General features: G+C 40.8%; 3 protein-coding genes and 1 pseudogene across 4 annotated transcripts; 1 reads left to right on the top strand and 3 right to left on the bottom strand.

The window, feature by feature from the left end:
- Positions 1-19,592: 19,592 nt before the first annotated feature.
- LOC127780522 (F-box/FBD/LRR-repeat protein At1g13570-like) lies at positions 19,593-23,077 on the bottom strand (annotated as a pseudogene).
- A 1,754-nt stretch (positions 23,078-24,831) lies between these two features.
- Positions 24,832-28,728, bottom strand: LOC127780106 (ultraviolet-B receptor UVR8). The gene is made up of 6 exons (XM_052307057.1): positions 27,907-28,728; positions 26,795-27,004; positions 26,600-26,710; positions 25,904-26,272; positions 25,709-25,816; positions 24,832-25,426 (listed from the first exon to the last, which is right to left on the bottom strand). The coding sequence occupies exons 1-6, from the start codon at positions 28,219-28,221 to the stop codon at positions 25,085-25,087; spliced, it is 1,455 nt and encodes a 484-aa protein (XP_052163017.1). The 5' UTR covers positions 28,222-28,728; the 3' UTR covers positions 24,832-25,084.
- A 7,941-nt stretch (positions 28,729-36,669) lies between these two features.
- On the top strand, positions 36,670-46,313 carry LOC127779826 (uncharacterized). The gene is made up of 13 exons (XM_052306736.1): positions 36,670-36,942; positions 38,236-38,479; positions 38,706-38,747; positions 39,121-39,192; positions 39,732-39,867; positions 39,996-40,153; positions 40,605-40,683; positions 40,917-41,086; positions 41,438-41,599; positions 42,948-43,097; positions 43,358-43,618; positions 45,140-45,415; positions 45,953-46,313. Exons 1-13 carry the CDS (start codon positions 36,764-36,766, stop codon positions 46,187-46,189), a joined length of 2,166 nt encoding a protein of 721 aa, XP_052162696.1. The 5' UTR covers positions 36,670-36,763; the 3' UTR covers positions 46,190-46,313.
- Positions 46,314-54,798: 8,485 nt separating this feature from the next.
- On the bottom strand, positions 54,799-60,760 carry LOC127780905 (uncharacterized). Of its 2 annotated transcripts, none has more exons than XM_052307895.1 (9): positions 60,653-60,741; positions 60,303-60,474; positions 60,112-60,185; positions 59,309-59,389; positions 58,996-59,088; positions 58,012-58,131; positions 57,297-57,368; positions 57,009-57,086; positions 54,799-56,247 (listed from the first exon to the last, which is right to left on the bottom strand). In XM_052307895.1, the coding sequence occupies exons 2-9, from the start codon at positions 60,430-60,432 to the stop codon at positions 56,056-56,058; spliced, it is 840 nt and encodes a 279-aa protein (XP_052163855.1). In that variant the 5' UTR covers positions 60,433-60,474; positions 60,653-60,741; the 3' UTR covers positions 54,799-56,055. The 2 variants fall into 2 exon arrangements, with proteins under 2 accessions (XP_052163855.1, XP_052163854.1); XM_052307894.1 differs by having other exon boundaries at positions 54,801-56,247; positions 60,303-60,548; positions 60,653-60,760.
- Positions 60,761-64,668: the final 3,908 nt, after the last annotated feature.

Genomic DNA, 64,668 nt, shown 5'->3' with positions numbered 1-64,668 from the left:
CTTTCTTCACTTTGTTGCCTTCCTTTCTGACAGCCATTGACTGTTTTACCCAGTGAAAGTGTGATGCACTGCTTGTGGCACAAGGCACACTTGTACAATAGATATTTTGGTCATAAATTTTGGAACAAATCATTGCCTAGTTTATGTGCTAGAATTTATGTGTCAATTTGTTGACGAAAAAATCGAACACACCGGCCTAGGAGATCTGCTTAGCTCCTGTGCAGGTCCAAATATAATGAGATGCGGGCGTGCCAGTCAGTTTGATCCTGCAACTGACAAGATATGCAAATAGTAGATCAAAACAGCCGATTGGCTGACAAGCCGATGGAGTAGTTCCAGCCGATAGCCGATAATAGCCAATGCCGACGCCAGCCAATAGCGATAGGGTTTAAGCAATCGGCTATATGTCCAATGTGGATGATGATATAAAGGCAATCAGCTGTTGATAATGTAATAAAATAACAATATAACCGAGTAGAAACCAATCGGCTAGAGACAATATATAATAAGCACTTATCCAAAGGTCAAAGCATACATCGGCTAGAGGTCCGATGTCATTAAATCCATAGGATTAGATAAACAGTAAAATCTATGTTGCGATCGGTTAATTCCAATATGTATACAATCCTTGTAAGCCGATGCAACGTCTAGATAACTCATCGGCTGAAACCCCGATGAAACTCTTATTGGCAGTCAAAAGCAGGCTAGAGATTATGGTTCTAAGCACGACTTAGTAGATCAAACTTAACTGATGCAGCACTAAGTATGAAAAGAAACATAATATCTAGACAATCAAGCCGTTGACTGATTTTTCAGGGTGGTAGATGTCCAAGCTAATCTAATCTAGCAATGCGATTTAGCTGATACCGGCAGAAACCCTAAAACGAGAAGCAGCCGATAGAGCTAAATTGATATGCTAGGACTAGATTAACAGAAACATATGATAAATAGGTAGGCAAATATATCATCTAAACCAGAGCAATCCAAGACGTCGAATGTACTGATGCAGCCTTGAACGACGCCGACGTAGACAATACAATTGCCTGGACCGGCGGAACATTGGACTTATCCCTTCGCCGGAGATCGAAGACGATGCAGCCCCACGTCGGGTGCCAAGTCCCGCCGGATGATAAAATAAAGTAGAAAAAGTAAAAGGTGGCGATGCGCCGAATTGTATTGATCGTAGCGATAGATTACATAGACCCCAGGTGTACATATTTATACCCATGGGTTGATACAAGTCCTTGTCGGACAAGAAAGAAACTAACCTAAAGATAAAAGGAAAATATAAAGTCCTTATCGGACACTAAACACACTTTTCTAAAGATAAAAGAAAACTAACAAACTATTCCTAATTAATAGATAAACTGCTATGTCGCATCCTCTTTAAACTCGGTCACTTAGGGATAAGATTCCTTTAGTAGATTGATTTCCTTAGCCGAATATAGCAGGAATCCGACTATTGGCGACTTGATAACTCCCATCGGCTGATTCCGAGATGCTGCAGCCGATAATGATTCTAAGCCGATGACATCTTTGTTGATTACCAAATTTCACTGTCAACACAATTAAATAAAAACAGAGAGTACCGCTGAGTTCTAAACTACTTCTTAGATTTGTTTCTCCCTCATTTTTGTGAGCATGTTTCCCTAATTGTTAAACTATGTGTTAAGAAATTCAAACAATATTATTTTTTGATTCGTATTACTTAATTAATTAAGTGGTAATGGCTTATCTCGTTTTACATGCCACTCAAAATCTAAGGTAAGAAGCCTTTTCAAACGAAGCCTAAGTTACAAGGGCTATAACATATGAACTGAGGCCTCCAAAGGTGCCGTTGACTTGGGAAGCAAATCCTCTAACTTATATCCCTATAACTTTGAGTCTCTGATATACCAGCCCACTTGGTGGAGGGTTCACATGTCAATGACTGACATCAGAGGGAAATAAGTTATAGGATCTCAATTCAGTTGACTTGTATTAGTTGTCCCACATGTGATTTTCTATTACTATTATTAATTGCTAATGAAAAATAATCTACCTTAATCTGATGTATAATGTCTTGACTCTGGTGATCACTAAGGACTATTAAGAAACGACCTTCCTTGGGGATGGGTTAAGGAAACTGTAGCACTTCAGAAATGAGCATGCGTATGCTGAGTTTGCACTACAATAATAGAACTTAATACATCAGACTATCGATGAACTTATGAGAAATGTACTTTTGATCTCAGCAATAACTGGTATTGCGCGTCAACTTCGACTCTTTGAGAATTTTTGGTGTAGAAATCATCCTCTAGAGTGCTCTGGTGGTTCTACCAGCCTTGTCAGCTTGTCTCTTGTTTTGTATGGCTTCTATCGCAGCAAAACACCAGTCCACTGTATGAACAGATCAATTCCCAAAACAATGAAACAACGTAGGAGTTCACTTCCATACCTAATTAAAGGTTATCGATCTGACTGGTTTTTATAAGGGTATTTGGGCTACAATAGTTTGGAGGATATGAAGTTGCGAGAAATCATGTGTGTGTTGTTACTACAAAATTGTAAACTATTGGCAGCTTAGCTAATATAATGCTTTCAAATCTAGGTGGCTTGCTTCATGATACAAGGAAATTCTCCAATATGAACTGATATTTTAGACGAACAATTGCACGAGCATGAATATCTTCTGTAATGTTAACCGAAGTCTTTGGGGCCATCCACATATCATGCTATCAGCCATTATATACTACAGTTGATATGTTCACTTGGTGAGTTGGATATGTTAAGTCGTTAAGGATTCTATAGTTCAGAAACAAGCACATGCAATGATTTTGCAGATTACAGAGTAAATTAATGGATCGATTAGATTACTAACAAACTATTAGGCAAATGGATCAATTTGACTATTGACGAACTATTAGAGAAGGTTAAAGCAACAAGTATTTCAGCTCAAATCCGGCAGTGCTCCTACAAGCCAGGAGATCATCTACTACAAATTCATCATCAATATTGTTAGATCTGGTTACTATGTTGGCTTTGTTGTACTGTTGCAGCTGGTTTTGCACTCGATCTCGGTGCCAGAGACTGAGCAAGAAGTGCAGTAATCATGAATAGAACTAAGCAAATGCTGAACCATTGTAGTAGTTCACTTCACCAAGCCTCTCAAACCTAGAGGGGTTCATAAATTAATGGTTTGTTTTCAGTTGGATACATATTGGTTTTTTTGGAGCATAGGAACCCACAAGAGGCATGAACCAGTGGAGCATATTTATGGTGGGATTTGCTAGTATTTGTTGTTACTGAAGATTTATTTATTGTCTACAGCAATATAATGCCGAAGCTAACACAGAGATGGGCGTACATCAAATTCCAGACCAAAACCCTAATTATGAGTTTTTTTTACTGTCCTGCAGGTCCGGTACCAAATCGTGACCGTTTAGGGTGCATAATCCGATGATCCAGAAAAGCTGGTACTTGGTGGTACCGCTGCTCCGTCCATTAGGTACCAGGCATCCGAGTCCGAGTACCCTAAAAAGGGCATAATGGTCTTATCGCGTCAAAAAGCTTAACGCGTGAGCAGGTCTTGCACCGACCTCTTCAGCCTTTCTTCTTCCTTCCCAGTGCGGCCGCACTCACTAGAAGAGCTGTCGCCGACAGCAAGGACAATTGGACAAGGTAAAGCAATGTGGGAGCAAGAAGACCAGATCTACTCCCCTCAAAACTAGAGGCACTAGATCAGGTCGCTCCAACCTCGGGGGGACCAGCTTTGCCCCCCAGTGATGGAAGGAGCTCGACCTGCCAATGAAATCCTTGCCGACCACTGCCTTCCCTGCACTAGGCCAAGCTCTTTCTTCTCATCGTGGTTGTATGGTCACCGCATCACCAAGCCACTCTTCCTATGGCCAGAGGCTGGTGGTGTTGCTCGTCTAGAGACTTGAGTTTGAGGGCCTTGGCCTCTTCTACCCTGACGGCGATAGCCTCAGCCTCAGCCACAGCGAGTAACGAGCATAGCTAGAGGGGCGGTCCAGCAATGGCAAATCCCCTTCTTCACCGGTGACAAGAAGACCCTCGGCGGCTGTGCATATCCATGGCTTCACCAGCAGCAGCTCCAAAGTCCAGCGTTGTCCCTGTCCTCAAGATCAGAGGTCACTAAACTTCTTGCAAAGTTCTCCAGTTTATAAAACTTCACTGAATTTCTATGCATATGCAGTTATCTTGTTTATGTTTAGCGAAGTTTAGAGAATTTAATGGCATCTCTTATGCAAAAGTCAGAGAGCTTTCACAAAATTTGAATCTTATATGTGTTTTGATACCCCACATAGTGTTCCTTGTTTCCCTCACCCTCACCACATCACAAGGAATCCTCTCTTCCATGGCAACCGGTGATGGACATTCTCGTACACGAAGCGAGTCAGTGCAGCTAGAGGATTCGCTAGGAAATCAGGGTTTCCGCTCTAGGTGGCGGCGGTTTCTGAACAAGCAGAAGGATGAATGTGGCAGCACCGAGGAACGATATTGGGGCGTGTGCGACCAATTTAGTATTGGACTCAATTTTTTACTCATTCCCAATCCTACCCCCAAAACATATGGTACCAACTGCTGGACGGTAAAAAAATCTTCCTAATTATACCTTTATGATTACAGTTCAGATGGTGATAAGCCATGAGGTTTTTACTTCTGAAATCTGCATCTTTCTTAAGGCTGTGTGAACTGTGTAAATCCTTGGACTTTTTAAACACACATAAAAAAACTCTTTGCTGTAGATTTAGCCCAGTGTTAACTTGCATGGTGATTTGATTTCTGTTCTCTGGAATTGTATCAGCTGAGTGTAGTCTCCCACTTGTGATTTTCCTATATTCATTAACTGCTAATAAAAAGATAACCTACCTTCTGCTAGCCATTACACACCAGCGATCACTTGCGACAACCATTAAGAAATGACCCTACTTGCACTACAGCATTTCAGAAAATGAGTATCACTAGTACAGATCCTCTCATCTGTGACGGCCCCTCACATGCCTGGGCAACGTGGGCTGTCAGAACAAAGTCATCCCAATCGGGCCTAAATTAACACCGTTGTAGATGTACTCGTCCAGACATAATCGAGGTGCAACCTATAGCCCGTCACCGATGATTCACCGATGGCACTCATCGGTGATGGGCTCACAGTTAGGCCCGATTGAGATTACACCTATATCTCAATCGGGCCCAACTACTAGGCATGTCAGCGATGAGTGTCATCAGTGACGGGCAGCAATAAAGGCCGATTGAGATAAGTTGAATGCCCGTCACAGACATCGGTGACGGTCTTTTATTTATGCCCGTTAGAGATGAATGTGCGCTTGTTAGAGATCTCGTTTATTTGGCCCGATTGAGATATATTTTGCACACTATAAATACTCCACCAGTTTGTTGTCTGTAGTTATCCCACTATTCAATATTCACTATTTTGGTGGGAGGTTGAAGGGGGCGAATTTTTGCCATTTTTTTCAAGAAGAACATGAAAATCATAAAAGTAAGTAAAATGGTACTGATCATTTCTTATTAATTTAGTAGTACTTATCTTATAAGATGTTAACTAATATTTTGTGTATTTTTCAACGATGGATCGAATTTGGATGTATAGGACTTCTTTGAAGCGTCAGTATAAGGAGTATAGAGATGGCGTATTAAGTTTTATGAATAACGCGGAGGAGGATAGGAGAAGAAAAAACAACAAGTTTTATATATGCTGATCTTGGGTTTTTGGTTGGGTACATTGAGGTTTTTCTTTTCTGATAGACCATAAAGAAATGTCATTATGAACTGCAGCATTTCCGAAAATGAGCACGTCGATCTTGCCACTACAGCACTAGAACCTAATCAGGAACAGATCAAATTTAAGCTGATGTAGATGTCTAAATTTGCATTGGGAGAGGTATACATATGTTGAAAATAAACGAACTACAGCTAAAAAATATTTTTGATCGGGTTCCTAGCACCCCTCTCAACAAGTAGATCCGCCCTTGAACCTAATATATAAAAGACTACTGATAAACATGTTGGATGAGGTAAAAGCTAGAAATGTTCTTTGATCCCATCAACAACTGGTATTGCACCTGAACTTCCACCTGCCTCGCCATGCATGATTGCAAAAAGACCATTGCCAAATTGTGGCGGAACAAGTCCCCAAAAAGTATAAGAATGTAGCGGTTCACCTCTCCGAGCCTCCCAGGGCTAAAATTCCTCTGGATCATTTTGTTTTGGTGTACTACATATGGCCATTGGGGTACAATGGCTTTGAGGATATAAAGTTGCAAGGGTCAGGAAAGAGACAAAGACATATATTTATAGTGGAATTTACTAGACCTGCTGTTACTACAAATTTATTTATAGGGGAGTGTATATAGCGAAAGCTAGTGTCGCAAAAGAAAACGGAGGAAAAGACTTGCAGAAAGGACCATTCCAATGAAAAATATATTATTTTAGCAAGTTTGAGAAGTGTGCTCAATAAAACCAAGGGAGTATCTCTAGGACAGCAGCAGTAATGAATGCTGCCTGTCCTCCTAAGGCCTTCCTTCAAGTTGCAGTTGGTTTCTTATGTGATTTTTATATTATTATGGCATTCATCTATTACAACTTTACATCAAAAGTAGCCGACAGACTGTGAACGGTGATGGTAGATCGTAGAGTTTAAGGGAAAGACAATAGTATATTATGGATATCGACAAAGTCAGTGGCATATTGTTGAACTGTGATGAACTTAGTGGTACTAATTAGATTTTCTGAGTGGTCTTTCGTTGTTATTCCGTAGGGTTATTTTTGTTAAAAAGAAAAAGAAAGTAGTTCATGTAGATAGAAATTTTTTTTACCATCGTCGGGTTTGTATGAATGTGTTAACCTAACTAGCAAGATTCAAAATGTGTAAGGCCTTCCACGCACATCTGCTATGGTACAACTTAGATTATTTTGACCAGTAATTGATCACTTGTAACCAAAGTATGCAGATTTTTAATGATGATTAGAATTGACCGGGAATCGTGCCACCATGATGCGTGTCATCGTCTCTCATCTAGGCACAAACAACATCCAGCAGTGGCACCAACACCAGCACGCATGAACGAGTCCCAATTAGACCGGATTAACTCACCCACAAAATATTAGGAAGCCCTTTCCAGTTTTTTTATAAAAATCCACAAACTTTAACTTTAAGTATCATATAGAAAACTTTAACCTTAGGCTGTGTCCTTTGGACAACTTTCCCAACTTCACTCCCTCATTTTCCGGGCGCACGCTTTTCAAACTATTAAACGGTGTGTTTTTTGTAAAAAAAAAAAGTTTCTATAGAAAAGTTGTTGTAAAAAATCATATTAATTTATTTTTTTAAGTTTTTTAAGCTAATACTTAACTAATCATACACTAATAAGGTATCTAGTTTTCCGTGTGGAGGAAATTAGTTCCCAACACAAGCAAACAAACACATCCAAGACTTGGCCCTGTTTGGTTTCATGGGCTAATTATTAGTCTCCACCTTTTAGCTCTGAATTAGCCCCAAGGATCTAAACAGGTGGGCTAATTTGGGGCTAAAGTGAATTCACTACTAGAAAAACTATTTTTCATGACGTTTGGAAAATATTTTTCATGGCGGCTACAAGAAAAAACCGCCAGCGTAGAAAATCGGGGGGGGGGGGGGGGGGTGGGGGATCACGGGCCGCCAGCGAAAATTGATTTTCGCTGGCGGATACATTAAGAGGTCCACCATATAAAATACTATATTTTTCGATGTCTGCCAGCGAAAATCAGTATTTTTGCTGGCGGCTACTAAACAGATCCGCTAGCAAAATGAAAAAGATTCACCAGCGAAAAGCAAACTTCGCTAAAAAATTTTCGCAGTATTTAAAACGCGTGCTAGCCTTCACCCACCCACCCACTGCATTTATCTATCATCTTCCCCTCACCTCTCCCAGATCTAGCCGAGCCTCTCCCCTTCCCTCCCACCTCACCTCTCTCCCCTCCCCTCCCACCTCACCGCGGCGACGGCAGGCGGACCTGGCGGGCGGCGACGCTCGGGCTCGGGCGAGGAGGCGGCGCCGCCGGGCCGCAGGAGGCCGGATCCGTGGGGAAGCGCCGCCGCCGGGCCGCAGGAGGCCGGATCCGCGGGGAGGCGGCGTCGCCGGGCCGTGGGAGGCTGGATCCGCGAGGAGGCATCACCGCCGGGCCACGAGAGGCCATATCCGCGGGGAGGCGGCGCCGCCGAGCCACGACGACGACGACGACCATGGCGACCACGACGACAGGCCAGCCGCGGGCGGCGGATGTGCGGCGGCGGGAGGGGCGGAGGGCCTCCTCCTCCTCCCCTCCCCCACGGCCCCACCTCTCTCCCCTCCTCCTTCCCACGACGACGGATGTGTGGCGGCGGGAGGGACGGCGACCACGGCGACCACCACGACGACGACGACCATGGCAATTGGTGACGATGACCACGACGACCACGATAACAGGCAACCGGAGGGCCTCCTCCTCCGCCCCTCCCCTCCCTCTCCCTCTCCCAGATCTAGCCGGAGGGTGGAGGCGGCAGCGACCGCCGCGACAGCGATGGTAGGCGGGCGACGACATGTATTGCTCCATTTTGTTTGTACTGATGTTTCATATATGCATGTATTGATGTTTGTTCGTTGAGAATGAAGTGAGAAATTGATGTAGTGTTCTCTTGATGTTGGATCTGATGTGGATTTGAATTGTTATGGATTTGAGATTTGGGGATGTGGATTTGGGAATGCAGGTAGCAGCATGGAGTTTTTGCTGGCAGCTGGAGGCCAACTGCATATGGTTTTTTTTTCTCAAACCGATTATCGCTGGCGGCCGGTATAACACAGCCGCCAGCGAAAATCGATTATCGCTGGCGGCCGATAACCGCTAGCGAAGATTGATATTTTCTCTGGCCTTTGCTTTGTGGCGGCTGCAATTTCTGCCAGGAAAAACCAAAAATGGCCGTCACGAAAGATGATTTTCGTAGTAGTGATTAGCCCCCTCAAAACATTAGCCCCTCTAAGGGATGATAATGGGGCTAATTTTCTATGGGGACCATCGAAAAGCAGCCCTATCTCCCCCCATCTCTCTCTCTCTCCTCTCTCTTTACCTTTTAGCCCTCAATTAACCCATGGATCCAAACATATCATTCTAGGCTAATGTTTAGCCTACCAATTCAAGACTAAACATTAGCTCTCAAAATTAGCCCGGTGCTAATCTTCCAAACAGGGCCTTGATATCGAAGGTACCAAATTTTGGTGTCTCACAAATTATAATGTTTGGTGACTCTTAGTACATTTTGAAGAATGGTAAAAAGCTGAAAGAAAGAGAGAGAAGATTGCTAAAGTGTTATTCTAAATCTGGAAAAAAAAGTATGCTATCATTTTTAAGAGAAACACATCTAACTCTAACAACAAGTAACTCAGCCCTAATCTGGCAGCGCTCCTACAAGCCAGGATATCTGTTATTCAAGAGTTGGATGTTGTCTATGTCGGCTTTTCTATGCTAGCTGAATCTGGTTTTGCAGCATTCTTGTCGTTGACAAAAGCGATGTTAGCACTAATCCAAACTTGCATATTGTTTTTAGTCTTGCATGAGTTGCATGTAGATAGGCACGTGATATGTTTATGTTGATCCACTAGATAGATGCATATGTGTGTCATGTAAACAATGGTTAGTCCAAGCTTTGCATGTAGAGTTAGTTAGTGCTAGTGATTGGAAGATGCATGTGTTGCAGCATAACTAGCAACTGAACAAGTCTAGGGAATAAGAGGATTAGTGGCGAATTAGTTAGCTGCATCCAAGATTAGTGGAGCATGTTTGTGGCGTGGTTTAGTCAGCTCGGAGGAGCGATTCTTGCGCGTGAGACGCATAGATCGTGTGAGTGAGTGGCTCATGGTCGTGCGGGCGACCCGACCGGGCTGTTAGCTACTCCCTCCGTTTCATAATGTAAATCATTCTACCATTTCTCATATTCATATTGATATTAATGAATCTAAATATGAATGTGGGAAATTTGTGAAACGGAAGAAGTAGCTATGTGTGCATGTACGCGAGGCTACATAAGCCGTGTAATCATCAGTTTGTAAGTGAGTGAAGAAAAGAAAAGGCATTTGTTGCCAAGAAAAAACTTGTGTGTGTGCATGTGCACTTCTGTGTGTTCATCCCCAGAGAGCTATTGTGTGTGTTTGTTGCTCCGTGAGTGTGCTGCTCACGTGAATTTGATCCTTGGCCAAAGCTAAAAAGCGACACCCTATTGTGGATGAAGCAAGTCAGCCAAAAATGCACCAAACTTAGCAGCCGCTAAGCCAAAAGATGCAATACAGTAGCAGTTCAATTCCTCAAGCCTCCCAAACCTAAAGGGGTTAATGAATGATTGGTTTTTGGTTGCATACATGGAATTCTTTTAGGATAGGAACCTGCAAGAGACATGAACCAGTGGAGCGTATTTATAATGGGGTTTGCTATACCCCGCAAAAAAAAAAAAAAAAGAGGGGGGGGTAGGGGTTTGCTATAGTTTTCCTTTTGCAAAGATGTGCTAGGATTTATTTATTGCCTAGTAATATGAAACACAAGCTGACACCGAGAAGCACATTCAAATTCAAACTCCAAAACCCTACTTATACCTTTGCTATTACCCTCAAGGTCCATGCTGCAGATTCAGCCATTTGTTCACTTGCATGGTGATTTGATTTTTTTTATTATTATTTCTCTGGCATAGTGGCATTAACATCAATAAAACAACAAATCCTGCTCAAAGATTGGTTCAGCTAGCAGTAGGAGGACATATTAAGATACAGATTTTACCTAGGTTTTTGTTAGCACACTTTTCAAAGTGTTAAATGGTATATTTCGTGTGAAAACTTTCTATATAAAAGTTCCTTGAAAATATCAAATAAATTCACTTTTCATGTTTGAAATAATTAAATCTCAAATAATTTCTCGTTTTGTGTGGCATCCCTTAATCTTCATCTTCATTAGACGGGACGGGATGAACAAAACTAGCCACAACAATGTTGTCCTCGAGGTCCATTCAGAGTATATATAGCATAGGCGTGTGATCAAGCATTTTCTAATCACTCTCTTGAGTACTGACTGACGAACCATGCATGGAGTACCCAAGAACTGCACATCCACGGATGTACTGACCACAAAACTTGCATCATGGCATTAAATAATTTCACCCGAGACACGGATATGCTATAGAAATTATATTCAATTAGATTTCGGATGGTATCTTACCATAAATTTTGAAAAGTGTGTTCCCCGCAAAAAAAAAAATTTGAAAAGTGTGGTGCGTTCCCCTAGTACTGGTATAACAAAGCACCGGAAGTCACTCCCATAATGCAACTATACTTACATATGGAAATAACATATTAGTATCTACCACATAACCGAAAGGTAATTCCAGTTGTTGGTAATTCATAATTGTCGATAGCAAAAATCACTTCATGATCTGTATGTTTATATGATCCAGATTATTGATGAAATACTCGATTTCAGATTATTGACAAACTAGTTAGGCGCACGTTCAAAACTCGATCAGCAACACAGACTAGTAATTCACCTCAAATCCAGCGTTCATACAACTACAAGCCAGGAGATAGATCATCTGATATCATCTACTGCTGATTCATGATCATCTATGGCGTTCGATACGGTCACTGTAGAAGCTTTCATGTACTGCTTCTATTTTTTCCACTACTCTTGTCATTGCCGATAGTGATGCCCTATTGTGGACAAAGCGAGTGAGCAGGAATCTTCACACCAGCTGAGCAAATGATGCAGCTGAAATCTTCGCAGCAGCTGAGCAAGAAATGCAAGATAGTAGCACCTCACTTCCCCAAGCCTCCCAAACCCAAAAAGGGTTTTATGAATGGTTGCTCCGTTTTCAGTTCGATATATAGGTTTTCGAGGACAAACCCATGGATTTTAATTTACTGCAGAAATCAGCATCCCTTGCCTAAGGCTGTGAACTCTCTATAAAACCAAAGACATTTGTAACACATAAAAGATCCATGCAGATGAGCCTTGGTCGCTGGCATGGTGATTTGATCTCTGTTCTGTGGCAATGGCATCAACATCAAAAGAATGCTGCCCAAAGATTGAACATCGAACTCAACAGTACTAGTAGCCACAATTCTTGTCCTTGAGGTTCATTCAGATTAAATGTATATGTGATGAAGCATGTTTTAATCATTCTTCGGTCTTTTGACTAATTAATGATACAATGAATACCCTTGAACTGTACATTCAAATGTGCCCCAGGGAGAAGTACTGAACCACTAGACTTGTATCATATGTAGCAGTAGGACACTGACATTGTCTCTTGGAAATTTCAAGGAGATCATAACATTCAAAGATTTGGGGCTGATGGAGGTGAAGGAGCTAGTTGAGAAGGCCTCAATCATTTTGAAACAGTCACTCACGGAGGAGATTGAGGCAATTATTGAGAAGATAAAGGTAGCATTAATTTGGAAGTCATTTCTTTGCAAGTGACAATAAAGCCTCTTACCAAAGTATTTAGTATCAAATTTGGTGGTTAGTGGGCTAGAGGCTGCAACCTACCAATAAGTTCAACAATAGTGTGATTTTCTAAGAAATTATTATTATGTGATTTTGGATGTGGTATTTGCATAAATATTGTGATTACATGTAGCATTCTTGTTTTTTAGTAGATGATACCCTGCGCATTGGCGTGGGATATTTGAATCATTGTGGTAGAACAAAGGAATCACAATATAAGTTTACAGGACTGTACAATCACAACAAAAGGGCAACTTAATAAAAACGTACATATGAATCCAATTCATGTAAAGCCATTTCTTTATAAAGGAATAAAATTTAGCTTCTACAATTGATGTAAACTATAAACAATCACCATGAATCAAAAAGAAATCTTGGTTTATGTTGTTGGTGATTACTCCTTGATGAACATATTTTATATGCCAAATACATTGAAATCTCGATCGATACTCGTTATGCATTACAATCAATCACTACATAAAAGAACTCAAATCATATACTTCAAATGGAAAAAAAAACCTATACTTTGCAAGGTAGTCCAGTGAATAATTAAATTGTAGAAAGACCACCAAATTCATTAAAATAGCTACGGTGTAAAATTAAAATATCTTTTAACTTACATGGATTGTTGGATGGTGTGACGAAAAATCCGCGCTCGGCCGATGGTACCGGAACTGTGTTAGCACGAACTAAGTCGACGAACACAACGGCCTAGGAGATCTTCTTAGTTCCAATACAGGCCCAAAGGTTGATGAGATGCGGGCGTGCTAGTCAGTTTGATCCTGCAACTGACAAGATATACAAATAACAAATCAATGAGCCGATCGGCTGACAAACCGATGGAGTAATTCCAACTGATGCCGATACCAGCCAATAGCGATAAGATTTTGAGCCATCGGTTATATGTCCAATGTAGATAACGATATAAATACAATCGGCTGATGATCATGCAATACAACAATAATATAATCCAGTAGAAATCAATTGGCTAACAATATGATAGAATAAGCACTAATCCGAAGGTTAAAACATACATCAGCTGGAAGTCCGATGTCATTAAATCCAAACGATTAGATAAACAGTGAAACCTTTGTTGTGATCGGCTAAATCCAACTTGTATGTAATCCTTATAAGCCGATGCAACGTCCAGATAACTCATCGGCTGAAACCTCAATGAAACCCTTGTTGGCAATCAAAAAGCAGGCTAGCGGTTATGGTTCTAAGCACGACTAGGGGTGATGCAACGCAAAGTATAAAAAGAAACATAATATCTAGACAATCAAGCCCTTGATTGATTTTTAGGGTGGTAGATACCTTAGCTAATCTAATCTGGTAAAGCAATTCAGCCGATACCGGCAAAAACCCTAAAACGAATATTAGCCGATACAAGTAAATTGAACTACCAAACTAGATTAACTAAGATATATGATAGATAGGTGCTTATATTGACAAGATCAGAGAGTCGAAGCCCTAGCCCCGCCGATGAAAATAGCCATGCATGACAAATATAAACTCGTCAAAAAAGTAGAAAAGTCAAAAAGGGTGGCAATGCGTCGAATTTGTATTGATCGTTGAGATAAATTAGAATGACCCCCGGGTGTACATATTTATACCCATGGGTAGATACTAGTCCTTTTTAGATAAGAAAGAAACTTTTCTAAAGATAAAAGAAAAACATAAAGTCCTTATCAGACACTAGAAACTAACAAACTCTTTCTAATTAATAGATAAATTGTCATGTTGCATCCTCCTTGAACTTGGTCTCTTCTAGATAATCTTCCTTTAATTGATTAATTTCCTTAACTGAATATAGCAGAAATCCGACTATCGGCAACTTGATAATTCCCATCGGCGGATTCCAGGACTCTGAAGCCGATACTGACTCTAGACCGATAATGACTTCGAGGCTTACCAAATTTCATTGTTAACAGATGGTCAAATATTTCATAAGGTCTCACAATGACAGTGATCAGTATCGAGGTGATTAAACAAACTTAGCTGCATAGTAGCGATGGAAACAAAACAACAATCTAATATCTGCATGGCAACCTGAAATAGAAAAAAAAAACAGAGAGAACTAACACAATGTTATGCATATTAGAGAGACTCGGATAATATTGGAAGATACCTTTTGCATGCCTTGCACTGGACATAGGGGAAGCTCTAACTGGTAGAAACAAATTGGCGGATGGAAAAAATGATTCCTTCAAATCAATCGTATATTGGCATATCTCCTAGAACAAAAGAGACTGCAACTGAACATGTGGTGTGATCAATTTGTTTTTATGGGCTGGACGGTGACTTCTGAGCTCCTTTTGAGGAAAATTGTAGTGCGGTATTATGTGCATACCTATTAGTGTGCAGCATTAGTGGAGTAGTGTTTTACTTCTTGACTCCTTGATTATTTTGCCATTACTAAACACATCAAGCAGCGGCACCTGTAGAGGAACTGATAAAGACAGGTCACAATTTGTTAGGTTGAAGAAATCGATGGCAGCAGTCCGTCTAATGACCGATAGTGAATAGAGAGTCTAATCTAACGGTTAAAACAATTCGAATGATACGGCTGCACCTCAAAGCAAGAAATTGCTATTAGCTACACTAAGTGAGGATGAACTATATAGGATTATATGATTCGTGTGAGATATATGTGTTACATATGATGATTTGACCTTCGGAGTACTTTGTTGTAATCTTGAATCTATAGCTTTCATGAACAACAAGATACTAATTGCTTGTGAATATTTTGGATTTTTTTTTCAGATTTTGGGCCATATTTTGGGAGTGTTTGTTGAATTTCTATCGTCATTTTCATGGTTTCTGCTTTTAAAAACAATATTTCATTCGTTTTGTGATTTTTTATTCTTTACATTAAATTTTTTAATGGTATTACTTTGATAAATTGTAAGTACAAATCTAAGCCAGTGATTTGCTTAGCCAAAAATAACTTGCTTAATTAGCAGGGAGACTTGTGGGGGGATTGGGTGAGAGTATAGGGATCAACCCCATCCCCCTGGATGGATCTCCCTATGTGAATCCATCCATAGTAGCCCAACTAAGCCTTGGGTTAACGCCAGAATATGCAATGGAATACCAAATAGCAGGTAGAGTTGCTTGTCATTGTTGCAATGGTCTTGTGAGTTGTGGATTGTTATCTGCGTAATGCACGTATACCCACCGCGAGTTAAACTTGGATCAAGCTGACAAGTTGCTCCAGCATCGGTGATAAATATTCTCGTTCTCTCTATGCATGTATACGCCAATAAAAAGAAAATGCTTAACTCGATGAGTTGGAGCGTCCCATTCCTGATACCTCACATGCATATAGCGTAACAACACTGCAACAGTAATCCGCTGATCTTAATATTGGTTATTGCATGTGGAGGTTATGAAAACGATTCATTGAGAGGTAGAGAATTCGTAATTTCAGTAGTAGTATTTACATTTCAACATTGCCCTGGATTTATATATAGTGGTTTTGGAGGCGATGTAGCTTACAGTTTCTGTACGTACGTTTTTCCGTTTACTTCACAGGCCATGGGTGAGTGCCAGAATTCACTATTCTTGTCCCTATTTATATCATGCACATCTGAATAATCATATGGCAATATATACCGCAAAGGTCTGAACTTGGAGGATGAATGGTGACCGGCCTTATTAATGACGATATAACTACTAGAAAAATAATTTATCGCCACGAAAAAAATCGTAGCATCAATGCTAAAATTGTGGCAATAGGTACATGTTGCCACAATCTTAAAATCGTTGCTAGCCGTGGTAATAGGTTATTGCAACAATTTGTATTTAGTTGTAACAAATTTTGATATTGCCATAAAATGGATGTGGCAAAAGAATATATTGCAACACTTCACTTCGTTGCAATAGATAACTATTACCACCACTCCATGTATGGCATTAGTTCTACATACCAAACTAAATATTTTAATATTAATTTATCATCCTAACTATTTTCTTTTGATATCTTATCATGGCTAGGATTTGAACCCAAGATCTCTCCCTCACGCGCGCAATCTATTACCAACTCATCTACGCATCACTTTTGTTTAAAAATGCATATCATTCCATTTGAGCCTGTCTGTCTGAGATTTGAATCATGAATTTGAGTATTTAAAATATTTCAAATGAAAAAGTCAAGTTGTAGAGCTCTAAATTTCATACAAAATTTATCCTAATCCGTGTCCATATGAAAAGAATAAGTCAAATTATGAGATGATAATTTTTTTTATTTCAACGAATTTGTTGATCGTGGCAACAGAAAATAGTGAAAAGTACCATGTACTATGCAAATTGCCACATAAATTAAAATTGTGGCGATAGAGTATGTTTTTTGCAATAATAATGTTTTTGTGGCGATAGCTCATTTCCTGCTGCAACAAAAATATTGAATAAAACAATGATTGTAAATCGTTGCACCAAAATATAGTTATTTGCCAAAAAAAATATCATTGCGATAGTATAATATATTGCCACTAATTATTTTTTGTAATAAATTGGTGGCGATAGCTCAATTATCTCGTAAAAGGTGACTAGTATTGTCCATTAGCCAGATCAGCAAAAGTTCACCATAGAGCCAAGAAATTAAGCATCCTTAGGTAAAGATTTGATTGGTGTGTGTCAATCTATCTATATAACTATATAATTAGTGTAAAGTTAATGGATACGATGTTTAATGTTTGATGCGGAAATTAAACATCCTATCATTTAACTTTACACTAATTATAAATTTTCTATAGGATACTCAAAATTTGTAGTATGTCTTTGTTGTTGGATACCTCAAAAATATGACACGGCGGGTAGGACACCCAAAAATATATAGTAATTTGTTGAGGGGGAACACGGCAACAATTATTTTTTTATTTTCGAGTCAAATGAAGAGAGACGTCACGTGTAAAAGATGATTTTGCCCCTCGGACTAGCAGGTTGTAACACAGCTAGGCCCCTACTTTCCCTCCCCAATCGATCCCCTCTCCAACACCTAGAAATTGTAGGCTGCGGCAACAATGTCCATAGCGATGGCCATTACAAGATGTTGGCCTAAGGGAAAAGTTGTCTTCCAAATGTTTGTCCTCTCGATTTGGCTCGAAAATGATAAAATAATTGTTATGAGTAAATTGCACCCACGGTACAATAACTTGGCAGGTAGGTGCAATTTGGTGTAATAATTTAAAAAATGAGCGTTCTAGTGCAACAACTTGGCAAGAAGGTGCAATTTAGTATAAGAACTTTATAAGTGATCGTATAAATGCAACAATTTGCAAGGTAGGTACGATTTTGATACAATAAATTAAGAAGTTGTGTGACAACTTAATTATTTGGAACATTTTTTATATAAATTCAAATTTTTAAGTACTTATTTTGACAATATACTAGCGTGGATTTGTATAAACATATTTATATTTTTATCTTAATAACTAATAACTGAAAGTCAATTAAACTGGATGTAGAAATTATTATATTTCGGTTGATATTTGAGGAGTTGAAGAAAACAAAAAATTCTTAAACGTTACTGAATGTAAATTGTATGTGCAATATAATTCTCAAAGATTAAATTCAATATTATAAGGCTATGTATTGGCATATTGACATCGGGAAAACCTCACCTAGAATATGCTTAGCCAAATTGATCCACCAAAATACTAAATTGTCAAGTTCTTGTATTAGAACGCACCCACTTGTCAAGTTGTTACACTCAGACGTTCAATTCTCAAGTTCTTACACTACATCGCACCCACTTGCCAAGTTGTTGTACCGTGGGTGCAATTTACTCTAATTGTTATGGTATCCCCCAGTAGATTACTAGGAACATGTCCTATAGCCATGTCATATTTTTTTTTAAGGTGTTCAGCAATAAAGATCATAAATTGTAAGTGTTCTATAGCAAATTTTGTCCTAATTATAATATGAGAGATACTAAGACTTGGTAGGTACCAAATTTAGCTCTCACAAATTATAATTTTTGGACTCTTACTATACGTTTTGTAGGGCCATTAAAAGCTGAAAGAAAGGGAAAGAAGATTGCTAAAGTGATATTCTAGATTTGGAAAAAGAGATGCTATCATTTTTAAGAGACATCATATGAAGAACAAACATATCTAACCCCTTTACAACAAGTACCTTAGCCACAATATGGCAGCGCTCCTACAAACCATGGGACTTGTATGCATTGTATCTGCCTATCTGGTATTACGGTGCTCTTCTCATCGACACAAGTGACACCCTATTATGGACAAAGCAAATCAGCAAAAAGAAATAGCACCAAACTTAGCAGCCAACGAGCAAAAAATGTAAGTTCAATTCCCCAAGCCTCCCAAACCTAAAGGGTTTACGAATGGTTGGTTTTTAGCTGGATACATGGGTTCCTTTTAGAAAGGAACATGAAAGAGACATCAACCAGTGGAGTGTATTTATAGTAAGATTTGCTACAATTTTTCTTTTACAAAAATGTGCCCGGATTTATTTATTGGCTAGAAATATAAAGCTGAAGCTGACACAGAGAATGGCATTCAAACTCCAGACCAAAACCCTAGTTATACCTGTGCTATTGCAGTTAACATGGTTCCTAGGCCATAGGGTTTTTTACTGCAGAAATCTGCATCGCTTGAGAATTCTATAAAACCAGAGATATTTTGTAACACACAAAAGGGTCCATGCTGCCAGTTTAGCCGCCCTTTATTCACTTGCGCGGTGATTTGATCTCTGTTCTCTGGCATAGTGGCATCGGCATCCATAAAACCACAACTCCTGCTCAAAGATTGGTTCAGCTAGCACTAGCTAGGACATCTGCTAATCATTCTTGAGTCTCGACTAATGAACCATAGAGTACCCAGGATCGGTTGATTGATGAACCATGCATAGAGCACCCAAGATCGGCACATCAAATGTGCTCCATGGATGTACTGACCACAATACTTGCATCAGATGTACTAGTAGAACACTGGCATAAATAATTTCAACAGACATGAATACACTATAGAAATTAGATTTTATCAGATTTCGGATGGTATCTTACCATAAAGTTTGAAATATAAAAGTGTGATGCATTCTTCCCCAGTACCTGTATAACAAACTGCCGGTAGGCACTCCCATAGTGCAACTTTACATACATACGAAACTATGAAAGCATAGGCATTAGTGTGTCCAGCCACATAACTGAAAGGTAATTCCAGTCGCTAAATACAGAAATTGTCGATAGCAAAATCACTTCATGAATGTATTTTACATGGCTGTCGTGCAACACTGCATTGACAAACCTGCCCATGCATATCAATGTCCACAGCAAAAGACATCAACCTCCTCTGCATCAGGTAACAATGATCTTGGCCTTGTCAGACACCCTCGGCAGAGCCAATAGCTTCTTAAGAACTTTACTGCCCAATGAAAAAGCCCTAGTGCAATCCACATTTATCTTCACTTCCTCTAAAACCGGTGCCCAGCTCAGTAGCTTTCCTACAAAATCAACTTCGTAGTCCAAACCCAGGAAGTCATTCACGCTAACAGTTACGAGGTGGTCCATTTGAAGGGTTAGATCTGCAATGCTCGTCTGATCTTGATCCCACAAGCTCATTGGCCCAAAATCATTATCCCATGGGAAACTCTGCACAATCAATTTTTAATCAACGTATCAAATGTAAATAGTACCAAAATTTCAGTCATTCAAGGAGATAAGGATAGAGATTGACGAATATATAAAAGGCATACCCATAGCTCAAGTTTTTTGAGGATAGGAGCATTCTGAAACAATGACACGGCCGGTCAGGATTTCCCTTTGGTCCCAGAAGCATATCTCTAATAACATCATCTCGAGGTGATCAAACACAGCAGGGATCTTCGTCATTATGCACCCTTTTGATAGATACTGCAACCAGAAAAATGAATGATGAGAAATACCAACACAGCATAATCAGGACAACATCATCATAATGCTGAAAATAACAATGAATCACCGTCAAGAAATAGCCGTTGATGACAAGTTTTTCGATGTCACTTAGGCTTCCCAATGCCTGCTTGAGGTAACTTTTCCCACCATGCACAACTGGAACAGATTGGTATTCTTGAGCTTTGTGCAGAGTGACATTTGCAGTCTCCAGATTAGGGGCATCCAAATGGAAGTCTTCAAACTTCCCATCAACCTCTAGAATTTCAAGTTCAGGAGCTCGAATGTTCAGACAGCTGATGCCTTCAAAGGATTTCAAAACCAGCACAGACAACTCAGGGCAGCAGGAAATCAGATTATCAATGTCACTGTCTGTGGAGGAGAAATTTTCCAGGTCCAAAGTAGTTAACCACTCAAAACCTTTGAACATTTGGGGCAAACTGATGATGCAGTTCTTTATGTCCAGATGCTCCAAATCACTGATGGAAAAGAAGCATGATGGTATCCTATACCTTGACGCAGAGGTCAATTTGATTGTAACTGAATTTGGTGACTTCATTGACAGCTTGTGCATCCACCTACCAAATACGTCGTGGTAATTTTTGCTCCCTAAAATTGTAATCCCATGCAGAGGTCCCCTGTCGAGTGATAACGCCATATCGACCAATGTAATAAACTTGGGTGGTGCACTTGTTACTGAACCTTGACAGGAAGTGTAGGTGCAATCACACAGCAACATCTCTGGAATAGTAGTCCATGTGCTCCTCCAAGCGCTTGACAGGATGTTAGTTCTGACAGCATCTTGAACATTCAGACGAGAGAGGATATCGGCTTTTATCTCTAGAGGTAGACTGCTCAATCTGTCTGACTTCGCGGCACGTCTAGACTTCACCTTGGCCTTCTTTGAGCTACCCATTACTTTGAAAATGCCCTGTCATTACCAGAAAGCAGCAAACTTAGATGGGTATGCATTCCATCGCCAGCCTCGGAGGAAAAATAAATAATAGAAATCACAAAATATAGTACAGTGAAGTTGATTGAGGACAGAGTAAAGTACTGATGACTAGCCAGCATTCAGAGAAACAAGACTGGAAAATTTTTTTAACCGAACTTAACACGCCGATTCGTGGGTCCTTCTCTGAAAGCAACTCTAATTGTCAGTTAAAGTGTGTATAAACCATCTGGTAAGGAATCATTATCAACTATCAGCTGCAGAGATCAAACTTGTGCACAGCTGCAAGTATGGAACCACTGGATCGGTAAGCATAGCACAGTTTCTGCTGTTGAGATGAACCCATCAGACCAAGGATCAAGTGGCACAGCACATGTTTGGGGTATCACATCAAATACATATGAGAAAATCCCTTATGTACCCATGAATTTTCGCCCAATTTCTTCTGTGCCCCTAAATTTTGTCTTATCCCCTACGCGCCCTTGAGTTTTCATTTTTATCCCTGATATACCCATTCTGTGAGTTGACTGTCAATTGACTGTTAGATTTTTCCAAAAATGTCTACATTACCCTTGTGTCTTACTTATTGCTTAGTACAGAGTAGTTGATTTAAAAAACATGGCTCTCAAGGTAAAAGTTGATTCGTTTATAAAACCAAACATGCCATAATTACTTAATCTAAAACATAGATTTTTAAATAGGTTTCAAATCAGATTTGATGAAATTTATTGAAAATTTTCGCTGAAATTTAAATAAAAAACAGTTTTGGTTTTTCGAATTCCGAATAAAACATTTTTTGGATTTCATTATCTTTAAAAAAATGTTTGAAAAATTAATTTTGTTTTCGAAATCCAATGTTAATAATCATGTCCCTTTTTTATTTTTAGGTTAAGCTTTTTTTATTAACAAGACTTATGTTTTTAAATTAGAAAGCATGAAGTACAAGCGAAGGGCAATATAGTCATTTTGGGACAATTCTAACGGTCAATTCACAGTCAACTCACAGCATGGGTATAGAAGGGATCAAAATAAAAACTCAGGGACATACAGAGGATGAGGCAAAATTTAAAGGCACGTGAGGGATTAAGCAAAAACTCATGTGTACATAAGGAATTTTCTAAATCAGTTGTCACATCACTGAGCAATTTCGACGGTAACCTGAGTGGCATGCAGATGGCAAATGCATGAGAATCAGGAACGGAGTTAAACAAAAAGGGGAAGTCTAACCCTACATGAACAACTCTGCGTCACAAATTTCACCCGGTAGCATTTCTTTCTTGCAAGATCCATCGAAGAACGGACAGGTTCTTGATTATGGCCACAACGACAAGAAAACTAAAACAAACCCTTCACAGCCCAGCCCCCATGGCGTCTGAATCATCATCAGCAGATCGCATACGAAAATTCTCTAACCAATCCCAGCCAAGAATCACACATCTAGAATGAACTAGCGTAGAAAAGGTGCACCATCATCATCATCATCAGTTCATCATCACCACACGAAGTCACGAAGAGGAGAAAGGGGTGGTTACCTAGAAGGAATAATCAATGGAGGATCGGTGGGTGAGGCCCTTACCAGGAGAGACGACGAAGAGGCAATGCGAGGGGCGCGGCCAAGCGCAGACGGGGAGAGGGAGGGAGGGAGGCGGCCGGTCGTACGGCGCGAGGCGGCGATCGGTGGCTGCGACGGCGAGGTTTTCGCTTCCCCCTCTCCGCCGAGAGAGGATGAGAGGAGAGTGAAGAGAGGCTGGGCCGGATATGCGCATTTGGGGCCTCAATTGGATGGGCCCATATGTCGGCTTTGATTTTTTTTTTCAAACTTATTTTTTTGGTTTGGTTAAGTTTATAGAAAATTTGACAAAATCTATATTTCTTTTATTTTTCATAATATTTTTTTTTGTGCTGAAAATACTATTATATTTTTCTATAAAGTCGGTCAAACTTTTAGGAAAAAGTGAAAATAGTCCCTAATATGAAATGGAGGGAGTACAATTATAGGCCAAATTTGGGCCCATAAAGTGGTGGGCTGAGATTTCGGTCCATCTAAAGGAAGGACACGGATGGACCTCCATCCCAGTTAAAAGGGGCCGACTGGACATTGACCGTACGTCCGTATTGCAGTCATGTGTTAGAATTTGTTTCTCTTTTTCTTTAAGCAAAAACGAACAAGGTTTATTATTTTTGTTTCAGAAAAAGCAAAAAAAAAGAGAAAATTTCACAAAACTACATGTATTTTGAATAAATTATCAAACAAACTATATATTTAACATGATGTATCACAAAACTATAGATTTAACACTAAAATTATTATAGAACTACAGAATGGAATATCACAAAACTATGCATTTAGTAACAAAGTTATCACCATATTATAGAATTTAAATATCATAAAACTATAAATTTAGTTACAAAGTTACCATAAAACTTGGACACCTTTAACTCTAACATAACATTATTGTTAATGATTTGAACTCAAAAATATATAGTTTTGTGATAATTTTATTATTAAACATGTAGTTTTGTGATAAATTTAGTGTTCAATCTGTAGTTTTGTGATACATCACATTAAATCTATAATTTTGTAATAATTTGACCAAAGCATATGTAATTTTGTGGAAATTATAATTAAAAAAAGTTCACAATCGCTGCCGGCTGCCGCTGTCATTTTTGCTTGGGATCACAGCTGCTTCAGATACACCCACATCTCAAATGCAAAGCTTCATCATCAAATTAAAGAAAGAAAAACCTTCGAAGCATTTCATTCTACAAACGTTGGGCTTACCTACCGTTCGTTCGCTGTACAGGTGATGAAGAAACTGAAGGTGGTATTGCTTGTGGTTACCAAGTGGCTGGTGCCAACCACAACATCGTTTTTTAATAACTGTACCTGGAAAGCGTTGCCGTCTAAAAGAAACAAACACAGAAAGCATGTCACCCATGTCATGTCATGTGGTGGTTCATTATCCGCAATCGCCTCTTGTACATATGTCACGTGCATACCACCAATCAATGACACCAACGCATCAAAGACCACAGACAATAATCACACTGCTGTTTTTTTTATGTGCATATCCTGGTTGACCGGGAAAATTTTGTTCCATCTTGACACATAAGTAAATTCTCTTCTTAAGGATATAGAAGGGTAAACTCACTGTTATCAAAGAAAATAGTGCTTGAGAATCTATGCAACATAATAGCCCACCACCAATCACTTTTGCACGTTCTACAGATTAATCCCTGATATTTTTTATATCATGCGATAGTCATGTGTTTGTTTGAATCAAGTAAATAACATATATTTAAATAAACATAGGCATTTTACCGATAGCAAAGCATGGGTATTTCGCTAGTATTCAAGAAGAAGAGAAACTTGGAAAGTTAAGCCATCATGAACTAGGAAGGATAATGTGCTAGAGCCAACAGTTCAACACTTGATTGAACTAACTGAGCCAAGGGAAAGAAATAGTTTGTCACTCTAATCACACCAATAATTTTTATACATGAGAAAATGGCCGAGTTAAATTATTTAATACACCACCAAATTACCTCACTATATGCTCCTTTAGCTACAACACTGTCCTCCAACTTTGATCTTCTCCCGTTTACCATATACTCACAAATCACTGAAAGCTAGTATAAAAATACACTTGCAGAGAAGAAACCTGGGATGGAAACAATATGCATATCATTGGGACTAAAATTGTATCTTGGAGTTGAATTTACCCGCTGGGTGCCGCAATTACTATTTCTTCCATACTCTTCTGGAACATTATTTCTGTAGGTTTTAAGCACCCACGAATGTACTCCTGCCCAAGTTGTGCGCGCTCGTTGTCCCCAAACCCAAATACAATGCCTCTGTTTGTCACTGCAACAGTGTGGTACAGGCCAGTGCTAATTTGTGAAACATAGTGATCACGCAGACTATCGAGGACTCGAGGCCTCATTACTTTGTCGGATGATCCTCGGTCAGGAAACCCTAAACTCCCAAAGCCCATCCATCCGAATGCAAAAACTGAGCCCTCATCAGTAAGAACAAATGTCTTTCTTTTCCTTGCACAGACCTGTCAAAATTAAAGGAACATACTTAAGCCTTTATACATGAAACTACTACTAGTTCTGTTTCAAGATATGATTGTTATTAGAACAAGAAACTCCTATATCATATTAGCATGTAGCAATGCATAACTTTTGTTTTAAATACGAAAACCATAGCAATGCCCTATTTCTTGCTATCATAAAGTATATTACCTCAGCCTAATCTACATGATTGATGATAGTTTAAACCAGGTTTATTCTTCGATGCTTAATGAAGAAGGAAAATGGTGCAAACATATGGAACACACCTGCACAGCAACTTGACTCTTCAAACTGCTGATCAATTCTGGGCTAGTTTTGTCATTCTCATCACCATGGCCTAATGCTCCACAGTAACCTCTGCCCCATGTATAAACCTGAAAATTTCAAACCTTAACTTCTGTCTGAAGATACATAACAATCAAAACATACAACAGATAGTTCCTTGAACAGTGTATACTTACATAACCCAGTGCATCAAGAGCTACAGCATGCTCATCACCAGCAGACACGCGAACCACATGAATATTCCTCCTCTTGAATGACTGGATTGCACGTGGACGAAGTTCATCATGCTGATCTCCATGTCCAAGGCAGAAGTTGGTACAAGAGCCAAAGGAATAAACTGTTCCATCATCCGTTACAGCAAATGTATAGCTGGCACCAGCAGCAACCTGCACTACCGGAGCAAGGCCTTCAAATAATTCAACGATCTTTGGAGTAGCCCTGTCTATTGTGTCACCATGACCAAGCTGGCCATGTGTGTTACTTCCACATGTATATACTTGCCCATCCGTTGTAAGAATGACAGTAAAACTTAAACCAGTGGCAACCTGCAAAAAGGGGAATAGATAGAATTAAGAAAAAGAGGAAGAGTTTTGCAGACTTGACTAGACCAGACATATGAAACAACTACCTATAAGGCTATAACAGCCTCATTGTCTATTAACAAATTTAGTTACAAAAAGTAGGGTCTTCCCTCCATTTTATATCAACAAATAAATAAATTTGACCACAAAACTAAAACATCGTTCCTGTTGCATCAAATAACTAGAGCATTGTTCTGTTTTTACAAAATGAAATATAATAATTGAAAGAGGCATTTATTCCATTGTAGGAGATATGGAACATAAAAGGATAATAAAGATGATTGGGTCCACCTGTTTGCAAGAAATTCCTTTTAGGGCCTTTATTTCGGTTGGTCGAAATATAGTTCGCCCCACCTCACCGTGACCACAGCATAATGATGAATTATCTCCACAAGTGAAGACCTATTTGAACAAAATTCACAGCGTTCAAAGTATTAGAAATATTACAATTGACAATATACAGCGTTTAAGATGAGCATCAATTACCTCCCCTAACTCTGTGACAAAAGCTGCATGGTTGTGAGAGGCAGAGATGTTGACAACACGAGAAAGTGATGGGAAGGGAACCCTGCTGAATGCCGCACACTGGGTTGTATCTGGGCCATGACCTAGCACCCCACACAAACTGGATCCACAAGAATAGACAGAAGAGTCATGGACCAAAAGTGTGTGATATCTTCCTGTCGCTACTTGCATCTGGAAACATACAGCATGTTCACATATATAAGAAACCAGGTTGGAAATGTCTTCTAACATTAAAAAGAAAATCTAACTTTCCAGTTTCATATTAAAGATAGAATTGTTCATGAGGGAAACTATTCCCAAGTGCAACAATGCAACTTTTGTTGATCATTTGGTCTTCATATTGGCAAGCATAGCAGAATGGCAATAAGTAACATGTCCAACATAGAGCATACTCTCAAACTGGTAGAGCAGATGAGCTAGGATGTTAATAAAAGAAAAAAAATCTAGAATAAAAGTAAATTAGGCACCCTCCAGAACAATCTGATGCAGTAGGCACGCCAAATAATTATGCGCCATATATTTTTAAAATGTCTGACTTGAAATTCAATCAGTGTAAAAAAAACAACTAAGATATGATGGATTCAAAGCAACTGAGGCATCAGCAACATATTCCCATTCAGCCAAGTGTGTCGTATCTAAAAGAAAATGAAAAAACACAAGGTACCATATGTTTATTATAAATCATTTCCAATGTCCACATATCCTCCTCATTCAGAAGCATGCCAACTTACAAATCAATAAATCATAGAATTGTTAGTAATTTTGTTCATCAGGAATGAGCTGGTCAACCTCTCTTAATTCTATAACAAGCAAAAAAAAAAAAGAAAAAGCTCACAATAGACTACAAACGCATTGTCCCTAGTGTAATCCAAATGTGGATATCCGATTCCTATCACGAAGTTTCTGAATTCACAAAGTCATGCATGCATGATCAAACATGGATCCCTAAAACGGGCAAAGGTGTGAGGCAAGCACAATCATCTCTACCAGGCTATCCTACACCACACAAAGTCAAACTAAGGTTGCATTTACTAGTATCTCAGAATTCAGATGCGAAGCAAAGAAATCCTCACGTTGCCGGAGGAGGTGTGGACGGTGCCGGAGGACTGCTCGACGGACTGCAGGAACCTGAGCACCTTCTTCCAGCTGCCGCCGCACCGCTCCAGGAGCTCCCCGCGCGCGGCGGGGCCCATGGCCGCGAACGCCGCCCGCGCGGCGCAGAGCCTGGAGGCGGCGTGCTCGGCGAGCGGACGGAGCGCGCGGCACGTGGCCTCGAGCCGCGCGAGGTCCCCGGCGGCGAGGCGGCCGGAGGTCAGGACCTCCCCGATGAGGTGGCCGGGGAGCTCCTCCATCGAGAAAGCCCGCGGCGCCTTCTCCCCCGTCGCCATGGATCCACCCCTCCCGCCGCGATCCCCGCCTCCGCCCGACGAAATCTTGGCGGCCTTGCCCCTGGATCGATCGGAATCATCCAAGGACGACGCCGACCCCGACGCCGCCGTACGGATCGAAATGGCGACGAACTCCGCGGCGAGCTCCCCCCCTCCCCTCCGGCGGATCAAATCGAATCGAATCCAATCGAATCGAATCAATCGCTCACCAAATCCCGCCAAGAAACACTAATCCAGCAGCAGAGCAGAGCGAGGAATTGGGGGAGTAAATCCGGGGTGCGATTTGAGGGCAGGGGAAGCGGAGAAGAATCCCTCCAAATCCGAAAATCCGCGAGGATTTATACGCTCTCGCGCAAGCGCATCAACGCACGAACACGAGCACGAACCGAAAGCCAATTAGCCAAAGCGAAAGGAGGACGAAAAATAAAAAGAAAAAATAAAAAAGAAGAGGAGGAGCAGGAGAAATTTTCTTCACGCAAGTAAAGACTAAAGAGGGGCTCCGGAAATACAAAAAAAAAAAAATGCTTGGATCCAGAGGCTCCTCCACTAGTAGCTGGCGCCGTCACCCACTGACCAGTGGGCCCAGCGGCAGGTGGCCTCACCTGTCAGAAGTCACACTCACCCCGTGGTGGCACGTGGCCTCGCGGTGACTGACGAGGTGGGGACAGTGGAGGGTGGGGCCGGGGGGTCAGTGAGGTTGGAGGGTGCGTGCGGGGGAAAGAAGGTTCGAGATCCCGGGGGGAAGGAGGAGAGGAAGAGGACGTGGCGGGCACTATCGCCTCCAGGGGTGACGTGTCAAGCCGGGATTGGGCGCGAGTTGGCGATGGGGACCCGGCACGGTGGCACGGCCAGGCGATCAGCTGGACAAGGCGCAGGCAGCCACAGGCGAGGGGCAATGCAAATGGCATGGTGGGGTTGCAAATTGCAATTTTGCATTATTAGCGGAGCAAAAGCACCAACGGCTCTTTGATTTTGTTCGCTCCCATCTAATCACATTATTTTTTCGTCCCCAGCCCGGGTGGTGTTCGGTCACAGTAGTTTTTGTCCAATCCCTTGTCGACATAGTGTGGTTACAGCTCGAGACTTTTATTGTGCTGTGATTCTTTCTTTTCTTATTATCATTATTTCGGTTACACGGCGTACACACCATTATACGTGAAACGTGACACACACCACTGCGCATGCAACACCACGCTCACACTTCCACGAGTGCGTCTCTTCACACACGCTCAAAGAGATAAAAACTGGCTGTATATTTATGATCACACTAAATCCTATTGATATTTACTTACGTACGCGTAATATTTATGTGTAGTAAGATTTGAACCCTAATGGGTTAAGTCATGCACTCACTAATGACTCTATCACCACCCCATGTTTTCCTTACTGTGTAGTGATTCTCGTGGCATCATGTCTCGATGTTTTTATGTTTATACTTGGAGCACATCCTTTAGTGACATAACCTTTTATTGCACACTCCACCGAAAACCAACTATCACATGTTCATTCTTTTCAAACATTAGCGAAGTGACAATTCTTTCGTGATAGGTGATACCCCTCGAGAATCATACCATGGCCCATTCTTGATGCTACCACCAATAAATTATGGGAGAATTTCTTTTATATCCAAGTCTTCACTGCTCATAATATTTCTATCACCATTATACTTACAAGAGTGAGGAAGAGATGCGGGCGACGGTGGCACGAGAGGAAGACAAAGGCGGAGGCGAAGGCAGCGATGCGAGGCAGAGGTGACGGCGTGAGAAGAAAGCGGATACGACAGCGGCGGCGAGAGAGGTAAAGGGCGAGATGACATGGAAGAGGGGATGCGGGCGGCGGTGGTGCGAGGGGAAGACGAAGGCGGACGCGGAGGCGGAGACGGCGGCGCGAAACGATACTGACGGCACTAGACAGAGGTGGCGGCACGAGAGGAAAGCAAAGGCGGCGGCAAGAGAGAGGGAGAGAGCAAGAGACAACGGCTAGGGTTTTGGATTTGTGAGAGACATTTTGTGAAAAAAAAAACCTTCAGTTTTGACAATTTTAAGCACAGCCCTTATTCACTTTTTTCTCTTCTTCGTGACGAATATCTGGTTTATGTAAGGGCTTAAACGTAAAATATCAGTTCAAAGACTGTTTGGGAGGGACTTAGATCGAATTAAACTCAAACTGAAGGGTTTTTTCGTAAAACTTCAAGCGCGTGCTGTTCCTATCCTACGTGGATACTGGATAGCGCGTCTGCACGCCTAACCGGACGGCCTTGAAGAGTAAATTTTCATATATTTTTTTTACCCACGAGTCTCAAAATGCCCTCTCGCTTGTGAATAAGTGTTGCCATAAAAATCATGATCCTCAAAGTGAAAACGAGTTCAACTTAAAATTATTTGACCCTTAATTTAAGGCAAAACCAGTTCGAAAAGCATTAAAAGTTTCCTTTTTGGTTTTATAGCACCAGAAGTTCTCAACTCATGGGCATCCCGCATTGAAGGTATATACAATGGTACAACCTATTATAGGCTCCTAATTAAAATATAACTGTTATAGATTGGCTTTTGAGACAACATAGCCTGCACAAAAAAAATTACTTTTCTTTCCTCTTCTCTACCTCCATGGAACAAAATTTCCTTCATTCAATGTTAAGAGTCGATCTTGAGTTGAGTTGGTGAATAGGCTAATTTACAACTTAAGAAATGCGGAAGCAGTAATTTTCGGAACTAGGCTGGGAATTTTCGGAACTTCCGAAAGGATTTTCGAAACTTCCGAAAATACACAGAGCAGTGCACACAAAAGAAAACTCTAGATCTAGAAGTCTATAACAGGGAATAAAAGGCACAATCAGCAACTAGACCAATAGTGGCACAAGCAAGCAAAGCTAGAGGAGAGGGATGAAGAAATATCACCAAGATGTAGCTCCCAAAGTTGTTCCCGGAGTTCAAATCCTTGAGGGGATTCTACTCTCCGTTGAGGAGCTCACTAAGAGCCGGGTCTTTGCTAACCCTTTTCTCAAGAGGTTGCACTAAGCACTCCTCCTTCCACTAAGAGGTATCTCTTCCCTTGCGGAGGCGAGATCCGGCCTTCACAAACTTCTCCCGGCCAACCACAAGTAGATCGGTGGCTCGGGAGTGACACCTAGCCGTCTAGGAGTCCTCAACCTCCAAGAGTAAAAGATGATGCAAAGAGCTCCCGGAGATGATGCAAGTGCTCACAAATCTTCACAAAGACCACAAGTAGCACCCACACAAACTCGAATCCACACACTCACACACACACCAAATCCGAATCAAACACGAGTGGAGAGATGAATCGAGGAAGCAAGGCTCAAATGAACTAGAGAAAGAGAGCAAGCAAAGGGCGCAAATAATTGGAATGGAACCAGCAGCCCTCACAAGCGAGGGGAGGTGGGTATTTATACCCACAGCACAAATCTACCCGTTGGAGTGCAATAAAAGTAATTTTCGGAACTTCCGAAAATTCCAGATCTGAGAAAAAAATCGAAGTCAATGCAATTTTCGGAACTTCCAAAAAACATTTTCGGAACTTCCGAAAATTTCCAGAACGCTTCTGTGTATTTTCGGAACTTCCAAAAATTTCCAGAGAGCTCTCAAACGGTTCTGTGTATAATTCGGAACTTCCGAAAATTTCCAGAATGCTCCAAAAGAGAAATGCTTCGAAGAAAAATTGATTTTGAGCACACGCATCACTCCTTATATGTCTATGCATCATCCCCTTAATAGTACAGCTTTCCTACGACACAATGCAAGAAAAAAGATACAATATACCATTTGATCATTGCCGCATTGCATCGCGATGTCGCATTCACGGGATATGCATTGTATTACAACACGTTGAGGACTTAACAAACTTCACATTTGCTTGAATAAAAATGTTAGTCCTCTCTAATTGAATTGTAATCAATCATCAAAATTATTAGGGGCCTAGATGCACTTTCAGCGTAGCAACAATGTTTCTCTTTCTCCTATCTCTCTTTCATGTTACCAAATTTACTTAGATGGCAACAAAGAGAGCCCGCTAATAAAGATCGTTGTATATGATGAAAGTGAATGACTTACAACAATAGGATGCTACTGTCATCAAGTTCATCAAGCGCCGCCCTTGAGCCTATCTGACGGTTGCCTATGCACCATCACAATACCATAACTTCGCCTATGAAACTTGACGAAAAATGTTGTTCCAATACATATCTTGCTGGCTAGCTAACCAATCTTGATTTTATGTATAAAAATGTGCACATGCAAATTCAAAATGACAATTAAGTGTTTTAAGAAAAACGAGGTGATTTTAACGTATGATTAATTGAATTTTAATTATTACAAACTTGAAAAATAAATTAATATGATATTTTAGAGCAACTTTTATATTAAAAGTTTTCGCACGAAACACACCGTTTAGCAGTTTAAAAAGCGTGCCACGAGTATCCAAATTTTCATCCCATTTTTCAGTGGAAACGAACGGGACCAAAAGCTCATCTGCTTCAATACCTGTTGGCACCCCTAAGCTTACACAGGCGCACCATCATACACGAGCTCATCGATTGCACCTGATCGAACTCACTTGGACACGTCGTCCTGTAGCTCATCTACTAGCACCCTCAATCTCATCTATTTGTGCTGCCCATGAGCTCACCCTCCTGCCCTTTCTACAACTCTTCAATGGAGCTCATTTGCTGTGGTACGTTAAGGAGGAAGACATGGTCACGCTGTGGGAAGTAATGGTAGTTTGAATAGAATGCTAAAATGAGTATTAGAGGGAACTTTCGATACTACTAAAGCTAAAATGGACTTTTTTTTTCCCTATAAAACTAAAGTGGGAATGTTTGGCGTTGTAGAACCAATTATCCCCAAGTTAAAAACTGAAATTTAACTATTCAAATGAACTATGATCAAATTTTACGAAAATTTAGAAGACACTTGACCCCTTAGTGGAATTTTCTTGAAATTTGGTTGAAGTTGATAAAAATTACATATTTTTGTTTCTAGTAGAGGAAAAAGGGAGATAAAGGTGTTTTGTCTAATTCCCCTACGAAAATTTATCAAATTTGATTATACAATGAAATTTCTCATAATTTATATATATCCAACCATATTATGATGAATGAATATTGCATGATTATACCCATATAGCATAATCAATAAGTTTATTATTGAAGTGTGGTTAAAGTTTAAATATAAATGGTGGCGTCAGATGACAAGTTTCGTAAAAGGAGGTAGTAATTAGTTGAAAAGTTCAGTTTAGAAAAATAAATACTAGTTTTGTTGTTAAAATAAGTGGTTGTCCTAGGTTTGCCGGATTGCTTGATTGCAACAAGCAGCAACTGTGCTATTCTCCAGATCCCAGTGACATGGCATTTCATTTCGCCAATGCTCTATGCTTCACATATGGTTCTCAAGTACCACCATCATGTCAGCATGTCACGAAGTCCCATTGCCACACTGGTGGAGAAACCATCTTTGGTCGGTCGGTCAAATTCCACAATAGTCCCGGTTCTAATAAAAACCGGGACTAAAAAGCATCTTTAGTCCCGATTTAAAAGTTGAGGGGTACTTTTTGATCTTTAGTCCCGGTTGGTGTTACCAACCGAGACTAAAGTTTATTTTTACTCCCGGTTCAAGAAGTTGAGGGGTTCAAGATAAACCCCGATTATTTTTACTCCCGGTTGGTATAAACAACCGGGACTAAAAATTTAGTCCCGGTTGTTTATACCAACCGGGAGTAAAGAGTACCCCGAACGGCGCGCCAGATATTATCTGCGCGCCACAAAAATAATTGTTTATACCAATTATTTTTACTCCCGGTTAGTATAAACAACTGGGACTAAAGATATCTTTAGTCCCGGTTGTTTATACCAACCGGGAGTAAAGAGTACCCTAAACCGCGCGCCACTCAGTTATTATCCGCGCACTCTTCTCGATCTCCTTCCCTCTCATTACTCCTTCTCCATCCCTTCCTCTCCCCCTTCATCCCCTTCCTCTCCCCTTTCCCCTCCCGTTCCTCCCCTTCCCCTCTTTGAGCAGCGGCCGAGCGGGAGCAGCGGCGGCCGACGGCAGGCGGGCGGGCGGGCGCGGCAGCCAGCACGGCGGGCGGGCGCGGCGCGGGCTGGCGCGGCGGCCGGCCAGGCGGGGGCCGCGGCGCTCAGGCGAGCTGGCGCGGCGGCCGGCCAGGCGGGCGGGCGCGGCGCTCGGGCGGGCTGGCGCGGCGGCCGGATGGCTGAGCTCGCGCGGAGGCCGCAAGGACGGTGGCCGGGAGGCCGGCGGCGCCCTCCTCTCTGCTGCCGATTTTTTTTGAATTTTTGATTCATTGGATTTGATCTGTGATGTATGTGATATTGGATATGATCTGGGAGTTGTGATGTATTTCTTTTAGGATTTGTGATGTATTTTTTGTTTGAGATTTTGTGATGTGATGTATTGTGATCTGTGATGCATTTCTTTCTAATATGTGATGTATTTCTTTCCAGATCTGTGATGCTACTTTGATTTGGGGATGATTTGGGAATATGATCGGGGATATTTAGGGAGCAGATCGATTTGAGAAAAAAAAATAACCAGGACTGCTCCTACCATCTTTAGTCCCGGTTGGTACCAACCGGGACTAAAGATGGATTTTTAGTCCCGGTTATTTTACCCGGGACTAAAGATGGGTATCTTTAGTCCCGGATTCATAGTCCCGGTTATATAACCGGGATTATAGGGGGGTTCTCAACCGGAAGTAAAGCCCCTTTCTTCACCAGTGCCAGTGGCCGCACCAATGGTTAGCAGTTGCTCTGCCTCTACACACCAAATGCACCATCATTAGTCGTCTCCTCTCACGACTACCTCATCCGCTAGTATGCCCATGATTATGTGCTCACGAATCAGTTAGTCGCAAATTTAAGCTAGCTCACATATTTGTTGCATCCTCACCCGTGATTGAGGATGCGTGGCACACACAAAAGGAGAAGATGCAACAACCAATTAAGGTGATGTTGGCCTGCAATGCTGACGGGAAACTATTTTTCGTTTTAATAGTCTATTATAGTGTTGGTTCAAATAGATCTACTAATGCCCAGTACAAAGAAAAATATGTAACATAGGATATAGATTAAGATATGCCCATATCTCCAAACAAATATTTAACACACTTTGTTCAACTTCACAGGCATCCAAAATAATTAAACTAATAAATATTATAAGTAACAAACTATATTATATTTGGGTAAAATGGTCCTAAGGTTTATAGTATTAGGTTGTAACTTCATCAAATATCTCAACACCTTAAAATCCAAATAACCAATACTCCCTCCATCCCATTTTAAGTGCGATAAGTTTCCGCGCCCAACTTTGATAATTCGTCTTATTTAAAATTTTTTATAATTAGTATTTTTATTATTATGAGATGATAAAGCATGAATAGTACTTTATATATAACTTATAACTTATGCTTTTAATTTTTTTAAAATAAAACAGATGATTAAAGTTGTGTAAAAAAATCATGGCTGCACTTAAATGGGACGGATGAAACGGATGGAGTACCTTTTAACCATTTTTAATTCAATGGATAGTAATGCTGATGTATTCACATTAGTTTCACTAGAAAATTATTATTTTTTCAACGTACCAGGTACATTCAACACATGTTTTTGATCTCACATACAAAGGCTAACATCCAACGGAGCAATTTTACAAGAAACAATCTGCTTCCGCCCAATACTTTTATAAAAAAACCCCTAGCAAAGCTTTCCTTTTCTTCTCCTGTAACCACCTTAAATATGGATCCTCCCACGACGATAGCGATAAGGAAGTTACTTAATTACAGCGACAACAACACCCCATTTAATGTGTTTCTTTTTGGAGTCTAACAGATGACGAGGTTGGAAACCTAACCGCGATGGCAAAAGCAGGATAAATGCGCGCTGTTCAATACTACATTTGTTCCAAAATAAGTGCAGCCGTAAAAATCCGTGTCCAATGTTTGACCGTCCGTCTTGTTTGAAAAATTTATGAAAAAATTTAAAAAAATTAGTCACACATAAAATACTTTTTATGTTTTATCATCTAATAACAATAAAAATAGTAATCATAAAATTTTTTTAAATAAGACGAACGATCAAACGTTGGGGATAAATAATATAAAACTGCATTTATTTTGAGACGAAGGTAATAGCGTTTTACAGGAGTCTGATTTGGTCGATCGCATGGCAATTGGCAACCGATCGCTCATCGCCTATTGCTAACCAAAAAAAAAATAAAAAAATAAAAAGGAATTTCTACCACAGCAGTTTTTGTGCTGGGCTTGGGCCAACCGAGCCGAGCAACTGAGCATCTAGCCATGGCCCATAGGCCGGCCATGGCGGGCCGCGGCGCGAGCGGCATGCTCGCCACCTCGCCTCGCTCCCCCACGTGTCACCGCTTCCTCCCACCTTTTCCATTTTCTCTCTCTCTCTCTCTCTCTCTCTCTTCTCCCTCCCCAAGCAAAGCATCGGCATCTCTCCTCCCTAAAACCCCACCTCCCGTCTCCCCGGGGCGGCGGAGCCGATGAGATCCCGGCCATGGCGGGCCCCACCTCGCGCCGCCTCCTCCTCCTCGTCGCCCGCCGCGCTGGCCACCTCCGCCGCCACCACCACCACCACCACCGCGACGGACTCGTCCTGGCCCGCTCGCTCCAGGCCGCTGCCGCTGCCGCCGCCTCGTCGCCACCACCGCTTCCCGCCTCGCCCCCGGCCAGGAGGTAATCGAATACCACAGGCGCTTGATCTCTGAGCCGCCACCATCGCGTCGTTCTCCCTAGGTCGCAAACCCGTTATCTACCGAGAGCAGGTCCATTTTAGGTTCTTATACTACATCGAAGTAATTGCATTCTTAACAATTTGCACTAACGGGGAGGAGAGAAGTGGGAGATACACTAGCGAAAATGCACAATGACAGCACTGATTTGCGGAGCCATTTTGTAACGATTATTGGGATAATAGCAGAGAACTATTTTTGCTTCTCACAAGTTACAACTATCAAGTTTTCTCTGCCTGTGCAATCATGTACTAGCCATGCGCGCATCTGTTTCTTGGTTGTGTGATAGTTTGGAGTCATCGTTGTCAATCCATTTTAATCTTACATACCATGTACTGTATTAGATAACACTGCATAAATCATAATAGGCGAAGCAAACATTTTGCACCGTAATGGTGCTGAATTTAGCTATTTTAAATGTAGCAAACTTTTAACCATATCAGCTTTCTGGCTGATTCCTTCTACTTTCTAAGCTCTCTTATGTTCGCATTGTCATACTTGTGTTTTGCCTCCATGAGTACAACTTGATACAGTTCAACTCGCTAATTCAACCAGTCGTAAGTTATGTAACCATCCAATCACGTATAAGTGCAATATGCACTGTTTTACAAAGATCTCCAACAAATGGCTACACCGTTGTGCTCAATATCACTATGAATCAATATGTGTTCTCCCTGGCTCTATCTTAAGTCTGAACTGAAATTTCTTCATTTGGGTAAAGTATGTTTGCCTACTCATCTCAACCTTAATTACCACCCATTGTATGAGGTAGCTGTGAGGCAAACGTTTTGTACCTTAGTGGTGCTGGATTTGTCTATTTTAATTATCCTTATGCTAGAACGATTTGTGGCTTATTCCTTCCAACTTTTAACTTATCTAGCATACTTTTGTTTTGCCTCCATTGACATACCTTGATACAGTTCTATTCTCATGTTGGACCATTGTAAGTTATTTAATCATCTGGTCACTTATAAGTGCATCAACATATAAGGTATTGCTCAGATCTCCAATAATTCTTTTCATACCAATATATCCAATAATGACTATACACTGCCACACTCAATCATCACTCTGAAGCAAAGTTTTACTCCCTCAGCTTGTCTAAGCTCAGCTGAATGTTCTCCATTTGATAATCCAAATGCTCATGCCATTTCAAAGTTCTTTTTTTTTCAGGAACATCAAGTTGAATAAGTGAGTAGATATATTGTTCTTAGGAGGTTTATTTTCTGTTTTGTAGCTTTTCTAGTGCATTCTCAAGTGTTCATGGGGAGAGACCGTCCTCAGAATATGCAAAGATCAGAAAGGAGTCGTTAGAAAGCCAGTTTGGAAGGATCTTGGGTTCAAGCTCACGTACACTATTTGCAGATCGTGGCTTTGGTCCATTCCTTGCAATGTACAGGGCAGCAACTATCTCTTTTCATGTTATGAAGCTCACTATTTGGCATTTATTGCTCAGTGATGTGCACAAACGGGCTGAGAAGGTATTTCTTTTCTGCCTTTCTTCCTACTCTAAGGGTGTGTTCGGCTGCCCTATTTCAGCTGTGATACAGCCATTTTGCACAGTAATTTGTGTCACTACAAACAGCTGTGTGGCTGTGTTGCAGCGGCTGGTCGGCTGCAACGTGCAGCCGAACACACCCTAACTCTCTACGAGTACTTGTTATACTTTGAGTTTCATGTATCTGGTTTTCATTTTACTCATTTCAGTTCCGGGAGACCTTGATCCGGTTGGGGCCTTTTTACATCAAGGTAGGTCAGAGCAATGCATTTTAATAAATGACCAACATTACAATGTATCTTTACTGTAACAGATATTCTTATGCTTATTTTCACTGTTTACCTTTTTATGGTGGGTATTTCCTTGTTAATGAGGAGAAATCATTAAACATAAAATTCATGACCATCAAAAGCAATTACCATTGTACCCTAGTCACATTGGCCTTTTCAATACTCGCATAGATTCAATGCATTCATCATGACAAGTTACTATGTCTATATTTGGTTTTTAACTGGAAGAATTCATTCTCAATGGTTTATTTTGTCTTAGATTTGATATGTTTTCCTTATTCACTGTTGAAAATTACCAATCTGTTCATTTTCCTTGTCTCTTTGCATGATGCAGCTTGGACAAGCATTGAGCACACGCCCTGATATATTGCCGAATGCATATTGTCAAGAGCTCTCTAAGCTACAGGTAGTGCTTTGTTGTGCATTTTATAATTTTGCTTAACTGATGGGAAACAAGTAGCATTTACCTTCAACATACTTCATCTAATTGTTTGCACCAACTTTCTGTAAGTGTTAAGGGATCAGGGCAGAGCTAGGTCCCAAAATTGAGGCATAAAAAGTGCTAAACTAAGTCTAGGTTCCAAAATAGACAGTACTCAAAGTCTGTTTATATGGGATTTCCGCAGTTAGTAATGCTCTACTCAAAAATCTGGAATTGAAGGCAATCATGTTGAAGCTTTAAGCCGCTGTCAAAATTTGAATTTTAAAACTTGATTTTGATGTTTTTCTTTGAAGTTTATTTTCCAGCACTGGCTTTTAAATCACTAAGGACACACATAAAAGTTTTACCCACAAATATTTTTTTTTGCGGCTTGTAATCAGCATTAGGCTAGGTCAATCAATGGCAGCCGTATGGCTTATAAGCACCCTTAAGCCGTACATTCCTTTTGCTTTATTTATTGCTTTTTAGAGGTGTATGTTGACAAATCACAACTATCTCATCAGGACCAGATACCACCATTTCCTACTCGTATCGCAATCAGGACTATTGAGTCTCAACTGGGTTCTCGAATTTCTGATCTATTTGCTGATATCAGCCCAGAGCCAGTTGCTGCAGCATCGCTGGGGCAAGTATATAAAGGTTAGCCATGCCTGACAAGACATTTTATCTAATGAGTTGGTGGCTATCTTCCTTAAGACCTTAAGCATCTATTTCAGACCTGAGTTCTCCAAGTTGAAATGCATTCTTTGATATTTCAAGTCATGCAGCTCATCTACACTCTGGAGAGCTTGTCGCAGTCAAAGTTCAGAGGCCTGGAATGACTCCCTTGCTGACTCTAGATGCACTTTTGTTCCATATGATCGGAGGACAGTTGAAACGGTTTGCAAAGGCTCGCAAAGATTTACTGGTAGCAGTCAATGAGATTGTGAGCATTTAACTTCTGTTTCAATTGGATATAATGATCTATTCATGCTAATCCGATACTATTAGATTATAACCTTATGTCCTGCTTACATTTTCTATGGTTCCATGTTAATTTAATATGTGTTGTTCTAATGTGTGTTCTAATGAAAGTGAAATACTTTCCTAATACTGTATTTTTCTAGGTTTTGTTGATGCATGAAAATGTATTTTTGTGGTCAAAATAATGTCATAGAAACCATGTCAATATCTCAATCCAAAATTTAAGTTTTGTATTGTAGGACTAATAATAGATGGTCTCATTAAGACAACTGTAATATAATTTGTTTCAGACAATTTAGTTGCAACTGCCATATACTATGTTTTTCCATTCTAGACCACGTTTCCCATATTTTGGCCGTTAAAATATATTGCAATATAGTTTGCTTATAGCTTTTGAACCTTCTGTTCAACAGGTCAGGCACATGTTTGATGAGATTGATTATGTTTTAGAGGGAAGGAATGCTGAAAGATTTGCGAGACTTTATTCTCATGGTGAGTTCTTAATTTTTATTCAATTTTTGATTTTTGCTACCTGCTAGTGTGGGTTCCTCTAAATCTATCTGACAAGCTTGCTCTCCTGTTTCCCATTTATCTCGACCATCATATCCAAACCTTTTACATTCACATTTCCTAGTGCTCTTTCAGCTCAGATTGATCTCTGGCTCTCTGCTATTTATTATACAAAGCACACTGTAGGGCCATCATTGTGTTTTTTTTCCTGGCAGATTTAGGTGGGAATAGCTCCGGAGATGGGACAAGTATCAAAGTCCCAAAGGTCTACTGGAATTTTACACGTAAATCTATATTAACTCTAGAATGGATTGATGGGATCAAGCTCACTGATGCTGAGCGCATTGGCAAAGCCAATCTGAACAGGAAAAGGATGATCGATGAGGTATCGCAGAAATGTTATACTTACTGTATATTGTGACTAACACAATACTATGAAGAATTCAGATTTATATTCAATCACTACTTTCCTCTCTCCACATATTTTCATAACATGAGCTTATCTGACCATATACATTGTACATAGACTTGCAAATTGTGCTTGCATTTGTTTGTACCGTGCAACTGTTTTGTTGGGCTTGTTTCTGCGTGTTTTTCAGTGTATTGTCCAGGTGTTTTTCACCATTTTAGCACATTTTCGTACCTCTTCTGTTTTTCATGGAAGGTGTTTGGTAGTCTTGCATGTATAGTCGTGTTCTTATTTAGGCATGCTAATATTTCAAAACAAATTTTACAGGGTCTCTATTGTTCATTGAGGCAGCTTCTTGAAGAAGGCTTTTTCCATGCAGACCCCCATCCAGGTAATCTGGTTGCAACTGAAGGTGGATCACTCGCGTATTTTGATTTTGGTATGATGGGGGATATTCCAAGGCACTATCGTGTAGGGCTTATACAAATGGTAATCATTGCTCCCTTTTCTCATGTGTAACCATATGGTTCTGTTGGTTTTTCTTCCTGATTTGGTTTTTGTCGGTTGCTAAGAACTGTTTTTGACCGGTTGCAGTGCAGTCTGGTGCATTTCTGCACAGTTTTGCATCTTCAAATTTTGAATTGAAAATTCGAAATGACTGGTAACAAACTTCGAACGATTTGGTTACCATCATATTGTAGAGTGGAAATAGGTTATATCATGGTACAAAATAAATATTAAGAAATGATTTTCATAATGCAAACCATATACAACCTGGCCCATCTTCTGAACCTGGCCCTGTTCGTATCTTCTAAAGGTAGAGGATAAAGTTTTGGATACTCGTGGCACGCTTTTCAAACTGCTAAATGGTGCGTTTCGTGCGAAAACTTTCTATATGAAAGTTGCTCTAAAATATCAGATTAATCAATTTTTCATGTTTGTAATAATTAAAACTCAATTAATCGCACGTTATTACCACCTCGTTTTGCGTGAAACACTTAATCTTTATCTTCATCTTCATCTTCAGGAGATTCAAACACCACCTCAGGCTACCTTGGGTCACAGTTAAATCACAAATAAATTGAATAGCATGTACAGAAACAAGTATATATATACATAATTGCTTCCTACATGTACCAAATTTGAAATTTAAATTATGTTTAAAACTACTCTTCTAATTTATCTCCTGGTCAGAACTCCTTATAGTCAAAGTTTACTGGCCTGTTCCTCAGAGTAAACCAAATCCTGTGTATGCACATCGTTAGATTGAAGCATTTTGCATAGATTATCGACTTTTCAGTCTATGGTTAGTAAAATTCAAAACATTCAAACCTACAAGGTAATTTGAGTTTTGCAGAGCTTTAGGCTTTATTTGTAAGTTATAAGATCCACTAAGTGCATCAAATTTATCATAGCAATTTCAGAGTAGAGTTGAACTATTAGTAATTCAGAAATTGGTCTAACACTTATTTGAAGCTTCACCAATATATAGTTTGCTGAAGATATTAGATTTTGTACTTCTCCCAGTTTACTTTATATGGATTTTAACTTCTGCGAAATATGGACTAGCAAGATATATACTGTATCTATCGATGTCAGTATAAGTTAAAAATGGCGGTAATACTCTTAAGAAACAATATAATTGTACTTCTGCATTCAAAACATTTTTTTTGGATGTATGAATACTAGTCTGAACATGTGTTCGAGTAGTCATGCGCATTACTATACAAGCAGAAAGGGGCTTCTGCCTTTTAAAAAATAGCGCACTTGATCTGTGAATATTTTACATTTTATGTTGACTTCATTTGTGTTGATTTCTTGAATTCACTTGTTCCAGCTTGTGCACTATGTTAACCGTGACTCCTTGGGCTTGGCAAATGACTTCCATTCACTTGGGTTTGTCCCTGAGGGAACAGACCTACATGGGGTTGCTGATGCATTACGGGTTTCCTTTGGTGATGGAAGGAGGCAATCAAATGATTTTCAGGTTTGTTAATTTTTTTTTGGGTATATGTAGTGGACTAGCCTTAACTGGATTTCCATCTGATTCACCTCTGAAAATGCAATGCATTTTTTCTTAAATCATACTACTACTTGGGTCTTTATCACTTGTCTCGTACTAAATTCTCATTATGGGTCATTTCTTTTTTCAATTGTATATGCTTGCAGCTTCATCTGCCACCTTTACTTTAGTTTAATGTGCGTGAGTTGGTGTCCTTGTTAATCAATTTTTTTTGCCTTATATAGGGGGTGATGAGCCATCTGTATGATGTCATGTATGAGTTTAATTTCTCTCTTCCTCCGGATTACGCACTGGTGATAAGAGCACTGGGTTCTTTAGAAGGGACTGCAAAAGCATTGGATCCTGACTTCAAAGTTATTGAAAGTGCATACCCATTTGTCATTGGGAGGCTACTTGAAGACCCCAGCCCTGATATGAGGAAAATATTGAGGCAGCTCTTGATATGCGATGATGGATCCATCAGATGGAATCGACTGGAGCGGCTGGTAAGGCGATCCTTAATTATTTCTGTTTTGCTTGCTGTTTCATTTGGTCTTGTAGAAAGAATTTTGCAATACATTCTTCATAAAAATATATAAAGATTACATATCTGTCATGTTTATGATGAACAACAATTAATTTTCCTTCCTTTAGTTAGTTCCATTAGGATGATTAAGAACTTGTGTCACCCCTATAGTCCTGTACACTTGGAATACTATCACTAGGGGTGCTAAAGGTCCGAAATCCAGATCAAATCCACCCTGCTCCATTCATCTGTATGCATACTTCCCGATCCACTCCAAATCGATTCCTCATTCACAGAATCCAAAGTTCCAAATCAACCCTCCCCAAAGTATAAAAGCAATCCAAACCGATCCAATCCAAAGGTAAAAAAATGGGTGGAACCCATTCGGAGACCATTCCCAAACCAAAAGAAATCCAAAAGGGGGGCATCGCTGCGGACGCTGATGAGGCAACGAGAAGATCGTTGTCCCCCTCCATGCTCCGGCGCGGCCGGCTTCTAGAACACACCACTGGCGGACGGAAATTCGGTATCATTTATGCTGGCAGCAACTTTAACTTGTGGAGTCTTGAGTCAATGGTGATGGACAGATTAAAATTTAGTCTTTGCAGATCGATTAGTGAAATGAAAACCAATGCAGGAGTGAGATGTATGCATGTGTGCCCAGGAGATGATCACCTGGCTGCAACCATGGAGGAAGTGAGTGCGGCGGCGGACTGCTGCTGCTTGTACTTGTTGCTGACGAAGATCTCTGACGGATGCACCACCGCCTTGCTCCCTAAGCTCGTAGCCTCAAGGTCCTCGAACTACCTCATGGTCGCAAGGTGCTCAAAGTTGATGCACATGGTGTCCAAGCCCAGATCGGCAGCGGCGGGCATGTCTCGGGCATCAATGTGCTCATGAGGAAGATGAGTGTGTCCATCTGGCCAGCATAGAGGATTTGGGGACGATCCAGTGAAAATCCATGGGTTGAACCCATTTTGGACCCAAAAGTATACAGCCAAAATCCAGATCGATCCAATCCACTTTCAGTGAAGTCCAAACCGCCCCAGCCCTACAGCTTCGTCAGATCATTTCTACCCAACCAAATACAATCCAAAATGAAAACCAAACCATTATACCGATTCCCACCCAACCCATTAGCAGGCCTAACGATAACATGCAAGGTCCAAAGTTATGGACACACTGAAATGCTTATGATTTACAACAATTAATTTATTTCCTTGATTTCATTGGAGTGATTAAGAATCTGTCATACCCCTCTTGTTACTTGTGCACTTGGAATAACTATCAAACACTTATATATGCATGAACGTATTACATAAGCATAATTTTCTAGTGCTGACCATCATTCATGTGGGACCAGTATTGTAACTGCGAACATGGCACTAAGAGATAGAACTTATCATGATAATTTTGTTTTTGCATCAATATCATGCAATTATTTGGCAAATATCCGTCATGTCTTGCTGTAATGGTCACTAAAAATCCTTGAAATGTTCAGATTGCAGCTATATCCGAACAGTCAGAATCTTCAAATAAGTCTGAAGATAGATCTGGTGAAAATGCTGCCAACAAACCTGGGTGGAGATCATTCGACATGCATTCTGTGGTTGCAGCTACAGAAGACCTTTTTCATTTCATTTTATCAAGGAAAGGCTGGAGGGTTCGTGTTTTTCTTGTTCAGGACATTGTAAAAGCTTCAGATGCATTCCTACAAGAAGCAACATTTCCAGGTATATTCGATGAAGAGGGGACTACAGGGGAGCTACATCCAGAGGTTAGGACATCTTATTTCTTAGATTGAAAATGTATTCATTTCAGTTTTGCATGTAGATAGACTAATTTAACCAATTTACCACTGGTGCTTAATCACTTCACATATTTTTGGACATACGCAGCTTATATTTCTTTTCTGCTACATGTTTAGAGTCATAAAGAACCCTCATTGCTCTATTTCACAATCTTTTTTTGGTTGACTGCTGTTTGTAACCTTGCACTATTTGTGGTGAACTACTGCATGTATTTGTCAATTGCCTTGGGATGTGTTGTTTCACCGTGTTGTGCTTAACCTCATGTTGCTTGTATCAGAAAGTTGCCCTCATCACATACTTGTTCACTGCTGCATAAGCATTATAGCTTTCGATTTTTGGATCGATTTATTATTTTCACCCCTAAGAATGTTCATTCATTTTTATGAGAAAAGATATGATTCTCTAAGCTACATCTGTACTGTAAACGTGTGGATCATCACACATGCTAATACTTCGTAGTGCCTAAGCGAGTATATATACTAAATGTTTCTTTTGGAATGCAGAGAAGTAAAATGATAAGAAGGGTGGTACATGGTGTTCAATCATTCCGTCAAGCTATCAGTTTGGCCCCAGATGCCTGGACTGCTATGCTATTCCGTACCTTGTTGAAACCTGAATCCCAGAAATTTATTCTTGATGTCTTTCTAGCCTTGGCAATGCATTCCTGTTACAAGATTCCAGAAACAAGCTGGATTTGTATGTCGAGATTCCTGAATTACTTGGACAGGCAGGGTAGGTAACACAGATAATGGAAATGCAGTCTAATTATCTTTTGATCTGAATTTACTCTTCAGAGGCCAATATGCTCATTTTTGTGAGAGCTGCTACCGATCTTCTAATGCCACTGCCCACTAGTTTCATTTCTGTTCGTAAGTATTGTTGAGGGTGTTGAAAAAGCTACCGTATGCTTTGTTAGTTTTGATGATTCATTATGTTCTACACTTGTACTATTTTGCCCCATTATCACCTATGGTCCCTTCTGCATCCATTGCCTTGCCTTCATTCACTCATCAGCCTGTAGAGATCTCCATTGAACTTGGACACTGAAGCGACCAAGCCGACGCCTTCCTTTCGTAGTTGTCGAGCACCTTGATGATTACGCCGGACAGCTACCATCGCCTGTGCCGTCGGCCCTGCCTTGCTCCTGTCGACGAGCGAGGGAAATGAGGCGAGGATCCTCTTCCCAGTGGTATAGCCGGCGGTCAGGTCCGGCAAGGCGGCAACAGCGAGCTCTTCTTCATCCAGTCCCATTTTGGCCTATTAGAAAGGCAAGTAACAAGTCATCTTAGTTTCATTTTGTGCTAGCATAGAAGAGTAACCTGCTGGCAATCCAAAATGTCCATCTGGTGCAAGGCCAATGTCGTCAGGAGTCAGGACAGCCGGGGAGGTTGTCAACCAAAATCCCCGACTTCCGGTCCTCGTCTGCCTTCAGCCGCAGCTTCATGCATCGAAAACCATTGATTCCGCAGAAGTAATCACAGATCTGCCACACGACAAATCTCACAAAAGCGATATGGGCGAACCTAGAACAAAACTTGCTAGGGATCCTATTATATACTTCGTTACAATTCCCAAATTGTATAGCTTATATTTTTTTTAGAGCAAATTGCATTGGTAGTACACAAACTTGTTAGGTGGGTGCAATTTAGTACATAAACTTGTAATATGCTCGTTTCAGTACACGAATTTGTCTGGTTCATGCGAACGAGGACCAAAATAACTTGACAATGTTAATTATGTTGATTAGGATGTGACGTGCATATGTGTGATGAGTATGCATAGGACATTCAATATTTATAAATTTGCTCTCTACTTTATTTTTCACCATGGAAATGATAAATTTCATATATTTCTAACATTCATACCATTGCTCGTTTTCTAGTCTTTTTCTACTATCACTGTATCCTATTCTATTTTTTATTAAAGAGATGTATGTCTAATAGCAACCTTCTCAGATATATGCCCTAAATCAATAAGATTAGCAATGTAGTGTCCTTTTCGCCTTCCTCCACACACACACCAGACAAGTTTATGCATTAAAACGAGCATTTTACAAGTTCGTGCATTAGATTGCACCCACCTGATAAGTTTGTGTACCGGCGATGCAATTTACTCTTTTTTTACACGATCTGACATACTTTGATCATTAATGTAATTCATGTTATGTTCCCAACGAATATAAAATTAGCATCACGTGAAAATACTTTAAAATATGAATATAGTGATATAACATGTATAATATTTAACATAGATATAGTTAATATGATTATTAGCTAAAAATATTTTTCTTAAAAAATAGACATCCTACTGATTATCTATTTATGGACCGATATGCTAATTAATACAACATAAATTAAAATTAGTTAGAATTAGATAATCAACCTGTGGTCTTGTGACCCTGGGAGCGAGAGCACAAGACTTTTTGTTGTTCTCATGCCGTGCCATGATGCCATAGCGTGTCTCAGTCGCAGAGGAGCATGGATGCCGCCGTCAGTGGATGGGAAGATCCCCGGCAGGGGTGGAGCTACAGTATTGAGGACGGTGGCCAAAAACCCGGTCTTGGTCTATTTTTATAATATATATACCCTTTCAATATAAATTTAGATACCTACATATAAAACAGAGTAAATTAAACAGGTGGCACCCTCTCCATATCGTCCTAGCTCCGCTCCTGATCCCCGGCAGGCCGTCGCCGCCGATGAAGCGCCACCGTTCCCACGACCCTTTGGGGTGCATCCTTTGTCCCTTGTCGCCGCCACGGCCATGTGCACGTCGTCCGGCCAGGCGACCAGCCCTTCCCCGAGCTTCTCCAGCCTCTGCATCCAACCAACTGAAAAACGATGCAAAATTCGAACGAACATGACACCGCGAGCCGGCGAGGCGACGCTCTAATGTGGGTGTGCATGTGACAAAAGAGAAACAGAAGTGTCGACTTCAAGCGAGTAGAACTGTACAAGTGATACTAATCTGAATTAAAACGAGGAATAATTTATTTCTACGAAATTAATCGGCTTGCCTAATAAAGTTATAGTAAGACATTTTGTTTCTTTTTTTTTTGTCAAAGATGAAGATTATTCAATTCAATTCGTCTGGTACTTGTAACTCCCTCCATTAAAAATGTTTGACTTATTACTTGTGGCACCAAAACCAAAGAAAAATTAATTCATTCTGCACATAATGAATACCACTGACTATATGCATGCATATAACCCAAGAGTATTAAAATGACTGTTTGGATTCTGATCAATCAGTTAAATTTATGGACGTGACTATAGAGCTACCGGTTTGTCAAGTGATCACTCCATCCAGTATAAATCCCCATTCAACATAAAAAATACAATAGTGTGTGTCTTTTTTTAACCTCTTCAATAACTTATATCTTTTAAATCACATATTCTTGTTTTGGCAAAATTTGCTACAGGACGTCAGAAAAACGTGTAATTAGCTAGGGGATATCCCGGCAGGATTATTTTATTATTTTTAGAGGAATAGGAGAGAGAAACAATCATTAAAGACCAGGTTGCCCTTGGCTCAAATTAGTTAGTCTTCACTAATCACGGGCTTAAACACATCTTACATTCTCATCGCCAAGCAAAGAGCAAGAGAGGAGAAGAGACGATGGTGGATGTGAATCACATGGCCGACCACACCGGTGCACGGAGAGTCAAGCTGTTCCGGGTGCCATGGCGGCCGCCAGGGTGGCGGCGGAGGTGGGGGCGCCGTTGGTACCAGCTAGCGAGAGGAAGAACATGAACATGAAGCAAAAGCACATATATTTACATACAATGAATCAAAAGCACAGATATAGCCAAATCCAACCGATATTCATATCCAACATCAAGTTTGTCGAACACCTTGTGACAACTGACAACACACACAAGCAAGTCTTTCCTGGTAGCAGCAGTCAAAAGAGAGGTGGGGGTGGATGCTAGGCTTGGATGCTGGACGAGCAAGCTACGGCGATGGTGGTCTCCTAGGGCAGCAGCAGCAGAGCCGCGCCGTTTCCTCCGAGGGCAGCAGCAGCCGCTGCTGCCAACGCCGCTCCCTCGAGCGCAGTTGCCGCTGCTACCTTCGCGCTGCCGTTACCACGCGCGCTCCCTCCCTCAGTGCCCATCTCATCGCCGCTCCCTCCCTCCGCAAGTTTCTGCTGCGTCGTCGCACCGCCGTGTGACCGTGCGAGGCTCGGCGGCGGCGCCGGCGGGCGGAGGCGGCTGTTCGGTGCATTCCGGTGGCTGCGGGTGCGGTGGTTGGCGGCGCTGTACCGCAGGAGGAGAGGCGGCGGGCGAGCGCAGCGAGCGGAGCGGCGACGGCGGGTGAGCGCCACAACGTTGGGCGAAGTGGCGCCTGTGGCGGTTGAGAGCAGAGAGGAAGAGAATGAATGAGAGAGGGAGAGAAGGATAAGGAAGAAAAAAGAAAAAGAAAAAAAATCAAAGGGTAGATCCGTATTTACACAACTATTTCTCTCTCCAATTCTTCCGGATATAATAAAATAATTCCGCGGGTATCCAGCAGCTAATTACCAATTTTTTGCGGTGTCCTACAGCAGAAACACGTTTTTGCAGTGTCTCCTAGATAATTACACATTTTTGGATGTCCTGTAGCAAATTTTACCTTGTTTTTAAGATCTATTTGCATCATTGTACCCCACTCAAAATATATGACAAAACGAGATCCATATTGAATATATTCAAACATTTTATTAATTTAAAAGTAATCTATTACTCCATCAATGTTAGGAAGTTATCGGGGAAGTAACTTTTACATCTTATACATGATTAATTATCATTAGTTACTCCATCAATGTTATTTACAATCCATCAAAGATTTTATCTTCTTTTCTTATACTACATGAAAAACAAAAACAAAAGTGAAAGGAAAAAAAAACTATCAATGCTTAAAACAGATTCATAGAAAGTTACTTCTGAACCATGCAAAAGTTACTTCCAATTAACATTGAAGTTACTTTTAAAAATTGTTAAACTTACATGTGTTGATTAAATTTAATTTCTAGATAGAGTCATATTTTTATCCCTACAACGAATTTACTTCTAATGTCGTGACAAAGTTACTTTCCTTTTATTTTAAGTTACTTTTATAATATATGTAAATTACTTTTAGACTTTATTGAATTTACTTTTATATGTCTAAGAAGTAATTTAATGAAATCTAAAAGTAATTTAAATATATTTAAAAGTAATTTATAGTTTTTCATCAAAATATAATATAATCATGTGAGATCTTGTTATAAAGATTTAATTGTTACGATCAGAACGATGTAACCGGATCGTAGATCGGATGAGTAGTTTAAGAGAATTTTATTTGAAGCATATGTGGTTCCTATTTGCTTGATGGACTAGTATTATATTTTCAGTAGAGTAATGGCTTCAGTGGTGTCTAACTGTAAGACTAAACCAAGAGGCTTCTCAGTTTAGATTTTGCGTTCTAAAATCCCTAACTACAAAATGACGCTGTCCAATGGCGACAAAGCCATTATAGCAAAACATATGATATTTTGTGCTGCGCGTGTGCCCTTCCAATTTATGCTTCATATTAGGGCTGTCAAAAAAGCTCGAGGCTCGCGAGCTACTCGAACTTGGCTCGTTCCAGACTCGATTCGAGCTCAGCTCGTATAGACTCGAGCCCGAACTCGAGCTTGTTTCTAAGCTCGCGAGCTCTGTCGAACGAGCTCGAGCTATTCGTCGAGCCTATCAATTCTTAGGAAGCTGCCCACACGTGCCTTTATCTTTCCTTGCCCATTTCAAATCTGCCAGTACTTAGCTTTACTTGCTTTTGGAACTAGTACTAGTATGCGGTCGCTCGCGGTGGAAGGCTAAAGCTAGTGAAGCAAATGTCAACAGCTAATGGCCCTGTTTGGATCCAAGGGTTAGAGTTAGTTTGAGCTAGTTGGGGCTCAAATAGCCCTAAAGGATCCAAACATGAGGGGTTAGATTGGGGCTAGTTGCATCTAACCCACCAAAAAAACTAGCCCCTCCAAGAGGTGCTTATTGGAGCTAGTTTGAGTGGGGCCCACCATAGAAGCCATTTTTCTCTCTCTCGCTGCCTGCACCGGATCCCCATCTCATCCCGATCCCGCACGGGATCCTCTCGCTGGACGCCGCCGCCTCCCTGATCCACACCGCCACCACCACTGGTCCGCGCCTCCGTCCCCGATCCGCGCGGCGCGGCCTCCCCCATTACCCGCATCGCGGCCTCCGTCCAATCGCGCCGCCGGCCAACCTCAGTGCCGTCACCAGCCCCGAGCCGCGCCGCCTCCGTCCAACCGCACCGCCGCCTCCACTGTTCCGCGCTGCCGGCCAATCTCAGCGCCGCCGCCACACCCTGAGCTGCGCTGCCTCCGACCATCCGCGTCGCCGCCTCCACCAATCTGTGCTGCCAGCCACGCATGGACGGAGATGCCTTCGACGACCTCAGCGCGTGGGCTTCCCAGCCGTCGGCGAGCGGCCCCACCACCGCTTCCTCTGTCGGCGCCGGCTTCGACCTCAACTCGCAAGCGCCAGCGGTGGAGGGGTTCCCGGGGCTTGGGATGTACGGAGCCTTCCTCTAGGGCGACGACGACAAGCTCCTCACTGGCCGCGGCAGGGGCTCCAGCCTCCCTCCCTATCGCCCACCGCGTGCCGGAGCCGGAGACGGAAGGGCGACTCCAAATCTGACTCGGCGACTAAACTTTGGCAGCTCCTCCCCGGCAGGAGCTGGTCGCGGAGGAGGAAATGGTGGCGCTTTCCCAGGCGGGTTGTCTTCGGGGAGAGGCGTTCGGCAGCGCTCGAGTTCGGCCGCCGCGGCACTTGGCTGCCGGAGCCAGTGCAGCAACACGGCGGTATGTGCCGGTGGCAGTGGCCAGCGCCTACCGCGTCCCTGGGCACCGAGGAGTGCCGTCCGTGGGCAAGCATCCGGCTCCGACGCTCCCTTCAACAATGAAGATGAAGAATTGGAGGATGACGTGGAGGAGTTTGCGAGCTCCGGCGGACCCCCGGTGAGCCAAGCTAGTCGAGCCTAATGGAATGAAGTTAATAATGCTTGCTTGTTAGAATTGTGCATTGAGCAGCGTAGAGTAGGAACGTATAATGGTGCACAAATGAGTGGTGAAGGATACCAAGCCATCGTCGACGGCTTACTTGATAGAAGGGGGTATAGAAGGGGGTTGGTGTATACCCGTTGCCAGGTGAAGAACCAAATACTCGTACTGAAAACCACCCACTCTTTCTGGCGATACTTGCAAGCGTACACAGGGTTGGGGAGGTTACCAGATGGAACCATTGATGCTGAGTCTTCGTTCTGGAAAACACATACAGAGGTATAAGCAGCCAATCTGTGTATTCTATTTTTCAGTTTCCTAGTTACAAATTGTTTCAAACTGTGTACAGTGCTTGCCCAATTTCAGTGTTGCTAGCTCCAGTGGGCGAAAAATTGTCCAATGAACTGATCTCTCATAGGACTGACTTACTGTTGTAGTTACTAACTTTCTGCTATTAAGTAGGCAAAAATTTGACGAGGAACCTTATTACAAAAACATTTGCTTAGTAAACACAACACGAATTGTGATAGTTATTTGTGTGATAGTACAGTGCGCTGTATAAACTATACTCTTCCTTTATGATACACAGTGTACCCTCTGAATAGTTGATCAAGCAACTCCTCGTTTTCTAGAGGACCCCATTGCAGCCTCTTTAGTTATGGTTTCTTCTGCAGCGATAAATAAAATGGATGAGCACATATGTACTATACTAGTGCACAGATAACTGAATTACATGCTCATATAACCTAAATTACAGAGTACTGAAGCACAGCCCTTGTGCCTAGAGATGATTATGGTCAGGACCAGGGGTAAGAGGAAGAGGAAGAGGACGAGGAGTTTCAACCAACACCTAGTAGTACAACCAGCCAGAGGAGCAAGAGCCAAAAGGGCAAGAGGCCATTAAGTAGCACTACAAGCACTTTGTCCAGTCCAATGAAGAAGAGCAAGAGCCCAATGGTGAAGATTGTGAAGGACATAGCCAGTACCTTCAAAGAGGCTGTCATAGTCAACACTAAGCAAATGCAGAAACGTGCAAGTGACAAGGCTGCATTTTCAGTCAAGAGGTGTCAGGAGCTGGCATTTGAGTGTGGCGTAGAGCAAACCATTGAATCTATCTATGCTATGTCCAAGATGTTCGAAACAGAGTATCAAAGGGAGTTCTTCTGTGGCCAATTAACTCCTGAGCTTAGGTTGGGTTACTTCAAGAAATGGTGCAGGGACAACAATTTGGAGTAGTTGATGTCTTGCTCTCATATGTCTGTTGAACTATTTATTTGTGTGTTGAACCTATCATCTGTGTCAGTTGTTGAACTATTTATCTATGTGTTGAGACTATTATCTGTGTATTGAAACTATTATCGGTGTGTGTTGAACCTATTATCTGTATATTATTTTCGAGTGTTGACAATTTGTTACATGTGTTGAAGCAGGAAGAAGATCATGGCCCTATGGTTGAGGAAGCAGAAGATGATGGAGGCAGCACAAGTGGGGATGAGATTATATCGATGTGCCGCAACAATCTGGTGCATGCAGAGAATTCGATCGTGCAATTGGTTCCTATCTTGGGTATGTACTCTGATAACTATTTTGTGAAACTACCTAAGAGGGTCAATGGAGATTCTGGTATGGATTAGGTCATGGATACACTAGCCCGAGATACCCAATGCTACAACATGTTTAGGGTAGAGAGACCTTTATTTAACAGGCTACATAATACTTTGGTCCAGTCATATGGGTTGAAGTCCACTACAAAAATGACATCTATAGAGGCTCTTGCTATGTTTTTATGGATTGTTGGTTCACCACAGTCAGTTAGACAGGTTGAGAACTGTTTAAGGAGGTCTTTCGAGACAGTAAGCAGGACATTTAATAGAGTTTTGACATGCCTCCTTAGGTTAGCTCATGACATAATTGTACCCAAGGACCCAACTTTTTCAGAGGTGCACCCAAACTTGGAAAATCCAGCATTTTGGCCACACTTCAACGACTGCATAGGAGCTATAGATGGGACACATGTGAATATTGTGGTGCCTAAGAGTAAGAGGGTTCCGTACTTGAACAGGCATAATGAAACCAGTCAGAATGTGCTTGTTGTTTGTGATTTCGACATGAGATTTACCTTTGTGTTGTTGGGATGGCCTGGTTCGGCACATGACATGAGAGTTTTCAAAGGTTTGCTACTTGAACTATCTTGCAACAATCTTTAATTGCACTTGTTCATCTAAGTCTCATTGTGTGCCTCACTTTCACAATATGTTGGGAAGTATTATGTGGTTGATGCGGGGTACCCAAACCGGCCGGGCTACCTTTCACCATACACACGTACAAGGTACCATGTCGCGCAATGGAACGATGGACCGCCGCCACAAGGTATGAAAGAAACCTTCAACCATGCACATGCCAAAGTTAGGAATGTCATAGAGCGATCTTTTGGAGTGTTGAAGATGAAATTTAGGATCTTGTTGAACATGCCAAGTTTTCCAGAAGCAAAGCAAACTAGAATTATTGTTGCTTGTATGGCTCTTCATAATTTCATTCAAGAGAGCAGAATTGCGGATAGGGAATTTGATGCCTGTGATGAGGATGAAAATTATAACCCAATGCTCAAGCTTTATTTTATGGAGTGTAATTTTTTCTTGTCTAGCTTAATTTGTATGGACTAAACTACCTATCGTGTATGTTGAGTGAGATATCTCATTTGTACAGACAAATAAAATTTATCGTGTTTCGGATGCTTGGTTTGAAATATGATTTGTTTGTGTCATTTGTGAGAGGGAGGAGGCCACACATGAGTCTGCCACACCAAATCCGGTTGGAAAGGAGCCAAAGGATTGGAAAAGTATATTTATTGTCAATCTAACCCTTTCATCCAAACACCTCTAGGGCTAGAGTTAGTTCAGGGTTAGTTGAGAGCTAGAAACTAACTCTAACCTCTAACTTTAACCCTTAGATCCAAACAGGACCAATAAATATGAGTAGTACCTGCTCTACTTTTCTCAAACCCAAGTCCCCATAAAAGCTATTCCTACTACTAGTACAGTACTAGTATGCATGTAGCATGTGTGCTGTAACAGAGCAGTATGCATGCCGGCTGTTGATTTTTTAAACTTCTTTTGACAAGCTCGACAAGAGGCTCGAAGCTCAGAACGAGCGGAGCCCGAGCTCAACTCTAAACTCGAAGGCTAAGGAGGCTCGGCTCAAGTCTGTACCGAACTCGAGCCTAGAGGCCAGCTCGCTTGAGCTCGGCTCATTGACAGCCCTACTTCATATTGAGCTAGTCATCCAGAAGTTCAGTCCTAAAAATATCGAACATTTTTTTTTGGCTATTCATCCAGAAGTTCAGTCCTATGATTCTACGAGGAACTTTAAAAACACTGAGCTAGTGAAATTACTAAGCTAAGTCACAAATTTGACAATTTCAGGCTTTTGGTCTAACAATCAGGGGCATCCAAGAATTCTATTGGATGTACCAGAAGTTTTTCATGTTGGCAAATAAAAGCAGAAAACTAAAGCAGGTATCACAAGGTAAGGGCCGGAAGCAGATAACCAAACAAATAAAAAAACTCGAATTCATCAATCTTTTGATATGCGAACAAGTAAACCAGTGGGTGTTTGAACTGTTTTTATGTGCCCAGATCCAATTAAGTCGCGAATGTGAAAGCGCACATCAAGAGGTGAAAACCGTAATCTTGTCTTCTCCAGTGAAGAGAGTAGCATCTCCTTGTACTTCTTGCGGTTCAATAATGAAAGAATTTCCTTCCTTCCCTGCTCGCCATGAGAAACTCAAATAGTCAAAATTTCTAATTATTTTTATTACTACAAGCAACTTTGACAATTCTGTTGAGGTCCTATATAGAACACAGGAATTTCTCAAGAGTTCAGTTACCACAGTTTGGGAAAGATTTCCGTGTTTGCAAACAGAGATTTAGAAATAAATAAAAATTATGAACATTTATTTATTGACATCTAGAAACACACAAAAAAGAGCTGGACTCCATACTGAAGGGATCCATCGACTTCAACTTGTGTAGTTATGAATAAAGTATTTGAATTAACTTTGGATCATAATCATGTGTATCAAAGCTACGTTGAATGCAAATGCACCTGTATATTACTTGGTAGATGTAACAAAGGTCAATATTGCCCAATGGAATTGCAAGTAACGTGATGCCTTAGTAGGTATATATTACAAAGGTCAATGCCTGATCCTGATATTCGATATGCAAAACCCAGGATGTCGAAAATGGCTCAAGCCTAACCCCATTTTTCCATAGGACAGAAAACAGAAACATATGGAACAACTTGTGTGTATTTTTCCTTGCTTAGTGCAAAAGGTTTAACAATTAATATGATCAGCATATATGATACATGGTCCTATAAATTGGTCTGCACCAAGCTAATCTAGAAAGATGTAATTAAGTGCTACCTCACCGATACACATGCATGAATGAATGCATGCCACAAGCTACGCTAGCAAGCATTAAGATCAACAAACACCATTGAACAAAGAAACAGAAAACACAAACCTGGGTTAGGCCTTTCAAGACGGGACCAATACTTGGTATAGAAAACCAGTACATGTTTGGATCAATTAATTGGCGAGTCTGAAAATAGATAGTATAAACAGTAAGCATGCTTGATCAAGAAAATTAATTATGTTTAAATTTATGTGTAGTTAATATTTGACTAACAAACATGAAAATAATTATCCTAGTGAAGACATCACATGTATTCTTCTCATGTATAGAGTTTTCAATATCATTTCCTTATTGTCGTTTCTATTCTGACATAACATCATCAATGACAATACTTACTAAGAGACCAGCATTCATCAGTAATGTGATATGTTTGTCAGTTACATCACCTCCAAGTGATAACAGAGAAAACTGCAACACAAAACCAAAGATGTTAGATATCTTTAACAGATTTTTAGTGTAAGATATCTTTTGATGTGAAAAGTGTTAATCGTGTTCCTTTACTTGAGAAACATGTCATGGGCTTTGGGCCGGGAGTCCTAGGCCCAATGGGAACGATATCCCCACCCCTCACAATAAGTACGTATCTCAGTTGGATAGAGTCGGGGTCTGTTAGGATTAGGTTAAGGAGTCCTCCATCTATATAAGGAGGGATCCTATCTCAGGTCAGTGAGGCATTAGATTAAGATTTATCTTAGTGCCCATCGGCCCTGCCTTCTCGGTTCGACGGAGAGCATCGCGCCGTTTAGGTCCAGGGCCATTCTCTGTTCTTTCCTCTATTATAATCCAATTTATTTCCTTTCACCCCGTTTCATCCCAAATAATCCTAGCACATGACAAAACAATAGGCTAAGTCAAAATGTCAGGTCAAGAATAGAAAAAAAAATCCAAATATTCTGTGGCAGATTATAGCGAAGTTCTATATATATTAAAACTTGGATTTAGGTTTGACACTGACAGTAATGTTGATGGCCAGAAAGAAACAAAAGGTTAACACAAAATTTGTCTATATGAAGTAACTAGCAATTCTCCTTATGTGATGGCAGAAATTTACCAGATCGCGCTGATCAATGCTAACTTCAAGCTTCAAATGAATAACATATCTCTCAAACCACCCAAAAACTTCAGTACCATCTTGGTCCTTACCCCTTGACCTCTTGACTGCCAACGCCATCTGCATATGTTTAGTGTACAAAGAAACAAATTAACCAAAAAATTAAGTAAAAATGTATGAAGTTAATGTGATAAATTATGTATGAAGTTAATGTGGTAAATTATCTGTTTCCTCCTGGATAGTTAGAATTGAACAGATAAAACTGAAATTTTATTATGAGTGAATAAAGCTATAACATATTAACAAGCAATTTTCTTAACAAATGATGCAACTAAAAATCTAAGTTAAATTCCCAAGGACATGGCCACAACACCAAGTAAAATTTTTCAAGATTCAGAAGCGTACAGAAATTTTGTGTGTAACTACTGTTCGATATCAGTTCTACTTATACTGTATTGCAACAGCCATCACTGTTTATGTGTGCAGTTGCTCACCAGAATATCGTTAGTTTGTCTTAGATATAAAGATTCTTAGTGTTTATGCAGGAGTTGAAATTTTCTACAAGGGAGACAAAATGGGATGACATTAACCTACTCTAGAAGTGCACTCTTGAATGTGAAAGTTTGGCACACAGGCACAATATCTTGGTTGGCTAAAAAACACGTTCCTGAGTACCGTTTTACCATAGCAAATGGTGGGATGATGCCATGTAACACCATGATGTCGATTTCGATGCATGGTGTTTCACCAAACTAGATTGGTGTTAGTGTGCGCTAGTAACAAATCCGTGCATTGCAACAGGCCAATAACACTGGGAATGTGCCGGCCTTTTTGTTTTTTTTATCTCTAGCGTGTGCTCTGTGCGTGCAGTGGGAGGAGGGACGGAAGGAGGACTACTCCGCCTTTACAGTAATAGCAGCAGGTGGTGAGCATAAAACAGAATGTTAGATACATGTTTAATGCCAAACCAGTACTAAGAGATACCTGTTTCAGATAATCATCCATGAACATGATTGCATGATCATCCTGCCCAGTATTGAGTTTGAATACACGCAATACTTTGTCTTTCTTCAAGGACTACAGCCAAAAAAAGGTTTAAATTCTCAATGAACCTCTTGTGCAGTATGAGGATGACTGATCATCTATTATTTATGCTGAATTTAAGATGAAAGACATTCAAAATTTCAAATAAGAACTGCTAGAAAACAATAGAAAGGCAAGACAGATTCCACTGCATCTACAATAGGCATGCTAGAATGCTACACTAAAGGTATGATAACATTAATTCAAGACAAACCTCAAGGTCTCTATCAACTTGTGTCCTGTCCTTCACACTACTATACAACTGTGACTGCAAAATGAATGGTTCTGTCACAACCTGCAAGTGAATATAAAACAGGATGTAATGTTTACACACAAATGGCAATCAATGACTCTTAAGAAAAAAATGTTAGTCCAGAGAGAGATAAAAGCTCAATATAAAGCCCAATTGGACACTGATTATCCTAGCAATACAAAGCTAGAGAGAGATATTAATAATAAAAATTGAAAGAAAATGCAAAAAGCTGTAATCTCTGACTGTCTTAGTTATTTGTAGTAACAAAGAGTATAACAACCCAACTTTCATTTTGGTTCCATTAAATCTTGTATATAGCTCATAACAACTTTTGTTTCTTTTGCGCCTGATATCTCTTGGGAAGGTGCTTTTTTACACCTGACCTACAGCATATTGGCACAACTGAGGGATCTAGAGTCTCAACTCTCAAGTGACTCACTTGAGCCAACTTAACTTGGTTGTTTCTCAAATCTATCATTCATATATGTGAATTGAGAGGTATAAATAAACTGTGTTTAGTTGCTTACCAGTACCTCAATTAGATATCAAGTTCAGAACATATGAAACAAGAGATGATATTCACTCGGTGAAAAATGACAAATCATACAGCAGTTATGTGGATACTGGATGCAATTCGGGTGAATTACAGAAAACAAGTATCTAGGCAATCAAAACATATTGAACCAAATAGTTTAAACTGGACAGATTAATCAAGTTTTGACAAGAACTGAATATGAAATTTAACCTTCAAAGTGCGTGCAAACCTTCTCTAGCTTTGGGAATTGTGTGCGCATCAGTTGAAGAGCAATCATGGTATCACTGAACGTAAGGGTGTCCTCTGCATCATCAAACAGATAATAAATCTTTATGATAACTGAAATATAAAGCAATAATCATCACCGAACATAAAACAATTCAATTGTTCGATTAAATTTGGACGAGGAGAGTAACGAACCAAGGCTGCTTGTGTATATTTGGGTTGTGTGCACTGGACGCTCATCGCTGTGACCAGGAGAGCGTGGTCGCTTCTTTTTCCCACCAGAGGAAGATGGATATGATGATGATGATGATGATGGTTCGTCCATCCTCGCTTTATTGATTATTCATGGGCGGATCCAACTTGGGAACTTTTCGGGGAACAAACAAACTGTTACTAAGGTTAAGGCTCTCTCTGAAATTAAGAGAAGAGCTTCTTCCAGATCTGGAAGAGAAGCTAGGGTTAACGAACGAACGAACGCAAGCAAAATTAAAGTAGTCCCTGTGGGGGAGAGAGAGATGAATCAGAAAGAGGATGTGGATGCTCACCAGGATCACCTCCCCTCCCCTCGCCAGATGAGATGGAGATCAGCGCCCCTCCCCTCCCCTCCCCTCCCCTGTTCAGCAGCGAGATGAGCGGAGCAGACGAGACGGCAGATTTTCTTTCTTTTACGCTACCAACGTATTAACACACGAGGGTTTAGCAAATACTCCCTCCCTCCACGATGTAAGTCATTCTAGCATTTCCCACATTCATACTAATAATTCATTAACATTAGTATGAATGTGGGAAATACTAGAATGACTTACATTATGAAACGGAGGAAGTAATTAGGCTTTGTTCTTTCCAGGGCCGAGAACCCCAACCCTTCACACGGAAAATGGAGCGATAGATTATCATATGATTAATTAAGTATTAACTATAAAAAGCTTAAAAATAGATTAATATGATTTTTTATAGCAACTTTCCTATATAAACTTTTTACAAAACATGTATCTTTAGCAGTTTGAAAAGCGTGCACGTGGAAAATTGGTAGTTACCATGATTGCCTCTACCATACTCGGTGAGTATCCTTAGGCGGTCGCTGCCCGATTTTCTGCACGCCTTCCTCCAACAGGACCAGAACGTCGACCACCACCAGTCCCTGTTGCGCGGAGTCGGAGGAAAATAAAAACCAGAGTTCGATTTGCCGCCGGTGTGTTCCCTTGGATTTCCGTGCTCTGCCTCTGAGCCGGAGCCAGAGGCGAACCACACCACATTCTCCTGCGAACTAGAGAACCGGATGGGGGACACCATCGGGTTCCAATGTGATGGAGATTATCTCTACTTCTTGGTGGGTAGTGGCCAGATAGAGCATCCGTCGCCTCTACAACGACCAAGACCTGGGCCACGTAACAAGGTGAGATAGGTTGGGAACCCACGGGAACGAACACCGCCTAAATGTCCTGAGGTACATGGATGAAACTGTCAGTAAACAAAAAAGAATACAGATTTTTTTTTCAGAAACAAAAATGAATATGATAATGCTACTATCTGTCGGAAACGAAGTAGGAAACTTTTCGGAAACACATTCAGTTTTTTTCTTCTCAAAATCGGAAACGAAGTATTTCTCATATGCAGCTGTTTAGCTTTAGACTTTTCAACTCTAAATAATTAGATTTATACTATGTGCCATAGTACTTATAACTGCAGTTATGGATGAATATAATTCATTTTTCCAAGAAAATAAAGTGTACAACTAGTTGTATTATTATTAATTGATAAAAAATAGAAATATTGATTTATTGTTTTAGAAAAGATATTGAGCTATATCTCTTCATTGATTTGAGAAGCTCATCTGCATTGATTTGAGAAGTTCAGCTTAAGTTTTTATAGTCCGATAAATATCCGTTACCATATTTGCTCCATTTTCGTATTCGATAATATTCGATTCTGTTTTCGTATCCGTTGTTTCCGGTTCTGATTTCAAAAGGAATAAGGAAACGGAAATGATAAAAGTGGTTTTCATCCGTTTTCGAACCGTTTCGTCCCTACTCGAGTACTCCACCTTTATCTCAATTTTTTTATTATTTTTAAACTAGCTATTTCTTTACGATGACTGCGGCCCACACATCAGCAATACTCAGAGAAAAAAAAATGCAACAAACTTGGTTGAGAATTTTATCGACAGCAAACTCCTCAGACCTCCGGTAACCACTAGTTGCCGCTCCACGCACCGCCACCACCGCCCTTTCTCCATGAGCCACCATCTTTCCTCACATCCTCCTCTCCGCCTTTGCATGTGCAGCCGCATCCTCTAGTCACCGACATGTCTTTTCTCCTCCCCTGTTTTCATGCACGCTATTGTTATGGTCGCCGTTGAGGTCGGAGGTGTTGGGCTTGCAAGGACCCGGGAAGGTAGGAGCTGACCCGATGAAGAGCATAGACGCTAGATCCGGTCTCCTCCTTCCTAGATCTGACGATTTCCCAACCGTCGAAGGGAAAAAAAAAGGAGAGAGAGTTAGTATGCGATATGGTTACAGAGTAACCGGACTTGGAGATGGATAGAATGCGGAGGTCTAAATTGAAATGTAAAGTTAGATTTTCTGTAAATGAGAAGAATTATTAAAGGATGATATAATTTGAAAACTTTTAAGAATACATAGTACAAAATGTAATTTACTTTTTTCTACATCACAATTAATGATAAGTTGTCCATTACCCAATAGTCTCGTGATATGCCAATCCCATTTATCGTCTCTGCACAGAATGGTTGGGTCGGTGTACTTAGCTATTACTAATAATCTCATGATATATTGATACAGGACGATACAAAATTCTACTAACACGGATTGCTTAATTATGGTTAGATAGATCTGGCTAAAAAAAGATAAAAATAATACCATCAATTTTTCTCAATAATAAAGCATTCGATCATGGTCTCCTTTTCTCACTGTCGAAACAAGATTTCGATAATAATAAAAGGAGGTGGCTATCAAGCTAGGAAAGTGGATTGGTTTGGAAACAAGGAATTTTATACAGGTTCAGGCCTTCTTATTCAAGAAGTAATACCCTACTCCTGTCCGGGGATGATTCCGCCGAGTGTGTTATTGATTGTATATACTGGAAAAAAGAATCGTCCCGAGAGGAACCCGGACCCCTCCTTATATAGGGGAAGGGATCCGTAATACAAAGTACAGTCCATATCCTAACGGAATATGGGATTACAGATAAAATACAATCGTAACCGACTGGGATCCCGGGTACTTTCTTGACATACAAGTTTAGAATCTAACTCGGGTCCTCATAAAGATATTCTATCTATATTTGGTACCGTATATCCAGCTGGAATATAACCGCCATGTAGATATGGGATAACCATAATCTCCACAGTAGCCCCCGAGACCTTCGCAGTTGACCAAAATAGTCTTCTCGAAACAAAAAACAATAATCCGAGTGCTTCAATTCAATTTGCTCCGACTTGCCGAGTGCTAAAAGACTGTGAAGGGCGAAAATAAAACATGGTGCATCGAGTAGATGCACCTAAGTAGGTGTAGCCCCCGACTATGTGATTAGTTGAAAAACTAAACATATAGTCAAGAACCGAGTGATTTTATATTTGAAGCATGCATGGTACTCAATAAAATACCCAGCTGACTGCTTCTCACTTGAATATATCAAGGATAAAAAATATGAAAAGGGCCGAATGATAGACACTCAAAAGGTCCAAAAATAGATATATTTGGTAGGAATCCGAGTAAGAAACTCTTAAAATGATCCACCAGATATGATAAAGATCATGGTAATTAAGAAGTTCATTAGCCTAGGCTATAACCCTTACCATAATCAAAATAAGCATATAACATGCTAAGAGAATGACTACTAATAAACCAGTCATCTCAAATTAACCCAACAGCTTTTGCAGCCTAAAAAAGCTTACAAAAAATGGTATAACACCTTTCTGTCGGGCACCTTTTCATGTGCATCATAATAATTCCAAAGAATTATTGAATCGCGTTAAAAAGGATTTTAACAGCATCGGGCCGCATCATTGTGAGCACATATTGCCAAAGAAAAAAGCGCCTAAGTCCCTAGGGATCACAACGGGCCACGCTGAAAACATAATTGGGCTGAAGTACTGTACAGGCCCAAGCCCATTAGTACTCCCGATACCCTGAAAACACCGAAGTCCAAACGTCGTTTCGTCTTCCCCGTCGAGACTCTCGCCATTCCCCATTTCCTGCTACAGTGCAAAACTGCGCCGACCAAACTAGGGTTCATCAATCCGCTCCAATCCATCCTCAAAATCTTCACGAAATTTCTCCCCGCATCCACCGCTCCGATTCCCCATCCCTTTCCAACCGTATCTCGAACCAAATTAGATCATCCAGTTCACATTCATGGCGGAAGAAAGAGAAAGCTTCGAGAGTCAGTGGGCGCCCTCCGATGTGACGGAAGACAATCTGAAGGAGATGGTGACGCACGGCGTCCTTCCGGCGAAAGAGATCATCGGGTGGCGACCGGCATTCGGTGAGGCATTCCCGACCCCCGATACACATGAAATCGTAGTATTTGCTCATTTCTT

The sequence above is a fragment of the Oryza glaberrima genome, chromosome 7 (assembly GCF_000147395.1).
Source record: "Oryza glaberrima chromosome 7, OglaRS2, whole genome shotgun sequence".
NCBI lineage: Eukaryota > Viridiplantae > Streptophyta > Magnoliopsida > Poales > Poaceae > Oryza > Oryza glaberrima.
This window is presented reverse-complemented; position numbering and strand designations above follow the sequence as displayed.

What these genes read in the sequence shown, in the direction of transcription:
- LOC127780106 (XM_052307057.1), bottom strand. Translation starts at nt 28,221, where the DNA reads ATGGCGACGGGGGAGAAGGCGCCGCGGGCTTTCTCGATGGAGGAGCTC. An exon ending in AAGGAATTTCTTGCAAACAG is followed by an intron (nt 26,273 to 26,599) that starts GTGGACCCAATC and finishes CCCTTTTTGCAG; the next exon opens with GTTGCCACTGGTTTAAGTTT. An exon ending in AGAGTCAAGTTGCTGTGCAG is followed by an intron (nt 25,427 to 25,708) that starts GTGTGTTCCATA and finishes TAATTTTGACAG; the next exon opens with GTCTGTGCAAGGAAAAGAAA.
- LOC127779826 (XM_052306736.1), top strand. Translation starts at nt 36,764, where the DNA reads ATGGCGGGCCCCACCTCGCGCCGCCTCCTCCTCCTCGTCGCCCGCCGC. An exon ending in GTGTAGGGCTTATACAAATG is followed by an intron (nt 41,600 to 42,947) that starts GTAATCATTGCT and finishes CACTTGTTCCAG; the next exon opens with CTTGTGCACTATGTTAACCG. An exon ending in GGCAATCAAATGATTTTCAG is followed by an intron (nt 43,098 to 43,357) that starts GTTTGTTAATTT and finishes TGCCTTATATAG; the next exon opens with GGGGTGATGAGCCATCTGTA.
- LOC127780905 (XM_052307894.1), bottom strand. Translation starts at nt 60,432, where the DNA reads ATGGACGAACCATCATCATCATCATCATCATATCCATCTTCCTCTGGT. An exon ending in TGGATGATTATCTGAAACAG is followed by an intron (nt 58,132 to 58,995) that starts GTATCTCTTAGT and finishes AAACATATGCAG; the next exon opens with ATGGCGTTGGCAGTCAAGAG. An exon ending in TCTTGAAAGGCCTAACCCAG is followed by an intron (nt 56,248 to 57,008) that starts GTTTGTGTTTTC and finishes CATGGCGAGCAG; the next exon opens with GGAAGGAAGGAAATTCTTTC.